Here is a 55,355-nt window from a genome sequence, read left to right as displayed (position 1 = left end):
GTAATTTACTGACTCACCGTGAAGTTATAGAACCACACGGATTTCTCCCAAAGATCGGGTTATGTGACAGATAGTAATATTACTGCTTTTGACCAATCAGCAGTGGCTTGAACAATGTCAAACTTCTGTGTTATTCCAGAATTCCAGTTTTTCCACATCACCTGCTCCCACACTTGTGCTCATAACATCAAAACTAATCATGGTAAATTGAGACCAATGCAGTGTGTTCGATAGTTGTTCTAAATGTTGTTGTTTCTCTTGGATATTTAGGCATTAGTGAAATTTGTGGCACAAAAATGGTGGCATGATATTTGATCATACACCCTGTTCATGTAAAACTAGCACAAATGATGCTAAGCATCAGCATTTAAGACACTGTGAGTACCAGTGAAATAACTTAAATCTTTAAAAAAAAAAAAGTATAAATGATCAGGATTTTGATTGCAAAAGCTGCCACACAGGACAGGCTAGAAAGAAAGAAAGAAAGAAAGAAAGAAAGAAAGAAAGAAAGAAAGAAAGAAAGAAAGAAAGAAAGAAAGAAAGAAAGAAAGACATTCAAAGAGAGTGACACAGTCTGGAAGCCTGGAATAGGTAGGAAACAAACGATTTCAAGGACTGGAAAGAAAACTGGTGAGAGATGTGTCTAAAGACAGAACAAGTGTCAGGACACCAGCGAATGACTTAGCAAAGTTGGGAATTATAGTCTTGAAGAAATAAAAAAAAATCACTAGAACCCTGTACAGGAGTGGACTGCGAGGTTTCAGACCAAGAAAAACCTTCAAGCCAGATTGAAGTATGCAAAGATATACAACAAGGAGAAAGAGAATGGGCTGAGATTGCTCTGAGACAACACATTACACAGCTAACCGTTAGCATCAGGGGGGTTAATAATAATTTTGATCCTGGTAGTTTTTGATTTTTGTGAAATTATTTTGTTTCTGTGTGCAAATTAAAATAATATAAGCATCCAAAATATAACAGGAATGTCTGGAAAAGCTCTGCTCTAATTAACAGCACTTTGTAAATACTTAAAGAAATTACATTTTTATTGGGGCCTAGTGCTTTGTCTGTACATCTGTGGTGTATACAGTAAAAGAAATGTCATTTCATGTACCCGATGCACTAACTCAAAGGGACAGTGGTGAAAACATACTTCAGTTGTGCCCCTGAACCTACTGGTGGGTCCAATAAACAGTGTTCGGTCCTTGTTACGGTCCCTTTGATTATACTGCCATCTGCTGAGCAAAACGTGAAACAACATGAAAGTGGGGTTTGCAGAGAATATGAATAGTTGGTATTAGCTCAACATTAATATGTCGATAACATACACAGTTCCTTTCTAAGTTCTCACAATCCCAAGTCTTTCTTGGGACTGAATAAAAACCCCTACTAACCTGATTTATTTGTTCAGATTTTTCCTGAAGGCTAGTCCACGTTTCTGCATAGGTGTACTGTCTGCGAGTCTATATTTGGGGAGGGTAAATCGCCCCCTATAAGCATACATGCCACATATCACTGATGCCTGCTTACAGTACAGGCAGGTATCAGTTTGGTGATGCAGAAATGAAACAAAGAAATGGAAACTTACCTGTTTTCTTGTTACATAAAAATGATTTTAATAAGCCAAACGCTTGTTGGAAGAGCTGATGAGACAACAAACGAACTCATCACTGGAGGGAAATAAAAAGAATCTCTTGGCAACCGTTTAGTATAATGAGAACTGCAGAAGCTGAAACAGCCAAGAGCTAGATCCAAAGCTAAAGGTAATCATGACGGACAGCAGAAAAGAAAGACACTGTTATATGTAGAATTATTATTGGGGTTATTAATTTTATGACAGGGGTGCACCTAAATTAGACATAACAATAGCTTCATCAACCCCACACACACACACACACGGGAACACAATATATATATATAAAGGTCCCTCAGTTTAAGTGTCAGAGAAATTTTTTTTTACTTTTTTATTTTAAAGGTTCACAAGACTTAACGTTTGAAGTGTGCCGAGAAGAAGAAATCTTTCTGTTTTTGTAGAGGTGTAGCCTCTAGTAAATTAGCAGTGCATATGAAGCTCATTTACTCTCAGTGGTTTTTAAATTGTTTTAAATTTTGTTTACTATTTTGAACACACATGAATACACGTGAAAACAAGATAAAACAAGACAAAATAGGATGTTATATGTATTCTTCATTATCACACTTCAGCAACAGCAGTGGGTTTTTTTTTAATAAACTGCCGAATAAATGTGTCAGGGGCTGTTAGGGCTTTGAGCTTAAATTAGCTCCCTGTTATGTTTAAAATAGTCACCTGAGGCGTTTTAAATGGTAACACCCCCCACCACCCCCTCCTCTGCTTCTAAAATAGTTCCGTCCATCATCAGGGCGCATCTGGTTTTGAGTGGCTCGAGTAGCTGCAGTGTGTCTGATTTAGCTCCCGGCGCGCGCGGCAGGAGCAAGCAGCGGGAACACCTGTCTCGTGACGAGCGCTCATGTTCTCCTGTGTGGCGTGAAACTGGAGCACGCAGCCCGGAACCCGCCGCCCCTCCGCTGGGCTGGACCGGAGCAGCCAGCCCTCTGGACCGATGTCCTGGCCGAAATGTCCCGGCACATCTACATACGAAACAAGATTGGCGAGGGCATCCAAGCGCCCATCTTTCAGGTAGGTCAGGTGTCTTCAAGGCTGCTAGTTACAGTTGCGGAGGCTACATTTTAATTTAAAAGTGAAGAAAAAGTCTTTTAAATTTAATTAAAATAAAAATGTAACCAGAATAATTCTGTAGCTCAGTCCACTACAAGCGTTATGGTGACAGCAAAAGGTAGCTTTGTTTTAAAAAGAAAAACAACCCCCCGCTGTAATACATTATGAATATAGGCTTTAAAATACCTAACTGTACTGTTTTAGTATTTAAATATCTATGAGACTGTTGACACAAAACAAAGCATAGATGGTCAACTCTTTATTTTTATTTTAACTTTGTGTTTTGCAATGCACATCTTTCCACCTTTATACTCTCTAGGTGACAGTATAGTTTAGATATTAAGAACAATAAGTGAACTGTGTGTTGGGGAATAACAGATCAGTGATGTTTTACTTAATACAAGTTTTATTTTTTGAGTGGACTTTAGTTCTACTTAATAAACTACATTATTTGGAGATCTCGCTTTCATAATGGTTTTATTGACTTACTGATTCACCTCAACTTAATTATTTTGAGCCTTTACACATGCTTTCTTCCTTGCCCATGCTTTTCTACTTAATGACTTTCTTCCTTGTTTATTTATGAATCAAAGCATTACAGAACAGATAGAAAAGACATAGTCATACCAGTGTGTCAGCATTTCAGTGGCTTCAGTTTAAGGTGCATTCCACTTGATGTTTAAAAGTCATGCTTTTCATACAGCTTTTTGCAATTTCAGCTCACAGAAATGCCTTACTTGCCTTGCATCTATAAAGAACATAAGACTGGCCTAAGCTTTCTAACAGTGCATCTATTTTAATAGCTGTGGTAGATATAAAGGGAAGGAAGTGCATCAGTCCCCCGATATCAGCCCCCTGCTAGATAGCTGATAATTTATTTTTCTCCAGTTTGATCGATCTTTACTGTGTGTAATAATAGTTCTTGGCTTTGGGCTCTTAGCTTGAAAGTGAGAGGCAGAAGAGAGATGGTGACCCAGATTAATGGCCCTGTTTTATAAATTCAGGGAAGTAGGCTCTGACTTTTTAATGGTGACATTGTCATTAACTCTGGAGATTTGAACAGAAATGGGGCAAATCACTGGCAGATAATTAATTTACCTCCCTGGAGATGAACTCTGTTGGTATATTTGGATTTTTTGGAGGAGAGAAAGAAAGAAAGTCACGAGTGAGGTAAGGAGAAAAGTAAGTTGGCAAGTGCAGCGTATAATGCAGAAACGTATAATAGAAGTTAGCTTGTGTTGCATGTCAGATGGCTTGTAAGGTTGACCTTATCTAATCTTGGAAAGAGCATCAGCTGCTGTGTGAAGCACATGTGCCCGAATGTCACTTTGCATCATGTATTAGTCTCATGTGGCATTTCAGCAAGCGATCCAAATATAATGGATGTGCACAAGAAAACGTAAGAGTTGACACTGTAGCTGCTGGTTAAGAGTTCATTTTTTTCCGTCAGGTGAACCGAGGGACTTATTCCAGGAGGAGTCGCCTCAAGAGGTCTGACGGCAGCACCACCTCCACCAGCTTCATCCTCAGACAGGTACTGCAGGGAACAGATGCTCTGAATGGTTGTAAAATTGTGGTTTGACGTGGATATTTCTGTGCATTTATACCAAATAATGGAAATTGGATAGAAACAACAACAACAAAAAAAAACACATATAGTTTAGCATAGCATTAATTGCTCCATGTATCAAATTTTTCCCTAAATTAAATCCTTGTTAAGATATTTGCTTACCCTGTGTTGTAAATGGGCTACATCATACATGGTGTTTTTTACTGAACAGGATCTTCATACCTCAAAAACAAAAAAAAAACAAAAAAAACAGCTATTCATGATTTTTACTCTGCTGAGTTTCTGATTGATGATCACACATTTACGACATACACTGCTTTTGACTGCAGGGGGTGGTAAAGTGCAGGTAGTAGAAGGTGGCAGTGCACCAATTACATACTGTATTTAGATGCAGTTATACAACATCTTTTCTTTCAATATAAAGTACTTAACAATATTATTAGGTCACCTGATATAAAAACAAGACAACACCAGTATTTTAAGAGTCAAAAATGTGTTCAAACTAACAATTATATCATTATTTATTAGGCAAATACCAAATTGAATTCACATTTTCATACCCAAATCCGAGCTGGCACTCTGGACTACTCTGAGAATACAGAAATTAACAAAGCATAACAATCAAGCACTAAAATGAATTGCAAATAAATAACTATAATTTTACATCTTAATCAAAAAATATCAATGTGCTTTACAATTTTTTTCTGTTTTTTTGTTAAGCAGTACATTTGAAAATTTATAAATAACAATAATAATCAGATTTTAGCATCTAATTTCTAATTTCTATTCAAGAGCTTGGATCAACCATTACAGAAGCATAAAAATGATGCTGCCAATTACCAAAAGTGTTAATTTAGAGCAGCTGTGGCATAAACCCTGCATCAGGCAGTGTCTAATACTGCATAAAATGCAAAATATGAACATTTACAGCATATCTGAATATGGTGTCATTTAGTTATTCCTTAAAACAATCAATCAGTTCTGGTGCTTTACTGGAAACATAAGGGGCAGTAGATTTTACTGTTTTATTATTGTGTAGTGTTGGTTGGTGTGTTGAAAATTTTGTCTAATGATATCTTTAAAATTATTGGCGTTATAGGCAACAGAGCGAAATTATTATTATTATTGTAGTTGTTGTTATTATTAATCTATTTTTTGCATAAGCAGGGATTTATATAGGATTACAATGGCCCATTCCTCTGTCATTTATACATAAAAAAAGAAAAAATAGATCAAATATAACAACCAAAATAACCAAATAGTGTAGCATTCTTAGTCTCTATTAGAAAATATTGTGTTGTTGGCACAGGGCTGTGGAGTCGGGCCTCAGCAGGCTGGCTGTTCTGCTTTTAGGTTAAATGTAATGGTAGTTTTTGCTCCCACTGTTTTTACTTAGCATATGGCTCATTAGTGTTAATGTTTAATTAATGTTCCCATAGCTAAGTTGGCTTTTAAAAGTGGACTTACATTTAGACTTATATTTCCAAAATTTGGGGCAGAAATTATTCTGCATTGAGGAAAAATACGTGTTAGTCTTGAGTAAGATGTTGCCTCTTCTTCACCGAACAAACCAGCTTCAATATTTAAAATGGAAAAAAGTGCATAAAGCAGACACAGCTCGTCTGTTTTTATCAAAAGTTATTTTTGGAGCATCTCTGCTCTCTTTTCTTCATCCTCCATCTGTCTTTACTGTTGTTGAATGTGGCACAGAGCCTGTCACAGCTCTCAGCAGACTCTTATTCATGGTGTTACCCAGCATGCTATACTCAGTGGTGTAATTTTTTTTTATAAATGTGCCGTTTCTAGTGTTAGTAATAGTTATTCTGTACTATTTTTTATGTTGAAGAAAGTTTATTTAATGTATATGAGTCATATGGTTGTGAGTAAGGCGGTCTGCTTAAAATACACTCATCAAGCTTCTAGTTGCCAGTAATGTAGTGCATTTAAACCCCAGTGCACATTTTATTGGTTCACTGGTATATTAATATTGGAAAAATGAATTTTATGTTAAGTTGAGAGCAGCATCTGGGTACAGGGTATGTTAAATGTGCTTGATTATGGTAAAAATGATCAGTACTAAAGTACACAGCTATTTCGTTTAGTTATCATTAACATTTTAGCCATTGCTGAAAATTATAAACAATTTATATTTGTTAGTCTGTGTTCAAAGAGCTAAATCTAGGGGCTAAATGCTAAGAGCTAAATGTACTTTTCTTGTTGACCAAAGGCCATCTTTTGTCGTCTTGGCTCAAGCGAGCTAAACATTAATTTAATTTGAGCCTTTAGGTAGGCGCAGAAGCAAACCATTGTATGGCATGAGCCAAAAAAAAGTGTGAAACTGATTATTATTAGATTATTGTGCTGACAAGTTATAGTATATTTTTCAATTTGTTTAGACCAAATGTGAAACTGAAATGGTTAGCCAATTGAATTTGCTTATTTCTCTGTTTTGTGACTTAAAACTGAATTTCTTTGAATTTGGAACTGTTCATGTGATTTTATTTTAAAAAAAAAAAAGGTAAACAGCACCTTCTCATCACATTTGGATTTGACCATCCAACGAATAAGCTGATATTCTTTTTACCTTTAGACAAGATTTCCCTAATTTTTGTGTAGTGATTTCTTGACTCATTTACGCTCTACCCAACTGCTCAGAACATACAAACATGTGGTACCAAATGGGAAGCTGCAGAGTGCCCTCTGGTAGACAACCTATGCAATATCAGCACTCATAACATGGTTGAAGGGTGTTTTTCCATTCTTTCTTTCCGTTTTTAATATTGTCATTTGTGGTTTCATTTTTATTTAAAAATGATGATACCATCAATTGTCAAATAGCTAATATCTGCCAATTATATTGGTCTGGCTCAAGTATTTTCTTAATTGATTGGTTAACTTAAAGAATTTCCAAGAGTTTTCTAAAGCATGTGTCCACTAGGGCTGCCACAAACGACTAATCAGATCATGCATCCATTGAACGTAAAACGTACAGCTTATTGCACCAGCATGCATCTGCTCTTATATAACTATCATTAGCTTACAGCTTTAAGTGTTTCAGGTATGTGCTAACTAAAAATAAAGACAAGATGATAGTTTATTAAATTTTAATGAAATTTGCAGATTGTTTCGGTGAAGTTTAATAAACTCTGTGCTATCTAAAATATAACAGGACACCGGAGTATATTCTCCAGCATCTCACACTTCTGATGATCAGTTGTTTGCTTGACGTTTATTCAGCTGTGTAAAAAACTATAACTTTAATCTCAGCCAAACCGATTTACTCAGGAACAAATAAAATACTGAAAAAAGCCAAACAATAACATTTTTAAGTTATCTAAGTGACTTATATATGTTTAACCTGAGTAGCGAAAGACGGTGGTGGGTTTGAAAACAATTTGCCGGGAGTCCGGTGTTCTCACGGGCTGTAGTGAGCCTTGAACCCCGGCTAGCTATCGAGCTAGTGGGTAACAGACGTCTCCGAAAATGTCGGAGCGCGTTTGAAAATATGTGGTGTCTTGATAAACTGAGCAGATATTTGAGGTTTACACAGCTACATTCTCGCCTGAAAATATGTTTAACGTTTATTTTGTGACCCAGAAAGATTAATAAGAGTAATATTGCTGCTGCCATTGTTGGAAACGGAGCAGGGCTGCGCTATGAATTCTGGGATAGGTTGGGCCACGAAGTATACACCCGACCCATCCTTCAAATCTGGGGAAATGAAGGGCGCATTTGTCGGAGTCTTCGTTGTGTCGCTGTAACGTAATCCTGGACACTGCTTCTTCTTCTTCGGGGTTTAACGGCAGCTGACATCCTTGTACATGCAGTGCTGCCATCTTCTGTTTCAGTCCGTTATTACACTCTTAAATCCTACTACTTATTGCCACGTTTTTGGGATCTTACAAAGCTTCAAACGACGCGTCGACTATTAAATTAGTCGTCGACGATTTTGATAGTTGACATAATCGTGACTAGTCAACTAATCGTAGCAGCCCTAGTGTCCACCCATTTTTTTTTTTTTTTTCCCAGTAGCTAAATAATCCGGTATCATTGATAAAAGAGATTATCAGCAAATATTCACCCACAAAATATTCATTTTTAAGTATTAGTTGTTTCAGTTTAGTTGGAGCAGACCTTTTCAGCAGCACCTATTTTTGGCTTAGCACAGGTTTTACTGATCACATTAACTACGCCTGCGTACATAAATAGAACCGATTCTCTGCAGGTCTCATCAGTAACACCTGTGTTTTTGCACCATTTCAAATGAAAAGCGTTTGTATTCAGATGCCATGAAAATGGTTTCTTTTTAGTAATAACATATTATTTAAGCATTAACTGCTGACTGTGTGGAGAGGACTTTGAAACCACATTAAGGCCTTAATGCCAGGAAATGATTTATAAATATAAAAGTTACATTAACATTTAAAGAGATAAGGAGATAAGGCGTGTTTGGACTGTGATACCCTAAAAAATTGTACTTTCTATGTCTTTAGTAATTATTTTAAGTATTTCTTAACAAAAGATTGGCTCAGGTTCAATCCAAACCATTCAGTACCTGACTTTTATTTTATTTTAGTGCTATTAGTGGTGTAGATGTGTCACAACCACATTAATTCTCAAAAGAAAAATGAACTTCCATGAATTTAAATCCATGTTTCTAATAATTCTCCTGTTATTTTAGCTATTTAGCTGTTTTGTCTTTCTCTGGAGAATAAATAAGCAGAGTGAGAAAGAGAGGTAGCAAGGAAATGGAGGGTGCTGATCCCCCATCCCCCGATCCCTGCTACCGCCCCGCACTAACAAAAAAAAAAAAAAAAAAATCACGGAGAGCGCTCATCCAAGATGAGTGGACAGCCAGTCAGCCAATCAGCTTCTTGCACATTGGCTCTGTCATCAGGCTTGGATATTGAGGAAGGATCCACTGCTCTGCTGCTGCCTCTGCTGCTCTCGCTGTTGTATATGTGTGTGTGTGTGCGAGGAAGCCTGATGAAATGAAATGCCAGGATTGGGCTACCTCCAGGGAGAGCCGCTCCATCCTATAACGTGAGCCAGCCAGCAGCACTCTGGGATCGGGGAGAAGCTGCATCCATCAAGCGACGGGCCTCCGGAGGACCAGGCGTGATCCAACGGGAGGGGAGATTTTTTTTTTTTAATCATTCTTCTCTGCTGTGGAGAGAAGGGATTGTTGTCACCCCCCACATCCATCCTTTTTTTTAAATCTGGGGCCCCCTCCTTCCTCGTCCGCCTACACTCTTTTTGTTTTTTACCCCCTCGTTCTTCTAGAGGCGCTCACTGGAATATCAAACCTCCATGTATGACAATTTGTACCTGCATGGATTTGAAGACTCGGAGGCGGTGAGTGTTTGGATGGGTGTGTGTGTGAGTCTGCTTTTGTGCTCTCAGCTGTGTGTTTTTTGATGGAAGTAGCTCACTGCACACACACACATATATATACACACATATGAGGCCTTCGATGGGTAAGCCAACGGTACAGTGTAGCGTGATCGTGGGTTATGCTTGACTAGGAGGGGGTTGGGTGTGGGTGGGTGTTTGGCAGATGGCTTCTGATGTGTGACATTCACACTGTTGTGCGTGTTTTGCTTTATCTGCATGTGTAGTTGTGCATGTGATGGCAATCTGCCTATAAAGCTGTAAGATTGGACGTCAGGAAACCATCGGATCCAGAAGGAGCCATTTAGTGCTCATCACACTCATGAGGTGAACCAAGCCCAGATTCAAAGATTCAAAGATGCTAATCACTCGTTTCTCCACTCTGATAGATCCTCATTCCCACATTTGACTTTCTCAGAAATTGTCGAGCTGAGTGTTTTTTTTGTTTTGTTTTTTTAATCTGATCGTGCCACTGTGTGCTGTAAGGGCTCTGACGAGGCTTGGCGAAACATGCATCGTGATGTCATGAAGTGGATTCTGATGCTGATGAGTCACATGCTGAAGCTACTCCATTGGATAATAGCTCAAGTGCTACAGTGCACCCTCAAATCTTCCGCACAGATACATGAGATTGAGTTGAGCAGTGATGCAAAAATCACATCGGGGGGAAAAAGACGTTTTATATAAAATTGGTGGACTTGTGAAAACCAGATTATGAGACACATGGTCAAGATTAAAAACTGCAGAGACTTATGTGTTCTGACTTGTAATCTAACATTTAGACATTGCGCCCAATGAACTGCATCCTTATAATGCAACTCTGTCATTATTTGCTCCTTTCTTTCTGACTTGATACCCTGAAACTGAAGCTCAGGCCTCCTGTTCTAAATTAGCACTTCGCCTCCAAGTTAAAACTGAGATAACCCAAATTATATCATTTTCCCCCAGACCTGACAAAACTCCCTTTAGAGCCACAGATAACACCATGTAACAGCTCTCACAGGCTGAGGGTGAATAAACTGTACAGATGGACTATGTGTTTGATACAGCTGAAAAACAGCCAGCAGGAACATAGTGATGTGTTTGTTCCTCTGTAATCTTTTTGTTCTTGGAAGTCCTACAAAAACACCCAGTTAGTCTGGGATGGGATGCTTACATTTCAAATGAGCAGCGTGCTGAAGTCAGGCCTTGCCACTGCTGGCTTGTAAAAAAAACAGCAAAAAAACAAAACAGAAAGTGCTTAGCTGTGATGACTAAATTGATTGATCTTCTTGGGAGTAATGGTCTTCCTTAATTGAATCATCATTAGTGGCTGATTGTTTAGATTAAAACAGCAGAAGGAAGCACTTGATCCAGTCGTGTTTGAGCAAAAAATGTTGCACTGAAGGAATTCCTACTGGGTGGCTGGATGAACTGCTGCAAGCCTGGCATTTTTTTTGAGGCTGTAAGTGAAAGAAAAAATCCTGACAGGTTGCAAAAAAATGGACCATCGATATCCTGTATCAGATGTAAGGGATACGCAAGCAGGTGCCAAAATTTGTAAATTAAATGTACACGAATAGCATGCTAATAAGAAATTTCAGCATAACCGGTATAAAAATGTTCAAATATCATCCAACAAAGTGACAAAAGCTCCTTTTCTCTGTCAGCAAACTACCTAATTAAGTACTTGAAGAAGATGACGACTTCTTATGCGCTGGCGATTGACATGCTAACATTAGCTGCAGGTCCTTTGGCAAATTTGGCTTTTAACCTATCAAATATTCTCCACTTATCAGCTTTTAGAGATATCATTATTTTGTGTTTAACCAGGTGTTTCCGACAGGTTAGATGTATTGCCCTGACCAGCTTTGCATTTTGCACTACAAATGCTGCCGAGAGCATAGAGTCTGCATCGAGTTTTGTTACAACACCTGCTTTCAGCTTGGCACTGCCACCATTACCTTGCATTTGTTCTTCAACACATCTCAGGGGTCACGTCGCGTGGCCTCGCTCCAATTCTTCTTCTCTAACTCAGATCTGCTCTGTTGGTGTATAGGGGGGAAAAAAGTCAGGACAGTATAGTATTGCAGTAGTTGCACAGACACCACATATTGATATTTTAATAAATACATTAAAATGCACTGACAATACCATTAACCAGAGATCTCTTATCCACCATTGTCCTGAGATAACATTAGCCAAGCAAACTGAAATTAGATTGGTTCAACTGAAAAAAAACCCATCCAACAGTGGACACATTTAGCTGAACAAAGCTACCTTCTAATTTGGAGCAAGCCAACGGCTCAGTCACACGAGTAAAAACATGACAGCAACTGCTTTACATCTAAAATAATAACAGATGGCTGTCTGATTGTATTGAATTTTGTTTTACATATAGTAGAAGGAGGGTAGAAGAGGACTTTACTGCTGGTTACCAGCTGGTTGTATCCTGGTTGTATATCTTAAATGTCAATTTCTGTATATGTAGATAGCAACAAATATGTAATAAAAAAAAAAAGGTTTATGACAGTGAATTGCTGCATTATCAGAAACAGATTACATGTAATCGCCAGCTTGACCCCAACCAATTGCAGACCGTCTGTCTTATTAACCGAGGTTTTCGTCACAGTGTTGTTATGTTTGGCATTTGGCATTTTTTTTTTGACCCAAAACAACAAAAGAAAATCTGAAGTGAGATAACTTTATCTTATTAGACAAAACAAGTATTAACATAGTTTAACTTTAAGGAAATAATTTGGAGCTGGTATTGGAGTAACATCGTATCGTGGGGTGCTTGGGGATTCCCACTTTTAGTGCTGTGGTTACTTGGTAGTTTTGACCCAACCCTGCTGATTAGAGGTCTTCAGTTTGCACAGTGTGTTTGGTCTGTAAAACAAGTCATGGGCAGATACTTGCATATGTTTGTCTTATAAAAGCAAACAAGGTATTACTGTTTTAACTGCACCAAGTAAGCGAGCAGAATAGACAGTCATGTTTGTTAAAAATAATTAACAATTTTTTAAAAACAGTTTTAGCAAGCTTTTTTTTGTGGTCACATGACGTTTTCATTGAAAACCTTACAGCAAGGCCTGCACACTAATTTAAAAGCAAAAGGAAACTAATGCAAAAATTTTCCCCCAGTGGTCACTCTGTTTAGTGTTTTTTCATTGTTACTCATTAGTTTATATTTCATTGTCTTATTTTGATATTCTTTGGTTTTAATAGTCCATAGTAGCTTTATTTTTTCTGTAGGGAAAGGTGTTCTACCAGAAAAACCAAAATGTTGCCATGTGCATAAATGTCTGTGGTTATGTTTGAAGTATTTTCTGTAGCTATGTAGACTGTAGTTTGACTAATACAGTTTCATGATTGTATGGGATGATTGTTTCAGATGAGTAAAAAACAACTAGAAGACATCTCTCACTCTCTGAGAACAGAGAATCATCTTCATCAATTAAATGTATGAAGACATGCAAACTGCTGACAGCACAAGAATAGAAATCCACTTTGTCTGAGATGCTCCTGCAGCCTACTCTTTTTCTTTTTTTTTATATAAATATATATATATCGTTGATTTTACCTGTTCTGCATTCAGTGTGCCAAGCCACCACTCAGTATTTGGCACTGTGATTGTAAGCTGATGCGCATTGAATTCCAAAACTTCAGCAAGTGATCCCATAAACAATTTATCTTTATGGTGCTTAGCAGCTCAGATGCTTTCAGATAAAGCTAAAGCACATCCTTGTTTTGAAACGTGTCCTCTATCACCATGTGACTGAATGAACCTCAGAGCCTTTGTGCTTTTTTTTTTGTCTTTTCAGAGAGAAAATTCAGGTCATTTGGGTGCATCTGTCCACACTGTTCTAACTTTTTCTTTAAAGTCCTTGATATTGGGACAGTGTTTCGCTGTGCAGAGATGTTTTTTTTATGTTAGAGGCCTTGAGTGTAGTTTTCATTTTCTTTAATAACCCTATCAGGAACAGAGTGCTAATATTAGTTTGGATTAGCCATAACTTGATAACAAATTTAAAGCACTATTTAAAGCTATTTCCTGTTCTTGTTGGGCAGCAACTCTTGCTCTAGAATAATTTTGCCATGCTTAAAGACAACATACTCCCAACATACACCCATCAGGCATAACTTTATGACCGCCTGCCTAATATTGTGTTAGTCTCCTTTTTGCCAACAAAACAGGTGTGCTGTGGTATCTGACACCAAGATGTTAGCAACAGATCCTTTAAGTTCTGTAAGTTGGTTCCTTCTTCCCATAGTGCATCCTGGTGCCAGATATTCCCCAGGTAAGCGACTTGGTCCTCCACATGATGTAAAAGAAAATGTGACTCACTAGACCAGTCTACCTTCTTCCAGTGCTCCATGGTCCAGGTCTGATACAGGCGTGCCCATTGTTGGTACTTTGAGCAGTGGACAGGAGTCAGCATGGGCATCCTGACTGGTCTACAGCTATGCAGCTCCATATGCAACAAACTGCGATGCAGGGTGTATTCTGACACCTTTCTGTCAGAACCAGCATTACATTTTTTCGCAGTTTGATTTACAGCAACTTGTCTGCCTGATCACATGGGCCAGCCCTCTGTACCCAATCATCAGTGACTCTTGGTCACCACTGTTCCTTCCTTGGTCCATTTTTGATAGATACTGACCACTGCAGACTGGGAACACCCCACAAAAGCTGGAGTTTTGAAGATGCTCCTACTCAGTTGTTTAGCCATCACAATTTGTCCCTTGTCAAATTTGCTCATATCCTCATGCTTGAATATTTTTTTCTGACTCAAACTCATCAACTTTGAGAACAAAATGTTCACTTGCTCCCTGATATATCCCACTAACAGGTGACCTATCAGTGGCCATAATGTTATGCCTGATTGGTGCACTTATCAAAAGATGTATCCAGTCTGTATAGTTTCAGTCATCTCTGTGATTTCTTTTCGTAGGGATCAGCTGATTCATACACTAGCAGACCATCAGACTCAGATGTCTCTCTCGAGGAGGAGCGGGAGGTGCAGGCTCAGGTCCAGAGCCAGAGCCCAAGCCAGAGTCAAGGACCGGGACAGAGCCGACAGGAGAGGGAACAGCAGGCTGCCGTTCAACTGGAAAGAGCCAAGGTAGACAGGCTGTGACAATGTTCATGCTAGTTTATCTTTATTATGGATTTTTTCCCAGATCAATAAAAAGTCTTCAAGTCCGTTAGAGTAAGAAGTTTTTAATCATTTTAAATATACTTTTCTGATCCTCACTGAGCTTGTGTTTCCGTCCTTCAGAGTAAACCTGTGGCATTTGCTGTAAGGACCAACGTCAGCTATTGTGGCGCACTGGATGAAGATGTTCCAGTGCCAGCCACAGCCATCTCCTTTGACGCCAAGGACTTCCTGCACATAAAAGAGGTTAATGAGTACTTTGTATTAAAACATCATAACTACGGCATATATGTGATGATACAAAATTCAATTTGATCTGATCCCTTTTCATGTTTGCATCTTCAGAAGTTCAACAATGACTGGTGGATCGGTCGGTTAGTGAAAGAGGGTTGCGAGATCGGCTTCATTCCCAGCCCTCTGAAGCTGGAAAACATTCGACTCCAGCAGGAGCAAAAGAGAGGACGAGTCCAAGGGTAAGTAGCACAAAACCACAGTCGTCGTCTCATTGTTTTTCTCACGTAAATCAAACCTTACTTGATCACACAAACGTTAACGTAAGCACAAAAACCTGGCGTCTAATGCGTTGAGTAACAATAAGACAAGGATCATTTAAAGTCAACTTTGCACCAAAATTGTGGCATTTTGATCGTAAGAAGCAAACATTATTCAGATAAACCAGAATTTTGTAGATTTTGTAGCTTCCACTGAGCGCACTACTTCTACGTGTTCTACTTGCCACATTTTTTTAAAGCAAAGTATTTAAAATCTCATGAATCTAGCTAGATGACATTTTATTTAAATGCATATATTGCTAGGAATGAGAATGAGGTAGCATGGAAATAGATGTCGTCAGTAATTTTAGATCACCTTTGGACAAATCATGGTTATAAACAGGTAGAATTGCCCAAACAAACACACAAAAAAGACAAATTAAGCTGAGAGTTTTACAGTACAGTACATTTTGGTAATAATTTAATTAACCTTTCCTGTGTGAGGTTTCGTTGTTTTTCTTTGCTTGACAGTGAACTTGCTATCTTTGTGTTTAGGATTGTGTTAATGGGACACAACAAGACATTTAAGCAATTCAACTTTTATATGGAACTACTGTGGACATGTTTTCAATTTTATCAACATAACTTTTGTTCAGCTAATGAGATAATCAAATTGCTCAAGAAAATCCTGTAATTAGTTGGGGGAGTAGGAAGGGAAGGGGTGCCGTGGGAATTTTGACTTGTCTTAGCGATGGAAATGGCGATTGATTGCGATCCAAAATGCCAGTTTATATTAACAACCTGAATTGATTCCTTTATCAGCTTCACACCTTTGAATATTTTGATGCAATACTCTTGACACAGCCCCTGAGACTGCTGTTTAACCAATACAGAAGTTAAAATAAATTCATCCTATATAAAAGCATGCAACTTCTCCACAAAAGCCTTGTCATCTGTTTGACTGTGTTGGTGTCTCACTGTGTGTTTTTTTTATTTTTATTTTTTTTATTTACTCCTTAAAGTTTCCTTTGACTCTTTCGTGACTCATGCCCATTTACTCCGTCCTCTCCACTCGTGTCGACTGTACCAGTCCAGCGGTTTCAATAGCTGTAATTAGCACACCTATCAGCCTTCGAGTTTCCTTGTGTGTGTGTGTATAATGTGTCTTGAATGTTCTGTCATCCAGAGTTTGTACAATAACTCACAGGCAGTTCCCCGAGCCTTGCTGCTGAGTTTAATACTAATCCTACTCGACTGGAATGCTGAAGCTTCACTTAACAGCGTGGCTTCTGTGGCTTTTTGTCATCGAACCTCACAGACAGGGAGAGACATTCGAACCCCCGTTAAACAGGACTACTCTGTGTAACTGAAAATTAGGACCACTATGTTAGAGATTGCTTGCTTCGGCAAGCGCGTACGCTAAATTGGATACGATACAGAGAAGATTAGCATGGCCCCTGCGCAAGGATGACACGCAAATTCGTCAGTAGCAATACTTAGGCAGGCTGGGGCATTTACATAATGATCACTTGGTACAAAAGGAAACACACTGTGCCAGGAAAATATCCCCCAATCCATTACACAACCACAACGCCAAGTTCTAACCAAATCCCAAACCAGAAATCATCAGAGCAGGCAACATTTTTCAAATCTTCTATTGTCCAATTTTGATGAATCGTAGTTTCCTATTCTTACCTGACAGGAGTAGTGTCTGGTATGGTCTTTGGGTGCTATAGTCCTCCTGCTTCAAATTTTGCCATGTTGTCCATTCAGAGATGCTCTTCTGCAGACCTTGGTTGTAATGAGTGGTTGTTTAAGTTACTGTTGTTCCTTATCATTTCTGAGCAGTCTAGCCATTCTCCCCTGACCTCTGGCATTTTCACCAAGAAAGAAGATGCTTACTGGCCCTTTGAACATGAACAGTCACATTTAAAATCACACACAATAAAGAGTCTTTGAAAAGGTGTACCTAATAAAGTGTCTGCTGAGTGTATAATAGCTGAATAACAATGGGCCTCATACTCTTTTAAAAATGGACATCTGTAACAAAAAGCCATCTAAGGTGAATTCCCAAGTTTCATGAAAATTATTTTAGTTCTAAAAGAAGATGCAACTTTCACTCAGTTTCTGTTCAAATTATTCACTGTACATTTAAAAAAAGAAAGAAAGTAACTTGAAAAAATTCTTGAATTAATAATTGTTAATGCTGTGATTAGTTTTGCCATACTTAAGATGATGTAAATATTTGAGGAAGATGTGAAGTTTTATGGGTAAAAATTCAGCAGTGGACTTAAGTGATGACAGAAGGGGGAAATTCCAACTTGGGCAACAAGCAGACACGAGAGGAGACTCAGGAGAAGTAGGTAAAAAGATATGCGAACTAAATGCACACCAGGGAGAAGGGCAACAAGAGATGAACTCAATCAGAGAGTAATAAGGGCAGGAAAAGAACAAAAGCAGGAAGTATAAACGCAGTCACATAAATTTCAAAATAAAACTGGAATTAACTATGCTAAACACAAAGAGTAAAGCCAAACAGACAATCAGGAAGACACAGGAAGGAACACAAAGAGAAAATGAAAATACTTACAGTAGAAACTATTAGAAAAATTAAAAAATATGGGAAACTGCAGAGACTTGTGTTACGGTGTTCTGATGTTTAAGGTGGTTTAGCTGACCAATATTAAATTAATTAAATGTTCATTATTATTAGTTTTAGTTTTTATTTCAGTCTTAGCATACTATAGATTTTTTTTTTTTTTTTTTTAGGTTTCAGTCCTTTTCTGAATTAATACTGTGGGTTTTTTTCTGTCTTTCTTTTTCCCATTGTCTTTTCCAGTAAGTCTGGAGGGAACTCTTCTTCCAGTGTGGAGGATGAGGTTTCTGCCTCTATCCGACCACTCATATCCTCAGCAGGTGAGAACATCGGACAGGGGGAGAGGGCTTTTAATAGCCAGCTGCCAGCTTAGAGCCAAGCTTCTCGGCCACAACAACATAGAGAAAATAAGACTCTAAAACCTTCCCATGTCTCTGCGTAGAGCATAAGTTCAGAGTTGTTGGTACATTTTCCCATGATCCTCCTCTTCCTCCAGTTGAGGACTGCAGGCGCTCTGAGACTGGGGCTTACCACAGTGTGAACCCAACGACAAGACTATGACCCCCCCTCTGAACTGCACTCATGTGACTTTGTGAATATAACCTTAGGACAATAGAACTGCTTTTTTTTTCTATTTTTCATATTATAGTTATCCTTGGTAGGTTTCATTTGTTATGGCTTATAATGGAAAGTTGCATATGTGAAGCATGTTGGAGTGTTTCTGAAATATTCTGGTGACTCCTCCTGTGGCAGCAGCTACTGACATCACTGTCGCTGTCTTCTCTTTCCTCCTACAGGAAAGCAGAAACAGAAAGTGGTAAGTTGGTGACGGTAAAACACACTCATATACTATTCACTCAATTCTTGTTGTTGTGACAGGAACGGGTAGCATTTAGAGGAAGTTACAGTAACAGCGTACAATACTTCAGATCTACTGAAATATCCAACAACAAGTTATAATGATTCCTGTGACGCCATAATGCCATCACTGCGCAACATAATACATTATGATAGGTACTTTACAATAAAAAAAAAAACTGTCTCTGCTGTGTGGATTAATATATAAATTTTTTATAGCACTTTTTTGGGCGTGGTCGATTTGTGGCTCTAGGTCCGATAGTGTATGCATTTTTCTAGGACCCTCCAGGGGTTAAATATGAAGCCACATGTGGTTACCTAGTCTTACTGTTGCATAAAGGAGAGGAAAATGGGGGAAAATGGTTGACCTGGCTATACTAACCCCCCCCCCCCCCCCCCCAAAAAAAAGCCAGTAACATCTCATGTCTAAGTTTATTATATTCACATTTTTCAGTTTGTAAGGGAATATGACATAGATCAGTACATATATAACAAGCATGAGAATTTATGCATCAGGCCATTTTTGCAGAAATATGTTGACTGAGTGCCAAAAAACCCAATCAAACCAAAGGCCAAGGAGTTCAAAACCAAGTAATCTAATCTAATCTAATCTAATCTAATCTAATCTAATCTAATCTAATCTTGTAAATTATACAAAAGTTGGGATCCAAAAAAACTTACCTGAAACATTTCTCATTATGAACATTGTTTACTGTCAGCTGATATACTTAGAGAGAGACAGTGCAATAGATCATTATAAATTGAATTAATATCTGAATTTTGTAGGCAAGTGCATATGCTATTTGGAAATTCAACCACCCCTGAATGCTTAATGTGAATCAGTCTCAGCCATTTACATAATTTTAAGTTGTGCAGTTGAAAGACCTTGGTTTGATTCCAGAGAAAGTTAAGCAGTGATGTTAAAAGACTATGCCATGTCACCAAAAGTATTATTAATATTTACTTTGTCCTAAACTTCAATGTTTTTATTCACCACAAAATATACCCCGATCTGATATTGTTATTACCTTGTAATACACAGTTTTTGTTTAATAAAATGCGGCTTTTAACTGTGTGAACTATCTACACATGAAATGTGTTGGCTTACATAACTAAATGATACCAAGTGTTTGCTGTTTTGAGTTGTACTGTGTCGTGGTGGTACCTTTATTGTGAAATTGGGTTCAACTGTAGTATTGTGAGTGTTTGGGCAAAATCTGTGTACAGTGGTCGTTTATGTAGCAAATGATAAACACCGGTGCATTAACCACATTTTGTAAGCTAACATGTTAAATTAACGTTTATTTGAGATAATGTGTTAGATTTTTTTTGTAAAGTTGGGACAATCTAAAAGTATTCTTAATATTCTTATTTTTTTTCTTTTTGCTTCAATTGTGACAAATTAACTTACCATTTGCTACATGCCCTGACATGGCAGTAAACCAGCTTCCCATTTACTACGTGTGGTTGTGTGTTGAGCTGACTCTGCAGTCCAGAAACCCGTTTCTAGGCAGACGTTTTGCCTCGTCACTGTAATGAAAGCAAAGGTATAATAATGACTGCTTAGCTTTATTTAGTGTTGCAGTGACTCATGATAGTGAACCAGCATCAGCAAAAGCAGGTCCTGCCCTTAATGCAGCCATCATTATCACACCTGTGCTTCTCCTGCTGTGGCGGAGCCACGGCGTCTGCTATGAAAAAGGTTTATCGCAGCTGTCTGCTTTGCTTTTTCGTCAGTCTGTTGTCTCTTGTGGTTTTATTTTTGTCAGCCTGAGTGTACCGCTGCTTCTTTGTGTTAACAGACGGAGCACATCCCCCCGTATGATGTGGTTCCCTCCATGAGGCCTGTAGTTCTGGTGGGACCCTCACTCAAGGGCTACGAGGTAAGCTGCCTGCCTCTACAGCCGAATGAACAATCGGACGTTCTCACATTAAAAACAAACAAACATGAATAATCTCAATTTAATTACAAATAGGACAAGAAATGAGATGACTCCTGTACATTTTTCACTGAGTCCCCCAAAATAGCCTTCTGTTGGCACTGTTAATTATGAACGTGTCATCGCCCACGTAACATCCAGATTGCAGCCAGACTAGCAAGGAGACGAAGAGTTCAGATAAGAATATGTTGAGTAATTGGCAGATTTTTTCTTGTTGCTTCCAATACTGCTGATAATCGTGGCTTGTAGAAAAGCAGAATACTAGAACTGCTTTGAGGTACATGCAGTGCCAGGTATGGGACTGCGAATACTCCTCAATGATCACCAGCTTGTAGCTAGCTGTGTCCGTTTAGTGCTGGGAAGTCTAGACTGTTCTCAACTGTGAGCTGTGAGAGCCAATCAAAACCTTTCAAAGTAAAACCTAAAAGCTAGGAGTGTCTGAATGCTGACTTGTGGAAAGGTTGTTATTCAACAATGGTTTTTATGTTCTAAAGTATATTTGTACAGACAAATTATGTTCAGTTATTACAGTGGTGCAGGGTGCATGCCTTTTACCATGTTTCCTGTTTTAAAATACCAATTATAACAACAAATATCATAGGTAAATGAAAAGAAAAAACTTTATACATAAACAACAGTACATTTCATTGATTTATGCTGCATTTGGTCACATGGTAACTATCTAAGCTGATGATGTCATTTCCATATTGCTCGCTCAGATGGGGCATCCGACATCATTATGTTTTTTTAGCAGCAGTAAAGTGCCATCTGTCTTGTTGTCCTGAATTTGCCTGATGGATGGTGGCTTATTCATACTGAGGATCACAAAGCACACAAAGCCATATTCCGAGATTAAGTCCCTGACCAATTTTTCATTTTTGCTTCGCAGGTAACAGACATGATGCAGAAAGCACTATTTGACTTCCTCAAGCACAGATTTGATGGCAGGTAAAGACAAATTAAATGCACACTTCTTAGGAAGAACTATAGAACTATTTTAATTCTAACATAGTCTTTAGTCACTCCCAATAAATGGTAAGTAAAATATAAAGTTACTTGCAAGAAGAAAAAAATATGGAGAGTAATTCTTATTGGTCCTTTTTCTTCTCTGTGCAGTCTTCAAAATCGAGTCAGTGCCCTGGTTAAAAAAATTATGTCTTCTTTATTACAGGATAACTATCACACGAGTCACAGCAGATATATCGCTGGCCAAAAGGTCTGTTCTTAACAACCCCAGTAAGAGGGCCATCATAGAAAGATCCAACACTCGCTCCAGTTTAGGTGAGCTTCACGTATATGTTGACTGAGCTATAGTCTGAAACTGTGAAGTTTAATTGTAAGTAGTGAGAATCATGCAAATGTCTAATGTCTGTCTTTGTCCCCTTAGCTGAGGTGCAAAGTGAGATTGAAAGGATCTTCGAGTTGGCCCGCTCCCTGCAGCTGGTGGTTCTGGATGCCGACACCATCAACCACCCTGCCCAGCTTCTCAAGACCTCCCTGGCCCCCATCATCGTCCATGTTAAAGTCTCCTCACCAAAGGTACTCGGATCATAGGCAGACCTTCAAAGAGGGAGATTTTTGTCGCACTAAGAAACATTTTTACTCTCTCTGATGGGTTTATTATCAATCAGGCCATGGGTTACAAGGTTATCAAGTCAAAGCTGGATAAAACAGGAAATTAAGCATATGTGATATTCACAGTGACTGTCCAACAGAGTCATTCAGTTGGAGACAAACATCGAGAACAAAGGTAATGGTCTCTCTGTTAGACTCATGTTGTTTATCCACGGGTGTTACAGCTCATCACAAGCACAGTGTTACCTCAAAACTAGCATGAAGTCCTGTACTTTTAAAGCCTCTGATGAACACACGTGTGTGTGTTGGGGGGATATAAATCTGCACTTTGGCACTTTTGCATGGGAGAGTATGTCTTCTTCACCTCATCCCTCAGCACTGGGACTACAACAGTAACCACTTTGATCAACTGTCTGTCTTTAGGATTAAGTTTAATCAGACTGAGAATCTGCTGTTTACTGTTTGCACGTGTTTTACAAGACATCTTCCTAGCATGCTTTTCTACTGTTGACCAGTAAAACTGACCAGTGTACAGACAAACCAGGAAGAAGCAGCAATATTAGGCGTATAGCATCACTGCATTACTGAGGTCATGAGTCCTCCAACATGTTTGGACTGTTTATTTATTTCAACCAATAATTGTTACTTGTTTTCATCACATTTTGGTCATAAACGTTCTGGCTTAATGGTGATCATAAATAAATATTTTGAGGCAGTTTAACCCCATTGGATATAATATTTATTTGTAGATGTAAACATTATTAAAAATCCCAAATTCTCAGAAGAAGGTGCAGATGATATGAGCAGACAGTTCACCCAAAACTGAGATACTTTTGGTTTCTTTGTGTGCGTTTCTGCTCTTTCATCCAGGTTCTGCAGAGGCTAGTCAAGTCCAGAGGGAAGTCCCAGAGCAAACACCTGAACGTCCAGCTCGTGGCAGCAGACAAACTAGCCCAGTGTCCACCGGTAAGCCAACTTTCTCCTCCTGTGCTGGCTTGTGTGGCCCGTTGTTCTCATACTTTTACAGTTTCTGTATTTAAAAAGATGCCCATAAACTTTGTTTCTGCACTCCCAAACAAATGCATCTTAAGGTCAAACGAGAGTCAGGGAGATTTTTATGTCTTGGAGAGCAAAAACTGGAAGCACTTGTATTTATTGAAGCCGTTGATATGATGTTTATTATCATTAGTCCTTGTGCTAATGTACATTCATAGCTGAGCCTCACATACAGTGTAAGAGTGGACATAATGTATTTCACGTGTCCTCTGCTGCTAACAGGAAATGTTTGACATCATCCTGGATGAAAACCAGCTGGAGGACGCCTGTGAGCATCTCGCCGAGTATCTCGAGGCATACTGGAAAGCGACCCACACCTCGATGGCGACGCCCCTGAACCCCCTGCTGGGACGCAACCTGGGCCCCACCACACTCACACCCTACCCCACCAGCATCTCTGGACTGCAGGTACACATCCACCTGTACCAAAATGATTTTCTTTGACCTTGATGGGTGTGGTTCAGATAATAAAAGTAAAAAGAGTAAACCCAGCCTATTGCAAATCATTTTTATTCATTCTCCTCTTCATTCATGTTATTTCAAAAGAGTTATACCTTCCAAATTTGTAGCATTTGTTTTTTGAAATAAATTGTTGTCTAGTCACAACAGTTGGAGTTGTGGCATTTTGTTCTCTGGGAAATAACAGTTTGTCCATTAAATCTACACCAGAGTGTTGGCACTGTAGCATCCTGCGTAATCCAGCTGTTTTATTATCAGCTTAAAGAAAGATCCCTGATTTAATGTGTCAACAAAGAAACCATTGATGCTTCCCTCTGATAACCTTGCTGATATGGAGTGAGCTGTTCTTCGTGTGTCTTCAGTGAAGAACCATGAAATGTTAAATATTTTCAGTGGTGCCAGAGCCTAAATTTCTGTCACGCTCAAAAAAAAATACAGACGACTCTGCGTCAATGCAAAAGTCATGTACACATTTAATCCATGTATGTTGACTCAGTGTGGACAGTAAGGGACAAGGATAAGCATGTTTATCAAAACTTGCAAAAGTATTTTTACATTATACTTACTGTCATTGTCGCTGTGATCTTTCTTCTTCTCCCTGCGTCATCAGCAACTCAGCACAGTCCCACATATCAGAGAAAGTTAAACCTACACAAGTGTGTCGTTACATTAATACATTTGGTCAAACATTTTTGCTTTGCCATGTGTTTGCATGTTATTACTGTCATCTGTTTGCCTAACTGCGCAAATCCGACAGTGCATGTTTGATTCGACCTAAATTCTATCTCTGGCTCCTCCTCTTTTTGAACAGATTTTCACGATGTCCATGCTAAGCAAGTCATAATCCTATTTGCTGCAGGCAGTGAAATCTACACCCACTGATAACTCCCCATTAGAAATTGAAAGCAAACACGTGTGTGCATTTGTGTGGATACTGTGTTATTAGGTCTCTTCCATTCCCTCCTGAGCCTTATCTATGTCCTTGGTATGTTCGTGTGATTAGCAGAGCCAAAGAATGCGACAGAGTAACCACACAGGAGACCACTCGACCCCAAATGAACGTCGCAACCTGATGACATCAGATGAAAACTACCACAACGAGCGGGCACATAAGGGACGCAACCGCATGTCCTCTGGCTCCCAGCATAGCCGAGAGCAGCAGGACGCCTACCAGGACTACCAGGATCCCTATCAGGATGCATACAAGCCACATCGCAATCGCAGTTCACCGGGCAGCTATAGCCATGACTCCCGGCACCGGCTCTGAAAACACTCCTCTCGCCACAGTGGCCCACGCGGCCCAAAATTCCACCCAAAATAAACGCTGCAATAGAGCCAAGATGGTCCCAAATTGTACCTTTTTTTCCCCCCCTTTCTTTTTGATCTACTTGGCTATTTTTCCTCTTTCAAAGTAAAAAAGAATCACATTCAGGTATTTTCGTTTTAATCAAGCTGTCAGGGCAAACCCCCATCAGTCAACAGTGTGAGTAGTGAGGAGGTTCAGGCCAACATTAACAAAACTTGTAAAATTTCTTTAAGTTTCTGGGACCTTTTTGGGATTTTACTAACATAATGCTCAGCAGATGTGCAACACAGTGCTTGTTGCCGGTGTCAGCAGTCTAATTATGGATAGTAGTCAGATGGTGATGATGTACTGTATGGGCTTCTGAGTGCCTGAAGCGTCACACCAGGTCAGATGGAAGCCCTCTGCACACAAACTGCTGAAAGGCTGCTGCCCCCTATCCTGGGCCATGTATAAATCCTCTCTTCATTTAGCTTATTGCATGCTTGTAGTTGATCAAGCTCCGCATCCACTTCACTGATATTTTACTCTGGATTCTCCCATGATGAGGTGTAGATATGGAGGTCCAATTTTCACCTCGTTGTGGATAGGCGCTCGGTGGTGGGTTTGTGGGTTGGTTATGCAGATGATATCTGGCTGCTAGTTTTGAAAACTGGTGCTTCACATTCCCAAACTATTTTGCTATTTGAAAGTCACTTTGAGCAAGGCCAGCTTTTGTGTAGCATAGCTTCAGGATTTTATTTGGGTGAAGACCCTGACCGTCATAAGCAGAACAGACTCTGATGGTGCTGGGGATCATACCTCTGTTACACTGTAGAGGAAGGCAATACTGCTGCTGTTCTAAACAGCTAGCACTTAGAGAGTTAGACAAGGCAATAGCCGAGACTGTGTGATATTGTAGTGGATTACAATAGCAAAATTCTACTTGAGATGCAGTTGATACTGTTGAAATATGGACTGGCATTAAAACCAATGCAGGAGGAGCCTCTTTAGCTGGCTGGGATGTTCTTTCTTGACATTTTTGCCCCTGCCAGCGTCTTGTTTTTCTTCTGTTTGTTTGCTTGTTTGACGTGAAGTTCCATCTGCTGCTGAAGCTACAAATTATTTTGCATTTGTTAGCAGTAAAATCACAGTTACGTAGAGGTAAAACACACATATGGATGTCGGTTAGCATTAAGTCAAGTCACTGGTTAAACTCTGTCAAAGTTCCTTTTGTTGGCTTTAAGGGGTTGAAATGATATAAATGTTACACGGCAGGATTGGTTGCACCATGTTCATTCCCTGTGTAGCTGGCATGTTTTCCTGACTGCAGAGCATGTTCCCTCCAAAGGTAAAAAAAAAAAAAAGCCCACTGTAATCAAGTTGGTGTTTGTACAAGTATGAGGCACGTTTCTCCAAAAATAGAAAAAAAAAGAAAAGAAAATGTCCCAAACTGCAGACGAATGATATCTCTGGATCCTTGAGGGTAATCGCTCATTCAGTACACTGAAACGACACAAGCAAATATTTTGATAATTTAGAAAATGTTAAAGTGGCCTGCATGGTATAAAAGTGAAGCCATCTCACTGATAAGTTTCTGTTAGACCAGAAATATGTTATATATTAGAAAGTGCACTGAAACAACTGACACAGGCTGAACCCTCACAAAAAAAGGGCAGTTTGCCCACATGGTGCTTTGTATGGAGCATGAGAGCTGCTGTGTTTGCTAATGATGATCTTAAGTTTTGTTAACAGAATTTGCTGTACATATCCCATTCTTTTAAGAGATAGTATTATCTTGTGATTCTGACTTAATCATCTTACTATTTCGATATAATAAATGGTACCATTGGACCAACTTTAAGGTTTTCTATTAAAACAAAGTACTTTAAAAGGTATATTAGGTAACATTCAAGTGTCCTATTATAGTTTATGCAAATAAGAGAAAGTCATGAGGATAAAGTAAGGAATCACGTTGCGTGTTATCAGAAGATAATAAGATGAGTAAGTCGTCATGTTGACTAGAAAAACTGCTGGAACATTCTTTATTATCTTGGAAATTTGTGCTTCTTTCGATAAAAACTATTGTAAATTTGACAGTTTTTTGGCTTCCATATTTCTCCAGGACCAAAAACACAAAGAACAACCTAAATGTCTGTTTTTGCAGTGTACCTCACAACTTCCTGTATGTGATATGATACATACAGGAAGTGAGTGACACGGCTACATCACAAGGATTCAAATGTTTTCTTTCACTGTATGGAGGACCAAACGTGCCATGTAATTAAATACTAAATTTAAACCATGTTTACTGAGAAATGAATTAAAGCATTAAATATAAAGTATTTATTCCCCCAAGAAAATCAATCAATCAATCAATAACACTGAAAAACTGAGTAATAACAATCTACTGTAATAACACAGTACAGTTACTTTTAACTAGTTTGCTTTAAAAATCTATTTATTTTTTTAATAAGCTTAGTTTGGTCCCAATCATGGCAAAATCTGAGCTTGGCACACCTGGAGAAATGTGATTTTTAGGAAAATTACCATATGTACAGTAAGAATTAGAATGTGTGTCAAAAGAGTTTTCTTTGGCATGTTAAACAAATACATCTATTCTAAATGTTAGTTCCCTTATGACAAAAACGATGTACAGTACTGACTGCTGCAGCACCAAATTAGATTGGTGCCTTATAAATAGCAAATTACTATTATTGTTTTGTCCGAGATCTATACAGAGTGTTCTCATAAACGTTTAATAGGAAGTGGGAGCTGTTTTTAGGCTGATTTTTATTATATTTTTGTTAGTTAACCATGTTCAATTACGAATAAGTACAATTTGTTCACAAGATTTTTCAAATTTGATTCTGGTATGGTGTTCTTATAAATGACATCAGATGGTGATGTAGCTACAGCACAAATAAGGATAAGCATGCTGCAGCCACTAGGTGGCAGCATGAGCAGGCCTAATAAAGTCTGTGTTGAAGCTGTAAAAGAAAATTAGCACTGAAAATCTTTGGTTGCTTGTGAGGTGCAGAGTTGTCCAACATAGGACATTAGCTTTACTAAATCTTGATGATATGCACTTCAGCCGGTCAGGAGGAACTTCTTCAAACTGTAGCATCTTTATTCTTTATTTGAATATTCAAAATCTAGACATGAACCACGACCGATATTTAACAGTCCCCAACAGTTCTACAGCCTGAAACAGTTTTGAGCTGTTGGGAAGCTTGATTAGATCATTTGGGGTTTTTTTTTTTTAGAAAAGGAGGCTGACGTGACATAATTTGACTTTCCCTGATTTTAAGCAGCTCTTATATATTGATTTAAATGTAAAAGAAGGTGCAGTGGATCACTTTGCATAGATCTGGATAAAAGTGCAGAAATAAATAATTTATGAAACAAATTGAATAGCACAAATGAGTAAGCAAAAACTACAGTGGTTATTGAGCAGCTGTTCCTACAATGTGAATCTGGGATAAAGGCACAGATTGTTTGTTTGCCTTGGTTTCCTGGTTATTTCCATGTTATCTAAATGGGAAAAGAGTGCATAAAACTACTGTTTACAAGCAGCTTATCTGTCTCATTGTGCCCCATAGCATAAAATCCATTGGTTGATTGAATAGCGAGACATTTACCATTCAAAATCAAACCAACCAATGCTGAGCTGGGCTGCTTGAGACAATCAGAAGGGATTTCCTGACCAGCGTCCCACCATTGCTCTCTTTATGAAGAGAAATGTAAGAATGAAATAATGCCACTTTCACTCACAGACCTCCAGACCTGCTTTTATTTGTTCCTTCTGACTTTATGTGTCAGCAAAAGTTTCTCTGCAAGCAAAATTCATCTTTGATTGATTTTTTTTTCTCTGACTAAATCTCCAGGTGACCACAAAACACAGGACGTGTAGAGAAGATTTTCTTTGGTATAATATAAAACACAAAAAAGAGCGAGAAAGTAAAAGAATAAACATTTATTCCAGTAGAAAAATAATACATGAATATTTGCTGTCAATTATTTTTATAAGAGATAAATGTACATAATGTCTTTGAGATGCGATTTGCTGTATACATGTGCTGAAATAAGACGAAGTCAACCCGTGTGGGACAACAGCAAGGTCCAGTATACAAAGTTTCAGTAATGTGCAATACAAGACGGCATGCTGTTTTAAAATGAGGAACTTCATGTACTGTACTATGCAACCGCAAACTGTGTACATCGCTTCATGCTGTGGCTTCTCCAAACACCCTTTTCCAAGCAGCTTCATCTGGACTTTTAGCGGATTTTTGTGTTTCTCTCTGTTTTTTTTTCTGTGGAAGAAGAAAATCTAAGCGGCTAATGCGGTATTGCATGCATAATAAACCACTCTAATTTATAAAAAGGAGTTCAAGAAAAATACATGGAACTGGAGGTGACTGTGTTTCAGCCAGAGCTTCAAGTGACTTAAAAATATTTCTTTTTCAAAATAAAAGAGTCGTTCTAAAGTCGTGTGCTTTAAATTCTTTAAGCAACGTTTCACACAAAAGATAAAAAAAACCCCCAAACATTATTTGTCATCCTGTTAGAAGTAGCAATCAGAAAATGAGTACACTGTACACTCCCTAATTTCCTTCGGGATTAATAAAGTATTCTGATTCTGATTCTGTAGTGCTGAAGGGATGGATGTGGTCAGCAACAGTACCCTGGTAGGTTGCAGCATTCAAATGAAGCTCAGTTGGTATCAAGGAGCCCAAAGTGTTGAAATAGTTTCACATAGGGTTGCCAACCGTCCCTTAAAATACGGAATCGTCCCGTATTTCGAAACAAAAGCACACGTCCCGTATTGAGCTAATAAGGGACGCACTTTGTCCCGTAATACAGTGAGAATCAAAAGTAGTCTATAAATGTTTATGGAATTAACACTTTGTTTGAAAACATAATTCCCAGCCCCTCTCCTGCTTTGTGACCAATGAGCTGACAGCACACTTATGACAATTCGAGTATGACAATTCAGATTACCGCTCATCTCATTGGTCGAGGAAAGGTCGCTTGCGGAGAAAATACCGGAAGACAACAGATGACCACAACAAGAAGCATGGCCAACAGGGGAACAAACGCCGACTCTGCGGTGCAAGTCTCGGATGACAGTACACCTAAAGCTGGGCAGACACTGTGCGATTTTTTCAGTCACGTTATTCAGCTCCTGCTCAAACTGCACGATTGACTCGCAGGGGTTAGAAGTTCGTATGTCACGATGTACTCTCACACTATACCGCCCGATGCTCTGATGCGACCTGAGAGCTCACACTGTGCCATAACATGAAGGTTATAACAGATAATCTGTCGCTCTCTCTCTCTGTCTTTCACTCACACAGACACACACCACCACCATCAACTTTGCTAAATTGCTAATGAAAAACATTGATCAGGCAGCTGTGATTGAGCAGCGATGTAGATCCAACTATTTTCACGGTTGTTGTGGTCGTGATAATTTTGTGATGCCACATCGAAAAGGCTCGGATGAGCTTTCCAAAGTTCTACAAGTTGTGCCTCCATCGCTTGTGTCCAGATCACACGCTGCACAGCCGTGCTGCTCCGTCTTTTTCACCAACGTTTACGTTTGCGCGTGAGCAGTGTGAGCGCCTGTGGTGACACCCTCACGAGCGATTGATGATCGGGAGCTGGTCGTGAGGTGTTAATCACTTCTCTTTACCCCACGTATACTACACGACGCACGATGAAGGCCAAAATCGGTCCGATCACTCAAAAATCGGCTCAAAATGGGCCAAAAATCGCACAGTGTGAGCCCAGCGTTAGAGCAGCAATGTTTGTTCCCCTCAGAGAAAGGGAAGAATGGGAAAAGGAAAACACCTGGCTGGAAAACGTTAATATGGGCATGTGCAGTGAATATCAGCGCTATGTGGCCAGAAGTGTGATAATATAATTTATTTTGTGTAATAAACAACTGCAAGGATAGATGATTACAACAAATTGATGACTAATACATAAAAGTAATACATAGATGAATAATGATGATGAGTTAAGATGCGTAATCATGGGAACAAGCGGGTTTACAAACAGGAGCAGCTGATTAGCATTAGAAAAGCTGAAATAATACCTCAACTGAAGCCAATTGTACTAAATGCACTAAATGTGCACTGTTACAAGAATGTTTTTCTTTCTATTGTTTTCTATTATTTTAAGTTAAGCAGGACAGAGTGCTTTTAAAGAAAGATTTACTTATATTTTCAAAAGTTAAGCATGACAGGCTTCTGTTTAAGAAAGAGACCTGTTTTATTGTGTTAATGTTGTCATTTTGAGCTAAAAATAAATGGCTAAATGATCATTTGTTTCACATGTGTTCATATCACAAAGAATAGAATATGCATCTACTTAAATCAACTTCAAGTCAAATGGTTAAAAAAATAATTTCACACACAAAAAAAGAGCTAGAAAATTCACCACACTGGGAAGGGTGAAGACAACTGGGTCGCCCGGCCCTGGCCACGAGGTGTCCCTTATTTATTTTTCAGGGAGTTGGCAACCCTAGTTTCACACCATTATACCAACAACAGTATGATACATTTTAGTCCATAGGTGTCAAACTCTGGCCCGCGGGCCATACCAAATTACTATTAGAGCTGGCCTACTGGTATTATACAGCTAATATATATATTGTTTAGTATTAAGCTTTGCTTGTTCCATATTCAGTTTTCCAGCAAAACTTATTTGTTTCCATAAGAAAAGATTCATTCTTAAATCTGGAGGAAGATTTTTTTTCCAATAAATATTAACGTTAGCCCGCGACTTTGTTCCAGTTTTGAATTTTGGCCCACTGTGTATTTGAGTTTGACACCCCTGTTTTAGTCCATATTCGTAGTTGATCCACACTTTCATGTCGTTTACACCTAAATCTGACCCTACTATCTGAATATCACTGCAAACATCAGGACCAGTCAACATTTTTCCACTTTACTGTTTTTGTGTGTGAATAGGTGAATGAGCCATGTTGTATAAATTGCTACGAGTGCTCAAGTACAGTAGAAAAAACCCCCAGTCCATTTACCTGAGCTGGATTGACTAGGTAATCTCTCATGAAAAAACTGAAAAACTGCAGATGAATTAAACTACATGCGAAAAGGTAATAGCACTTAAAAAAAACACAACCTTACAGGTATTGAAATTTTACAAAACATAGTTTTCGCAAATGTTAAGTAAATAGTTACAATGCTAATATTTTACCGCTATGTCTGTTTCACATTTTCATCACCTAATTATAACATCTAATCTTGCCTCTGGTATTTTATAAAGAGAGAAAATTAATAGAGAGTAGTGTTGAGTTTGGCTTACTGAGTTTATTCAGCCTCTACGGAAAATTAATCTCACACCATGATGCGTAGTTATACTACACTGAACAAAAATATAAATGCAACACTTTTGTTTTTGCTCCCATTTTTCACGAGCTGAAACATTTTCTACATACACAAAGGACCCATCAAATATTGTTCACAAATCTGTCTTAATCTGTGTTAGTGAGAACTTCTTGTTTGCCATGAACATCCATGCCACCTCACAGGTGTGGCTTGTCAAGGTGCTGATTAGACAGCATGAATATGGCACAGGTGTATGGGGTGCCGTTTGTAAAGTGAAACATGCTGAAATTAATGGCAACATTTTTCCACATCTAGCTCAAAACCTTACAAAAACATGTTTTTTCAAGTCATTTTTTACAATATTTAGTAAAATGTTTGTAACTTTTCAAATTTAACCACAATTTATAAATAATATATTTAAATCTAAATCTAAATGTTAAATGTTAAATCTAAATGTTAAATGTTAAATCTAAATGTTACAGGAAACTAAATATTTAGCTAACATGCAAATTAATTGTACGGATCAACGGAAATGCCAAAATGAAAGCTTTACGAAAACCTCCGGTGCAAAATTGTGCTGGTAGTAGTTAGATTGTGTCTGCTCTCCCCGGATGGTCACTTCTCACCGCCATGAGCGGCTTCACTTCTTGCCTACCAGCCCTTGCAGGTTTTCGTAAAGCTTTCATTTTGGTATTTCCGTTGATCCGTACAATTAATTTGCATGTTAGCTAAATATTTAGTTTCCTGTAACATTTAGATTTAACATTTAGATTTAAATATAATATTTAGATTTAACATTTAACATTTAGGTTTAACATTTAACATTTAGATTTAATATTTTACATTTAGATTTAAATATAATATTTAGGTTTAACATTTACATTTAGATTTCAATTTAATATTTAGATTTAACATTTAACATTTAGATTTAAATATAATATTTAGATTTAACATTTACATTTAGATTTAAATATAATATTTAGATTTAACGTTTAACATTTAGATTTAACGTTTAACATTTAGATTTAACGTTTAACATTTAGATTTAACATTTAAAATTGTGTTTTAAATATGAAAAATAACAAATATTTTACCCCATGCTGTAAAAAAATGAATCGAAAAAACAAACATGTTTTTGCAAAGTTTTGAGCTAAATGTGGAAAAATGTTGCCGTTAATTTCAGTATGTTTCACTTTACAAACGGCGCCCCATACAGGTGTGCCTTAGACCAGCGGTCCCCAACCCAGCGGTCCCTGAGTCGTTTGGTACCGGGCCGCGAGAGTTGAGGCTCAGGTGTGAAATGTATGGTTTTCAGGGTTTTTATCGGTTTTCAGCGTTATTGTGTTATCGTTTTTATCGTTAACTCGGTTTTCCTGGGTCTTTTCACGTGTGTTATGAATAAATTTTCTTTTTTTCGGTACCGGTACTAGTTTTATTTTGTTGTATTTATCCGTGACACCTTAAAGGCCGGTCCGTGAAAATAATGTATGTGGCACGGCCTCTCTGTGTGAGGATCTAAACGTATTCTACGCTAGATTCGACACAGCGAACACCATGAGACCGGACAGTGTGCTCACCGCGGATGACGTCAGTGCGCGCACACTGTGTCTGAGGAGGATGTGCGGAAGTGCTTCAGGAAGGTGAATGCACGCAAAGCTACTGGTCCAGACGGGATTCCCGGCCGCATCCTCAAGTCATGCGCGGCTCAGCTGGCTGGAGTGTTCACGCACATCTTCAACCTTTCCCTCTCTCTGTCTGTAGTCCCAGCCTGCTTCAAAATGGCCACCGTCGTCCCTGTACCCAAATCCTCCACCATCTCCTCACTGAACGACTGGCGACCTGTAGCCCTGACCCCCATCATAAGCAAATGCTTCGAGAAGCTGGTCAGGGACTTCATCCGCTCTGCACTACCCGACTCACTGGACCCTCTACAGTTCACATACCGCCACAACAGGTCCACTGATGATGCCATAGCCCTGACACTACACACTGCCCTGTCACACCTGGAGAAGAGAGACATGTGAGAATGCTGTTTGTAGATTACAGCTCAGCATTCAATACCATCGTTCCCTCGAAGCTGGACAGGAAACTGCAGGATCTAGGACTGAGCAGCTCCCTCTGCAGCTGGATCCTTAGCTTCCTGTCTGACAGACGCCAAGTGGTCAGACAGGGCAGCATCACCTCATCCCCCGTCACACTGAACACTGGTGCTCCACAGGGGTGTGTACTGAGCCCTCTCCTGTACTCACTCTACACCTACGACTGCACAGCCACTAACAGCTCCAACATCATTGTGAAGTTTGCGGACGACACTACAGTGGTGGGTCTTATCACCAACAGTGATGAGACAGCTTACAGGGAGGAGGTCAGCGCCCTGACCCACTGGTGTCAAGACAACCATCTCACCCTCAACGTCGCAAAGACAAAGGAGTTGATAGTGGACTTCCGGAGGTGCAGAGAAGTACACACCCCCATCACCATCAGCGGCGCTGCTGTGGAGAGAGTGAGCAGCTTCCGGTTCCTTGGAGTACATCTGGCTGAGGATCTTACGTGGTCAGTACACACAAACAAAACAGTGAAGAAGGCGCAGCAGCGCCTCTTCTTTCTCAGGAGACTGAAAAGATTCGGCATGAGCCCCCGCATCCTCAGGACCTTCTATCACTGTGCCATTGAGAGCATCCTCACTGGATACATCACCACCTGGTATGGCAACAGCACCGCCTACAACTGCAAAGCTCTCCAGCGAGTAGTGCAGTGCTCTGAACGGATAATTGGAGGTGAGCTTCCCTCCCTCCAAGACATCTACAGGAAGCGGTGCCTGAGGAAAGCGGGGAGGATCATCAAGGACTCCAGTCACCCCAGCCATAAACTGTTCAGACTACTTCCATCAGGAAGGAGGTTCTGCAGCATCCGGTCCCGTACCAGCAGACTGAGAGACAGCTTTTTCCATCAGGCCATCAGACTGCTGAACACGTCATAGACACCTCAGCTTCACTACTGGAACTTTAACATTATGCACTCCATACTGTACAGTAACGCCACTGTTTGCACATGTCTCAACTCTGTATATTTTATTTTATATATTTTATTTATTGTTTATTTAATTTGTAAAATATGTGTACACACACACACACACACACACACACACACACACACGTAGAAAAATATTTAGTATACACATCCAGAAATGCATATACTATTATATATTGTACATATATTTATTAGTTTCAGATGTAGCCATTCTTGTATTTTGCTTGTTTACATTATTGTATTTTGCACAACTCTGTTGCTTGTGAAGATAAGATAAGATAAGATAAGATAACCTTTATTAGTCCCACACGTGGGAAATTTGTTTTGTCACAGCAGGAAGTGGACAGTGCAAAAGTTATGACGCAAAAATTAGAATACAATAAGAATAAATACAGTACACAGCTGTACAGAATAGAATAAAATAATATACTATATACAGTAGAATAAAATAGAATAAAAATATACAATAAGATAAAAATAGAATACGAATGCTATATACAACTGAGTAAAAATACAACGATGCCAGAAAGGATTATTGCACTTAGTGTTATTGCACATGTGTGGATGTGTGTGTTTGTTCAGTTAAAGTCTTTGTTGTGGAGTCTGACAGCAGTGGGGAGGAAAGACCTGCGAAATCTCTCCGTCCCACACCGTGGGTGCCGCAGTCTCCCACTGAAGGAGCTGCTCAGTGCTGTCACAGTCTGCTGCATGGGGTGGGAGACGTTGTCCAACAGGGATGACAGCTTAGCCGCCATTCTCCTGTCACTCACCACCTCCACTGGGTCCAGAGGGCATCCTAGAACAGAGCTGGCCCTTCGGATCACCCTGTTCAGTCTCTTCCTGTCCCCAGCAGAGATGCTGCCGCCCCAGCAGACCACACCATAAAAGATAGCAGAAGCCACCACAGAGTCATAGAAGGTCTTCAGGAGTGGGCCCTCCACCCCAAACGACCTGAGTCTCCGCAGCAGGTACAACCTGCTCTGCCCTTTCCTGTAGAGGGCGTCTGAGTTATGAGTCCAGTCCAGTCTGTTGTTCAGATGAACACCAAGGTACCTGTAGCTGTCCACAGCCTCAATGTCCATACCCTGGATGTTCAGTGGTTGCAGTGGAGAATGCTTGTGCCTGCGGAAGTCTACCACCAGCTCCTTGGTTTTACTGGCGTTGATCTGGAGGTAGTTCAGCTGGCACCAGTCCACAAAGTCTTGAGTCAGTCCTCTGTACTCCTTGTCGTCCCCATCAGTGATGAGGCCGACTATTGCAGAGTCATCAGAGAACTTCTGCAGGAAGCACTGGGTGGAATTGTGGGAGAAGTCTGCAGTGTAGATGGTGAAGAGGAACGGAGCCAGAACCGTTCCCTGTGGGGCCCCCGTACTGCAGACGACCCTGTCCGACACACAGCCCTGAGTCCTCACATACTGTGGTCGGTCGGTGAGGTAGTCCAGGATCCAGGTAGTGAGGTGATGGTCCACTCCAGAGTTCACCAGCTTGTCCTTTAGAACCGAGGGAAGAATGGTGTTGAAGGCACTGGAGAAATCAAAGAACATGATTCTCACAGTGCTTCCAGCGGTCTCCAGGTGAGCGAGGGAACGATGTAGGAGGTGAATGACGGCATCATCCGCTCCAATGCCAGGCTGGTAGGCAAACTGAAGTGGGTCCAGTGATGAGCTTGTTAGGCGCCGAAGCTGAGCCAGGACCAACCGCTCCAGGGTCTTCATCAGGTGGGATGTCAGAGCCACCGGCCTGTAGCTGTTGAGGTCCTTGGGGCGTGAAGTCTTTGGCACTGGTACAACACAGGAGGTTTTCCAGAGCTGTGGGACTCTTCCCAACCTCAGGCTCAGGTTGAAGAGGTGCTCCATCACCCCACACAGTTGGTCCGCGCAGGACCTGACGACCCTCGAGCTGATGCCATCTGGGCCCGCTGCCTTCTTGCCATTAATCCTCCTCAGTTCCCTCCTAACCTGGGTGGTTGAGAGAGACAGGCTGGAGCCTTGTGTTGAGTGTGTATTGGATGCTGTTGTTGGGGGTGGGGAGGAGTGAGCAGGGTGAATAGAGGAGGTGTGAAGTGTCTGAGGCGGAACAGCAGCAGTGGGGGTGGGTGAGTCTGCAGCCGATGTTGCAGACTGCCTCATGGCTGAATCAAATCTGTTGAAGAAATGATTCAGTTCATTTGCCCACCTCACATCCCTCCCAGGCAGAGAGTTCTGCTGTTTGTGGCCTGAGATGGTTCTGAGGCCTCTCCAGACTTCACCAACGTTGTTTTGCTGAAGCTGGTTCTCCATCTTCTGCCTGTAGCTGTCCTTCCCATTCCTTATCAGTCCCCTCAGCTCTCTCTGCACCCTTTTCAACTCCTCCTCCTCTTCTGCTTGAGGACAGCTTTAATTTCTGGGGTAATCCAAGGTTTGTTGTTGGAGAAACACCGTACAGTCCTGGTAGGTACGGTGTTATCCACACAGAAATTAATATAGTCAGTAATGCATGTAGTAAGGCTGTCGATGTCCTCTCCATGGTCGTCACAGATCACCTCCCACACAGTCGACTCAAAACAGTCCTTAAGAGCCTCCTCGCTCTCCTCTGACCATCTCTGCACTGTGCGGGTGGCTGGTGGCACCCTGCGCACTAAGGGCTCATACACAGGGACAAGGTGCACCAGGTTGTGATCAGATCTGCCCAGTGGAGGGAGAGGTGATGAACTGTATGCCTCTTCAGCATTGGCATACAGTAAGTCCAGTGTTTTATTGTCTCTGGTTGAGCAGGTCACATACTGGGTGAAGGTGGGCAGTGTGGAGTCCAAAGAGGCATGATTGAAGTCCCCTGATATTATGAGAAGGGCTCTCGGAGATTGTGTTTGCAGTCTGCTGACCACTGAGTGGAGAGTGTCACAGGCTGCATCCGCGTTGGCCGAGGGGGGGACATACGCTGTTATTGCGATAACATGCGAGAATTCCCGGGGCAGATAGTACGGACGCATGCTAACGGCTAACAGCTCAATGTCTCTGCTGCAGAGTTGTTCTTTCACAGTGATGTGCCCAGGGTTACACCATCTGTCGTTCACAAAAACTGCCAGTCCCCCTCCTTTCCTCTTACCGCTGTCTCTCGTCCTGTCCGCTCGCAGCATCTGAAATCCCGGTAGTGTCACGCTTGTGTCCGGAGTTAGCGGTGTTAGCCACGACTCCGTTAGCATCATGATGCTACATTGCCGGTACTCCCTCTGTGACCAGGTTAGCGACGTGAGTTCATCCATCTTATTGGGCAAAGATCTTACGTTTCCAATGATTACAGAAGGAAGAGATGGTCGATAACGTCTCCTTCTCGGGCGACGGCGCTCCTTCCCAGCACGACACCCCCGTCTTTTCCTCCTCAGCTCGCTGGGAATGTCGGGTCTGTCCGCCGTAGGGTTGCCAACTCCCTGAAAAATAAATAAGGGACACCTCGTGGCCAGGGCCGGGCGACCCAGTTGTCTTCACCCTTCCCAGTGTGGTGAATTTTCTAGCTCTTTTTTTGTGTGTGAAATTATTTTTTTAACCATTTGACTTGAAGTTGATTTAAGTAGATGCATATTCTATTCTTTGTGATATGAACACATGTGAAACAAATGATCATTTAGCCATTTATTTTTAGCTCAAAATGACAACATTAACACAGTAAAACAGGTCTCTTTCTTAAACAGAAGCCTGTCATGCTTAACTTTTGAAAATATAAGTAAATCTTTCTTTAAAAGCACTCTGTCCTGCTTAACTTAAAATAATAGAAAACAATAGAAAGAAAAACATTCTTGTAACAGTGCACATTTAGTGCATTTAGTACAATTGGCTTCAGTTGAGGTATTATTTCAGCTTTTCTAATGCTAATCAGCTGCTCCTGTTTGTAAACCCGCTTGTTCCCATGATTACGCATCTTAACTCATCATCATTATTCATCTATGTATTACTTTTATGTATTAGTCATCTATTTGTTGTAATCATCTATCCTTGCAGTTGTTTCTTACACAAAATAAATTATATTATCACACTTCTGGCCACATAGCGCTGATATTCACTGCACATGCCCATATTAACGTTTTCCAGCCAGGTGTTTTCCTTTTCCCATTCTTCCCTTTCTCTGAGGGGAACAAACATTGCTGCTCTAACGCTGGGCTCACACTGTGCGATTTTTGGCCCATTTTGAGCCGATTTTTGAGTGATCGGACCGATTTTGGCCTTCATCGTGCGTCGTGTAGTATACGTGGGGTAAAGAGAAGTGATTAACACCTCACGACCAGCTCCCGATCATCAATCGCTCGTGAGGGTGTCACCACAGGCGCTCACACTGCTCACGCGCAAACGTAAACGTTGGTGAAAAAGACGGAGCAGCACGGCTGTGCAGCGTGTGATCTGGACACAAGCGATGGAGGCACAACTTGTAGAACTTTGGAAAGCTCATCCGAGCCTTTTCGATGTGGCATCACAAAATTATCACGACCACAACAACCGTGAAAATAGTTGGATCTACATCGCTGCTCAATCACAGCTGCCTGATCATGTTTTTCATTAGCAATTTAGCAAAGTTGATGGTGGTGGTGTGTGTCTGTGTGAGTGAAAGACAGAGAGAGAGAGCGACAGATTTTCTGCTATAACCTTCATGTTATGGAGGCACAGTGTGAGCTCTCAGGTCGCATCAGAGCATCGGGCGGTATAGTGTGAGAGTACATCGTGACATACGAACTTCTAACCCCTGCGAGTCAATCGTGCAGTTTGAGCAGGAGCTGAATAACGTGACTGAAAAAAATCGCACAGTGTTTGCCCAGCTTTAGGTGTACTGTCATCCGAGACTTGCACCGCAGAGTCGGCGTTTGTTCCCCTGTTGGCCATGCTTCTTGTTGTGGTCATCTGTTGTCTTCCGGTATTTTCTCCGCAAGCGACCTTTCCTCGACCAATGAGATGAGCGGTAATCTGAATTGTCATACTCGAATTGTCATAAGTGTGCTGTCAGCTCATTGGTCACAAAGCAGGAGAGGGGCTGGGAATTATGTTTTCAAACAAAGTGTTAATTCCATTAAAAGTTATAGACTACTTTTGATTCTCACTGTATTACGGGACAAAGTGCATCCCTTATTAGCTCAATACGGGACGTGTGCTTTTGTTTCGAAATACGGGACGATTCCGTATTTTAAGGGACGGTTGGCAACCCTAGTCCGCCGGCAGTACCGCTGAAGGGACGCAGCGCTATCAGCTGATCCTTACTGTAAACAAAGGATCCCTGCTCTGGGTCCCCAGACACGCGTGAAAAAAGTAGAAATAAACTAAGAAAAACGACCAGAACTAGCACAAAACGGTAGAACATGGTTGCAGAGTCTAATTACTGATACGTTAGTTATAAAAAATTACGAGAAGAAAAGATAAGAAAGAAAGAAACTCAGAATGAGCAGAGCTGCTGTAACAGGCTGCCGCACACGGGGGGGGTTCTCACACAAGAATTTCACTCACATGTGCTGTACCAATGTACCTGCACATGTGATGTGACAATAAAAGTGATTTGATTTGATTTGATAAACCGGTCCGTGGCGCAAAAAAGGTTGGGGACCGCTGCCTTAGACTGCCCACAATAAAAGGCCACTCTGAAATATGCAGTTTGATCACACAGCACAATGCTGCAGATGTCGCAAAACCAGTCAGTATCTGGTGTGACCACCATTTGCCTCACAAGGTGCAACACATCTAATGGAGATAATAATAATAATAATAATGGATACTTTATTGATCCCCATGGGGAAATTACTTGTTTTTCTCTGCATTTGACCCATTCACTCAGTGAAGCAGTGAGCAGCCCACTAAGCAGGCGCCCGGGGAGCAGTGTGTAGGGACGGTACCTTGCTCAGGGGTACCTCAGGGTAGCCGTTAAGTGGATTCGAACCGCCGACCTTCCGATCATGGGGCGACCACTTTACCTACTGAGCTATCCCTGCCCCAGATGTGTTGCACCTTGTGAGGTAAATGGTGTGCAATGGGCATAGAGTTGATCAGGTTGTTGATTGTGTGCTGTGGAACGTAGGTCCACTCCTCTTCAATACTTGTGCAAAGTTGCTGAATATTGGGAGGAACTGGAACACACTGTCATATACGCCGAGCGTCCCAAACATGCTCAGTGGGTGACATGTCTGGTGAGTATGCTGGCCATGCAAGTATGGGATGTTTTCAGCTTCCAAGGAATTGTGTGCATATTCTTGCAATATGGGGCCATGCATTATCATGCTGTAACGTGAGGTTATGGTCATGGATAAATGGCACAACAATGGTCTCAAGGATCTCGACACGGTATCTCTGTGCATTCAAAATGCCAACAATAAAATGCACTCATGTTCATTGTCCATAACCCCATCACCACCATGGGCCACTATTTTCCATGGCTGTATAAGAACAAGCATCTAGCCATGCAGTCTGCCTGTGCAACATTCTGCTTACCCAGTCAGAAATACTGTCATTGCATCCATTCAAATATTATTTTAAATGTCATTTCTGTCAGTGTCAAACCTTTAAAACGGTATAATTGTTGATTGTAACAGAACTTAAGCATACGGGAAGTATGCTTAAGTTCTGTTCAGTTTGTTTCTCTCCTCACCCATGACAGGCTGTTCCTGCAGGTGAACTCCCAGGTGGAGATGTAGATTGGGCAGGTGTTACCTCTGGCTGCACACAAACATTTTACAGTTCTTGTTATTATTAAAATAGATACATAAACACATAAATCACTTAAAAGATACAACAGAGTAAATAAAAGCCTACATTCAGTGTTTCCCCCCATGATGTAGAGTGCCTTAAGCTTTTTTGGCAAGGAAGGGTCCAACTGCACTGTGACAGCCAGGTTAGTGAGGGGGGCAGTGGCTACGAGGATCACCTGAAGGCAGAAGACAGAGTTGTGTTGATAACTGGTGTGCTCTTGTTATTTATGACATAATTATAACATTATAACATATGCATCTTCTTTTTTTAAATAAAAATGTGTTGAGACAATTTTTCAGTCGGAGAAATTTGTGCTTTACTAAGATGAAAGTTTATATAGAATTTTTCGTGTGCATATGTAAAGAGGAAGCAAATGTACCATCAATGAAGGCAGCTTACTATTGGTCAGGTGATGTGATTTCATGTGTTAGAGTTCAATTAATTTGAACGCCACATCACCATTACACCATTTTAAGAAAATGGAAACGTCAAGGCACCTCTATTGACACAATGTTGTCACTGAACCAAGCCACAAAACATTTACAGAATATGAGTCTGATAGATGCATTTAGATAATAAAGCCATTCCACTTCCCCAGACAGGTTTGACAAAGCCATCTAACAGCAGATCCAAGCCTAGAGCATCTGGATCCGGGACATCCCCCAGCCCGTCTTTCCCATGGTAATCACCCGCATGCTGTTTGCGGGCCAGCAGAGGCTTTGAGCAGCCACGATACACTGGAATCTGTATTGTAGGTTGCATTTAATAGCAGGTCATCCAGCATGCAACCATGCAGTCAGATCTGTCACCATATCCATGTATAAGGCTCTCCCACACTCTGCTCAAAACTTACATCCAGCCTATTGCAGATTTTCAGGACACGCAGCGTGTTCTTGAGGACGTTCTCCAGGGGTGTATTGCCATGGCAGCAGGTGATCCCCAAAATCTCCACATCAGGGTTGGCGAGGGCCACCATGATGGCCATAGCGTCATCCACCCCAGTGTCCACATCAATGATGAGTTTCTTCTTCATCCTGTGTTTTTCTTTTCACATTGTCATAAGCTTTTACTTGTAGAACAACCTTATGTTTATAGTAATTCCAAAATATGAACATGAAAAACCAATGAAAGACTCCTTCAACGGGTTTTACGGCCAAGGTACGAGAATATACTTTAGATCCCTTTTACAGCTTTGCCTTTAGGCTAGTTTTCAGTGCTATAATGTATGCACTATTCAGTGTTCAGAATTGCATTCTAATGTTACCCTAAGTTGACCTGAAGTAACAATAAAATGTATAATGCTCACCTGGTGAATGGATTCTGACAGATGTTTACAGCTTACTGATATGAGCCACTGCAGCTGAATGCTGTGATCTGAAGAGTGGATAGAATTACTTAGAGAGAGGCTGCATTAGCTTTTGGCTAACTCTGCCCAGTGGGAGGTGGGAATTCCTTCATAACCTCTGCGGTGTAGAGCCCTTAAATTGTAATTCCGCCTCTCATGAGAAGGAAGAAAAAACTTGAAGATCATAATTGATGTATCTGTGCTTGCCAAGTATTTGGGAAGCCAATTACTCTCACTTTATAGAAACTTGTGTCTTGACTCTAGAATAATGTTTAACTCATCGACTGTAAGATACTCAGGTCCTGTGGCTGCAAAATAAGCGAAGGTCATTACCCCTCTATCACCATTCTTGACTGTTGACATGAGTTATTTGTGCTGATATGTTTGGATTGTTTTTTATTTGACTCTGTGCATAATGGCCAAACGTCTCCAATCTGGTTCCATCTGTGCAGAGCACATTGTTCAAGAAGAAACGTAAGCTATGCTGCCATGCTCTTTTTAGAGAAAAGTTTTTTTTTCTCGTAATCCTTCTATAAAAGACAATTGTTTGGTTGTTTTCTAATTATACTGTCATGAAGTTTAACATTCAACATACTAACTGAGGCCTGTAGAATCTGAGATGTAGCTCCTGGCGCTTAACAGTGTTTTTGAGGATTGCACAGTTTGACCAAAATCTTTTACATCTTGTGAGACAGGTTTGGGCTTGGTGACGCTAGCCCTGACCCGAGCCTAATTCACAGCATTCAGGAGGTCTATGGAGTTAAGAGCAACAATGTTAGCAGCAGCTAACATCTGCTTCTGGCACTCCTCTTTTAGTGATATTATGGAGTTCTGCTGGGCCAGTCACATCTTATTGATCAGCTCTGCTAAATCCCTGATGAGTGGTCTCTTTGTGCCCTCAATCTAAGATGGAGAGGAAAGAAGATCAGATCATGTGAAGCAAACTGAACAAATTATGAAGAGTGAAAAGGTGATCAAGTATGTTTATATATGGTGAAATTATATCCAAGCCCTTTTATAAAAAACTTTATATATGAAGTTTCTTATAATACTAATGAGGTCGATATTTAGATATAGAGCGATTAAAAGAAATAAAAGAAACACTTTGAAAACACGTCAGATTTCATTGGCCAAAGGTAATCCAGGACCGCACATGTGCCGCCCAGGTGGGGAGGTAGGTGGGAATGGTTGAATTTGGCGCCTCTACCCCCCACTCATCTCTCCTTAACCAGACTCACCAGAGAATTGGTTTTAGCTTCTTTCCACGCTTTAAGAAGGTTAAGGTGATATATTTGGGTGGCTCCTCCCCTGTCCGACCGTACCACTTCATAGTCTACGTCCCCCACTCACCCTGTGACCATGAAGGGTTCTTGCCACTTTGCAAGTAACTTTGCGCTGAAAAAAAGTTAGCAATACAAGCATCTTCCGGTGAAAATTGTCTATGAATAGCACCTCTGTTGTGCTGCTGTCATTCCTGGGCCTGGAGCAAATTCTCTCGTGATTACCTCCCCAACATGTGCAGCTTTGCTGTCAGGCCCAGAACCTATTGAATCTAATTATTAGGTGGGCTCAGACCTTCCTCCCAGTTTTCTTTATTCAAGTCCAACAAGCCTCGTGGCTTCCTGTTGAACAACAACTCAAAGTGAGAAAATTCCGTGGAGGCATGGGGCACCTCCTACACTGCAAACAACAGAGGGTCTAACCAGAGATCCCAATTGTGTTCATCCTCATGAGTGGAGGACTGGACTTTAAAGTCTTATTCAGCCGCTCCACCAATCCATCAATCTCAAGGTGGTAGATGCTGGTCTGAACAGATTAATGCCCAGTAATTTGTATAGCTCTTTCAGTGTGTGGGACATGAATAAAGTTCTCCGGTCAGTCAGTATATCTTTCAGGATGCCGATGTGGGAGATGACCTGAAAAGTGCCTGCGCCGCACTCTTTGCAGAAATGGTGCGCAGCAGCACTGCCTCTGGATATCCGCATAATATGCCGCATAATCGACTAGAACAAATACAAAGTGAAATCCTTGTGCACTCTGATAAAATGGTCCGATAAGGTCCATGTCAGTGAACTCAAACGGGACCTCCATTAACAGCAATAGGCATAAAGGCACTTTTGGAATGGCTGGCTGGTTCAACAGCTCACACCACAGACACATAAGCCCACATGCTTGGCCATGAAAACTGGACCATTATTCACCGTGGGGTTATAGTGAGCGACCTGGAAAATCAATTCCCAGCAGCTTTTAGGCACCAGCAACTTGGTGTGCTCTTTTTCAAAGAGAAAAAAATCAGTTTTTATTTCTTGTTATGAACCAAACTCACGCATTCAGCATGCATAGAAACATTCTATTTGAGTGCATTGGTCAACATTTTCTTTAACTTTTCCAAGTCAACTTTCTTCATGATGATGGCCTTATGGTCTTTCTTCAGCTTCTGGATGTAGTCCACCACCATCATGCCTCGGGTGTAGGTCCCCTCTAACTCCACTGCCACCGCAACCTGAAGGAGAAACACAAGAAACTGTTAAACAATACTTGAAATTTTACTTAACCTGATAAAAATCAGGAGTTGCTTACCTCTTCGCTCTCAGTTATCAATGTATCATCGATGGCAGCAGCTAAGGCATAGACGTCACAGGAATTGAAACCAGTTCCTGCAGTAATCTCCTTCTGATAGTCAGCTGATTGGGCTTTCTGTCAAATCAGTACATCAGAGGTATTTAGACATTTTGTGATTATCAGTGTAGGGACTAGGGATGGGTATCGAAACCCGGTTCTTGTTGAGAACCGGTTCAAACTGTTTCAATTCCTTGGAATTGTTTGCCATTTTTGCAAACGATTCCCTTATCGATTCCAGTCGCCCCGAATGACGTCACCACGTTGCGGAGCGTCATTTACCTGGCAGAAAACATGGCGCCTAAGCGGCTCAAACGCTCAAAAGTTTGGTCATACTTTACGAGAACGGATGACAACAGGGCAACTTGCAATACTTGTAAAGTAGAATTTCATTTAAGGGAGGAAACACTACGAATATGCAAAAGCATTTGCTCACAAAACACGCGATGACCTTAAATGAATGTCGTGTTTTTAATTCCGCTCCGGACTCGTGAATCTCAACCCAGCAGCAGCGGTAATGTTTCCACGTCCTCTCCCGTTAATGCGGCAGGTAAATAATCAACTAACAGTGCATATTATGTTAGCACGATCTGCCTTATTACAAAACCTGCCATTACTGTGGTGGCTCAGATGCTGGCAGTTCTCACTGCAGTCTACCGGTAGCGTCTCCTTTCAGGCCAGGATAGACGAATGTCACCGAGCAGTGACTAAGTTTGTGGTAAAAGGCTTGCACCCATTTGCCACAGCAGATGCCCCCGATTTTCGGTAAGTGAATGTGTTTAATTGTAGGCAGGAACATTACTGGGAATTCTTGTGTAATTGCCACAGAATAATTTGTTATACTTTGTTATTGCTACAGAAGAATATTTATTTTATTATTTTACATTTACAATTTTTTTTCCTGGGGACCCTGTGACACCCCATGGAAGAGCCATAGGCTGTGGATCTCTTAAGATCTCACTGTTGGGTTTGTAAGGCCATGTTACTCCTAAATTTCTATCTTGTTCAAAGAGAAGATATAAAACAAAGTTCTAAGCTAATCGACCTTAGTGTTCTCCTTTTTTTAAAAATAAGAATCGATTAGAGAATCGATAAAGAATCGAATCGTTAAACAGAATTGAAAATGGAATCGGAATGGTGAAAATCTTATCAACACCCATCCCTAGTAGGGACTAACATGTTATTAAGTAACGCGTTACAGTAACTACGTTATTATTGTGGTAACGAGCATGGTAACTAGTTATTATGCCAAAATCAGGAACGCGTTAATCGTTACTGGGATTTAGATAGGGTCGTTATTCGTTACTTCTTGCGGTGGCTATCGTGGAGCTTCAACAGATTCAGTAACATTAGCAAGTGGTGGAGGCCAGCAGGTGGTTGAGGGAAAGGGGAGGCAAGAGGAGCAGAGACCCGAGGTGGCCGCCGGTCCGAGTGTCAGGTGAAATGACCTTCAGGTAAGAAGTTATGACCTGCAGTCTATCTGGGTCAGATATAAACCAAGTTAAGGTGGAGTTTATTTTAGTTATGCTGACTTTTTTGTACTGGGTACTAGCTAGCATGACGGAGTTTCTATACAGCTGGGGGGTGCTATGATGTTGATGTTGAACTTTATTTTGTTCATAAGGTTAATTATTAGAGTTTCCACCCGTCCCTAGTAGGCTAGAATCATGGCGGCGGTCAGCGACGGTCCAGGCGTGGGATTTCTCTCGTGGAAATATGCACATTATTTTTTCCTTTCTATTGGTACGTGGCACAGTGCACTTGTGGCAAGTAAGCAAGCTAGAGGACTGACAATCTTGCTGGGTATCCAGTTACGGAAGCAACACATTAACAAGAGAATTCTGAGTAAAACCAAAGTTACTTTCCCTAGTAACTAGTTACTTTGAAAGTAACGAGTAACTTGAAGTAACTGAGTTACTTTTGAACTAGTAATGTAACTAAGTTACTAATTTAAAGTAACTTACCCAACACTGGTGATTATCTGTAAGCCAGTGGAGGACCAAGGTCTAAACAAAAAAAGTTGCCACTAGAGGGCTTCAACCAACACCTGTAGACTCCTCTTTTCACACTCTGTGGTTACCCTTGTATAGTTGAGAGACCTTGGGGAGTATAATGCAAAACCTTTGGTCTTGTTAGCTTATTAACACCATTTAAATGTCAGTTTAGAATTTGGAAGTGGACGTCCTGGCACGTCAATCTGGCTATGTGCCACAAGCCAGTAGAGTAACCCAGATTTCTTGGAGTCACTGGTTGGGTTGAAGAGTGTTACATCTAGGGACTTAATTGCTCTGCTGGGGGATTTAACCACTTATTTGGAGAGCAGTGTGACCTGGATGGGTGGAAGGCTGTACCAGCCAGGAGTGCATGGAAGATAAAAATTGAATGAGAATTTTGGTCAGGTTCAAAGCGAACCATCAGACAACTCAAGAGGGGTAAGTTGTGCTCTTCTCACACTGTATACAATGGTAGTTTGGTTTCCTATGGTGTTGATCAATGTTCCCTCTAAGCTGCGTGCGTGCGCAATTGCGCACTGCTGGCACAGTCTCTGCGCACAGAAAATCTGCGTTGCGCACAGAAAAAAAATCTAACCTGAATTGAAATTAAAATTAATACTTTAACATTTCTGTTTTACAGGGTTAGTCAGTAAGTGACTGGCTGCTCCCGTATGGGATTAGAACGATGCCACCTTATCCCATAGTCCAGCCAATAATGCCATTCACATTCGTATATACGCAGCTAATCAACGTGGTTGACAGGCTTATACGTGTCAACCATAAGCCTGTGGTTGCGTCCTTATGCGCGTCCTTATGCGCCAACACCGGTGCTTTAGCTAGCAAAGAGGCGTGGCTGATGTGGAGGGAAGCCACGTTAATGACAACGTGTACAACCATTGGAGATGTGAGCAGAACAGACAGAACAATTGACGGAAAAAGTGTGGACTTTATACCAGTTTTTAAATTGTGTTGATCGGCCACGTAAAACCAGAGTTATGATAAAAAATATATGTAATGTTTGGTTTTCTTCCTGAATACTGTCGTTGTTTATATTTACTGCGGGAAGAAACGGTGTTTTATAAGGAAAACAAAACCAAAAACCCACCACCCTTTCCTATTGGTGGAAAAATGCACCATGTCAACCAATCAAAAAATTATATGGCAACAGATGTTTAGGAAGGGGGGAGGTTTTAGGAGTGACGTGTTTTGAGATGTGAGAGATTTGCGATGTTTAGGGCAAATCTTGTATAGTTAGTGTGTAGTGTAGTCAGTAGTTTTGTTGTGTGTGTCAGAACAATGAGGCGACTGCTGAATGTTACAGGTGTTACAGGAGTGATACATCTCCTGTTGTCAGGCCTGCAGGTATCAGGCTGTTGTTCTCGTTTATCTCATAGTGGACAGAGATAATTTTTTGGAGTGGCACACTAATTTGTGTGGCATCAGATTTGATGCAGAACAGCTGATTGTTCTGTAAATAGTTTGAAATGTATATTTAAAAAAACGCCCTGGCTGCATTTTTAGGTAAACAGCTGCAAAAAACTTTGTTGTTTGCATAATCCAGTGACTATTTTGAAGAAGTAACTATATAATTAATTGCCCAACGTTGGTCATTATATACTGTATTTTGCAGACAGAGAGTTACAGGACTCTCTCCCAGACCACAGACTCAGACTCATAATACAAGTCAGAGCTTTAAAAAAAAATCATAAAATAGAAAGTTGTGTTTTCAAAATTGGAGTTCAAGTTCTTTTTACTTCCAACAGTGTTAACATGCTACACAAGTCATGAACAAGATTCTTTTTTAATTTTCATTGTAAGTGGGTTAAAGCACTTAATTAAAAGTAGTCTAACATAAATGTAAATGCTGTAATTTGATTATTTTAATAAACCATGTAATTTGGATGGATTCGATGCTGGCGTGACCACAGTGCACACGTCTGCTGTTGCTCACAGTGGTCCAAGGGACGCTCAGGAGGTTTGTGTGTTCGCTCAGACACGTGAAAAATTAGAGGGAACATTGGTGGTGATCGTAGGAAAATCTATGCTTCTCTGTTCAGGCTTCTGCCCCACAACCTGAATCAGGAGAGTGACCTTTCTGATGTGAGAATTACACCACTCCCTGTGAGAAAAGCTGCAATCATTCAATCATTTTATCAGTGCGACAGTTTTTGTTTCTTATGTATTATGCTTCTCCCCCCTTTCAGCAAATTATAAATTAAAGAACAAGGATGTGTAACGACATGTATGTAAGTGTCATAACATTCTTTTGGCAGCACAGTGTGTTGAAGCCTGGCATTATTGTGTCACAGCACTAAGATCCTGCTTAGACAAGTTAATCTGGGAGGAGTGGCAGTTTAGCTCACTGGGCTGAGCTGGTGAACACATGACACGATACCAGTCTGAGGTTTAGTTTGATCCGAGGCTCTCTTGGCCTGTCTTCCCCCACTCTCTTTCTGCTGTTCTGTCTCATTTTTCCCATGGCCTATCTAATAAAGGTGAAAAAACTTCAAAATTGTTTAACAGAAATTCCTCATCATTCGCAGCACCTGGGGATCCAGTGCTTCTTGCAACATATTTTCTTGCAAAAATGTATTAAGATATAAATTTGTCACACTTTCTGGGGATGGGATTCTAATTATTGTAATAATATCATTTGCACACTCTTACCATCCTTGAAAGACTTGAAATCTTTTTCATGAAGTCTGCTTTCTGTGTAGATTCGGCAAGCCAGGTGTCACAGAAAGACTACAGGAGGAAAAATTGAGGGTGCAAATTTAAATCACTGTGAAATTATCAGTCAAGCCAAAAACAGCATTATTACAAATATTCAAATATTATTCTAAATGTAATTTCAGTTAGTGTAAAGCCATACAGCTTGCTGTACAACTTGTCTGTTTCCTTACCCACGGAAGGCTGTTCCTGCAGGTGAACTCCCATGTAGCCATGTAGGTTGGGCAGGTGTAGCGGTCCAACACGATGTAAGCCGCCTCTGGGTCGGCTACAAAGTTAAACTCTCCACACACTGTGGTGTTACCTCTGGCTGCACACAGACATTATTAATGCAATTCTTGTTATTATTAATATAGAAAAAAAAATCATAAATCAGAGAATAAGTACATCAGAGTAAATAAAAGCCTACATTCAGTGTTTCCCCCCATGATGTAGAGCGCCTTCAGCTTTTTTGGCAAGGAAGGGTCCAACTGCACTGCGACAGCCAGATTAGTGAGGGGGGCAGTGGCTACGAGGATCACCTGAAGGCAGAAGACTAATTTGTGTTGATGACTGGAGTGCTCTTGTTATTCATAACATAGCTTTGGGATGAACAAAACCCCTACAAATAAAGGTTTTTTATCTAGAAATTTACTTTTTTAGTGAAATTCAATAGATCATTTACATAGAGTAAACCTTTATGTTTACCTTTTTTTTAAAATAAATAAACCATTTCAAGAAAATCCCAAATTCAAGGCACATGTAGTGAAACAATGTTGTCATTGAGTTGTGTTTTAGATACATAAAACTTAATAACAACTGAACTGAAATGAGCAAATCTGCTCTAGAAACTAAGCCGAACTAAACTGAATTAAAAACAAAAATTAAAATAAATAAAGAGAATCCAAAAACTATAATAATTCTGGTATGCATAGAATACATGCATACACAGAAAAATTTTGCTCTTAAATTTTATTTACAGTACATTAGCAACATGTTTAACAGAGCACTCACCTCTCCAGCATTGTCTTTCACAAGCTTGATCATGGCCTGCACAGCTTTCTTCTTCTGCAGCAGATCCAAGCCTGGAGCATCTGGATCCGGGACATCCCCCAGCCCGTCGTTCCCGTGGTAATCACCCGCATGCTGTTTGCGGGCCAGCAGAGGCTTTGAGCAGCCACGATACACTGGAATCTGTATTGTAGGTTGCATTTAATAGCAGGTCATCCAGCATGCAACCATGCAGTCAGATCTGTCACCATATCCATGTATAAGACTCTCCCACACTCTGCTCAAAACTTACATCCAGCCTATTGCAGACTTTCAGGACACGCAGCGTGTTCTTGAGGACGTTCTCCAGGGGTGTGTTGCCATGGCAGCAGGTGATCCCCAAAATCTCCACATCAGGGTTGGCGAGGGCCACCATGATGGCCATAGCGTCATCCACCCCAGTGTCCACATCAATGATGAGCTTCTTCTTCATCCTGTGTTCAACCACAGCATTAAAAACCTGAAGAGATATTGTTTCTAATAATGCAAACTTCATTCCTCTAATATGATCTGGAACCACGTATCCCTCCATTTTTTTTAACAGCTTTTCTAACTGGAGCCTATCTGAGCTGTCAGAGGGAGGGAAACAGGGTACACTCTGCACGGACCACCAGTCTATCTATCACACAGAGAGAGAGAAAACTACAAAAATGAAAAAAAAATGAAACACAGCGTTTTTTTTATTGATATTTAGATACTTTTTACAGCATCACCTTTAGGAGGGTTTCCAATGTTTAAATGCATATGCAGTAATTAGTGTTCAGAATTAAATTCTTATGGTATTCTAAGGTTCATTCTAAAGTAAAATTACTTAAATGTAAAATACTCACCTGGTGAATGGATTCTGTTTACAGCTTAATGATATAAGCGTCCGCAGCTGAATGCGTAAACTGAACATTGGGCAGAATTATATAGGGAGGTGTTGCATAAACACATGGCTAACTCCACCTCAGGGGATTTTCTCTAGGTGTTATAAATCTACCCCAAACTTGGGTTTGTCCGCCTTTTTGTTGTCTTTTGTAAAATGAAATAACTGCATGCTCTTTTTGGAAAGAACAACATTTAATAATAATATAGAGGGGACGGGGGTTCAAACTGTGTAATAACTAGAATTGTCTGACATTGTTAAAATAATATTGTTCAGCTACAGGTGTCTAGAATTAAAGGGGCTACTGAAGGCTTTTCAGTTAAAACAAATACACTTTAAAAAAGAAAAACAAACCATTCAGTTTCTCTATCTTAAGATAAACTCTTGATCTAGAAAGTGGACAATAGAAATAATTAATTACATAATTACATTCTTGAAGGATTTTCATTAAACCCAAATATGGTAGAAATGTATTGAAAAGAAGGAATTTTATAGCCATCTTAAAACAGCTACTCTAGAGAAACCTGCATCCAGCCAGTGCACAGATTTTTAATGTGTAACCTGTATCCAGTGCCGTCAAATAATGGATGTCTTTATCCTCTGTAAGAAGACTTTTATTTTGAAAGAAACACCTTTAGTGCATGTGTTCATTTTCTCATATGATTTGTGACTAAACAATTTGCATCTAATGTAATTCACGTTTCTGCAGACGTGCTTGCAGCATGGTTAATTTAAATAAGACATTTCTTTTATAAAGTCTGCATACAGTTTACACGTGAAGACGGTAGAATTTTATAAAGAGGATAAGCTGGATAAGCTCTTGGCTAACTCCGAAATTCCTTTATAACCTCTCCGCTATAGAGTTTAAGGGTATTCGTGACTTCACAAAGCCTCTTTAAGGCTTCACTTGCTTAAAAAGCAAATTTCTTTCCTCTCATGAGAAAGAAAAGTGAAACGAAATCAGATTTGATGTGTCTGCTTGGCAAGCCTGTGACATTACCTTTGTGGAAACTTCTGTTAAAGACGAATCTGCTGCAGGGCTGAAACATTGGTTGTGAAAAGATCTATTATCTTATGATTAAAGGGTATGTCAAAGCTCTGCATTCTTAACAATTGACTTAATCAGGTAGCATATATCACCTCTGTACTGTGTTTGCAACATACCTTGCTGTTATTGTAGTCGGCTTAACTAGTTTAATGAAACTATTAAGTCAGAAATTCTACATATGTGGTGTGAGATGTGTTGATCATGCAAACATGTGTTAAACTTTTTGACTGCATGATGATAACCTCAGTTTTTACTGGCTTGCAGAAGTTGGTATCAAAGCCTTATTTCCCTTGGAAATGACAATAGACATTCATGAAAGTTTTCACGTCACTCTGTTTGACTTTATCTGTCTCTCACATTATTGCAGAGGAATTTTGGTCCACTGCTATGTACAGCATTGCTTTATTTCATTTATGTTTGCAGGCATTTGTGTTGAGGTCTGTACTTTCACTTTAACACTGTAAAAACCTTGACTGTTCTCTGTTTTCAGCCATTCTGTGGTAGATTTGCTGCAATGCATGGGATCACTGTTGAATGACCCAGCTTTAAGCCAAACTTCAGCTGTTGGACAGATCTAGAATACTTTGATATACAGAAGAGTTCATGTTTAACTCAGTGACTGAAAAACACCAAGGTCCTGCGGCTGCAAAGCAAAGTCCCAATCATTACCCCTACACCACAGCACTTGACAGTTGGTATGAGGTGTTTGGAGTGATTTGGCTTGACTGGTTTCTGTAAAACATTTTGTTGTGCATTATGGTCAGACCCTCTCCGTGAATCACTACCTTATTGTGGTGGAGGAGTTTGTGTGTCCCAGGGATCCCAGGGGCTATGTTGTCTGGGGGCTTTAGCCCACTGGTAGGGTCTCCCATGGCAAATTGGTCCTGGGTGAGGGACCAGACAAAGAGCGATTCAGAAGACCCTTATGAAGAGAACATCGAGGGAACAGTTTACCCTGCCTGGGATAGGATTACCGGGGCCCCGTGCTGGAGCCAGGCCCGGGGAGGGTGCCCGAGGGCGAGCGTCTGGTGGCCGGGCCTTAGTTCATTGGGCCCGACCGGGCACAGCCCGAAGAGGAGACATGGGCCCATCGTCCCGCAGGCCCACCACCCGCAGGAGGCGCCATAGGGGTCGGGTGCATTGTGTGCCGGGTGGCGGGCAGGAGCGGAGGCCCTTGCGGACTGATCCCTGGCTGCCAAGACTGGCAATAGGGACATGGAATGTTGGAATGCTGGAAGGTGCTCTGTTGTCCTGCTGGGAGACTTCAATGCTCACGTGGGTAACGACAGCGAGACCTGGAGGGGCGTGATTAGGAGGAACGGCCTCCCTGATCTGAACCTGAGCGGTGTTTTGTTATTGGACTTCTGTGCAAATCACAGTTTGGCCATAATGAACACCTTGTTCGAACATAAGAGTGTCCATAAGTGCACGTGGCACCAGGACGCTCTAGGCCGCAGGTCGATAATCGATTTTGTAATCGTACCACCAGACCTGCGACCATATGTTCTGGACACTCGGGTAAAGAGAGGGGCTGAGCTGTCAACTGATCACCACCTGGTGGTGAGTTGGATCAGATGGCGGGGGAGGA

At 40.6% G+C, this 55,355-nt stretch overlaps 3 protein-coding genes and 1 non-coding gene across 8 annotated transcripts; 2 read left to right on the top strand and 2 right to left on the bottom strand.

The window, feature by feature from the left end:
- The first annotated feature begins 2,431 nt into the window (after nt 1–2,431).
- LOC146681767 (voltage-dependent L-type calcium channel subunit beta-4-like) lies at nt 2,432–29,541 on the top strand. 5 transcript variants are annotated; one of them, XM_085447746.1, is made up of 14 exons: nt 2,432–2,659; nt 4,149–4,232; nt 14,594–14,764; nt 14,921–15,043; nt 15,143–15,270; nt 18,128–18,204; nt 18,682–18,701; nt 20,545–20,625; nt 21,572–21,630; nt 21,854–21,963; nt 22,070–22,221; nt 23,128–23,223; nt 23,536–23,721; nt 24,779–29,541. In XM_085447746.1, the coding sequence occupies exons 1-14, from the start codon at nt 2,597–2,599 to the stop codon at nt 25,037–25,039; spliced, it is 1,611 nt and encodes a 536-aa protein (XP_085303872.1). In that variant the 5' UTR covers nt 2,432–2,596; the 3' UTR covers nt 25,040–29,541. The 5 variants fall into 5 exon arrangements, with proteins under 5 accessions (XP_085303872.1, XP_085303871.1, XP_085303873.1 ...); XM_085447745.1 differs by having other exon boundaries at nt 24,776–29,541; XM_085447747.1 differs by lacking the exon at nt 18,128–18,204 and having other exon boundaries at nt 18,683–18,701; nt 24,776–29,541.
- LOC146681768 (U6 spliceosomal RNA) lies at nt 16,685–16,790 on the top strand. Its single transcript, XR_014918472.1, has one exon. It is a non-coding gene; the product is annotated as a U6 spliceosomal RNA (small nuclear RNA).
- Nucleotides 29,542–42,012: 12,471 nt separating the features above from the next.
- Nucleotides 42,013–43,167, bottom strand: LOC146681766 (uncharacterized). The gene is made up of 3 exons (XM_085448795.1): nt 42,988–43,167; nt 42,198–42,309; nt 42,013–42,101 (listed from the first exon to the last, which is right to left on the bottom strand). The coding sequence occupies exons 1-3, from the start codon at nt 43,165–43,167 to the stop codon at nt 42,013–42,015; spliced, it is 381 nt and encodes a 126-aa protein (XP_085304921.1).
- A 2,589-nt stretch (nt 43,168–45,756) lies between these two features.
- Nucleotides 45,757–52,749, bottom strand: LOC146681765 (inosine-uridine preferring nucleoside hydrolase-like). Its single transcript, XM_085448090.1, has 8 exons — nt 52,682–52,749; nt 52,105–52,285; nt 51,816–51,995; nt 51,232–51,343; nt 50,996–51,132; nt 50,760–50,837; nt 46,060–46,176; nt 45,757–45,982 (listed from the first exon to the last, which is right to left on the bottom strand). The coding sequence occupies exons 1-8, from the start codon at nt 52,747–52,749 to the stop codon at nt 45,830–45,832; spliced, it is 1,026 nt and encodes a 341-aa protein (XP_085304216.1). The 3' UTR covers nt 45,757–45,829.
- Between the last annotated feature and the right edge of the window lie 2,606 nt (nt 52,750–55,355).

The sequence above is a fragment of the Copadichromis virginalis genome, linkage group LG23 (genome assembly GCF_057382275.1).
Source record: "Copadichromis virginalis isolate Kocher_CV1m ecotype Utaka linkage group LG23, C_Virginalis_male_GT1.1, whole genome shotgun sequence".
NCBI lineage: Eukaryota > Metazoa > Chordata > Actinopteri > Cichliformes > Cichlidae > Copadichromis > Copadichromis virginalis.
This window is presented reverse-complemented; position numbering and strand designations above follow the sequence as displayed.

What these genes read in the sequence shown, in the direction of transcription:
- LOC146681767 (XM_085447745.1), top strand. Translation starts at nt 2,597, where the DNA reads ATGTCCCGGCACATCTACATACGAAACAAGATTGGCGAGGGCATCCAA. An exon ending in ACTTCCTGCACATAAAAGAG is followed by an intron (nt 15,044 to 15,142) that starts GTTAATGAGTAC and finishes TTGCATCTTCAG; the next exon opens with AAGTTCAACAATGACTGGTG. An exon ending in ACCACTCATATCCTCAGCAG is followed by an intron (nt 18,205 to 18,681) that starts GTGAGAACATCG and finishes TTCCTCCTACAG; the next exon opens with GAAAGCAGAAACAGAAAGTG.
- LOC146681766 (XM_085448795.1), bottom strand. Translation starts at nt 43,167, where the DNA reads ATGAAGAAGAAACTCATCATTGATGTGGACACTGGGGTGGATGACGCT. An exon ending in AAATCTGCAATAGGCTGGAT is followed by an intron (nt 42,310 to 42,987) that starts GTAAGTTTTGAG and finishes TTCTGCCTTCAG; the next exon opens with GTGATCCTCGTAGCCACTGC. An exon ending in CATGGGGGGAAACACTGAAT is followed by an intron (nt 42,102 to 42,197) that starts GTAGGCTTTTAT and finishes GTTTGTGTGCAG; the next exon opens with CCAGAGGTAACACCTGCCCA.
- LOC146681765 (XM_085448090.1), bottom strand. Translation starts at nt 52,749, where the DNA reads ATGTTCAGTTTACGCATTCAGCTGCGGACGCTTATATCATTAAGCTGT. An exon ending in CATGGGGGGAAACACTGAAT is followed by an intron (nt 51,133 to 51,231) that starts GTAGGCTTTTAT and finishes GTCTGTGTGCAG; the next exon opens with CCAGAGGTAACACCACAGTG. An exon ending in GCAGGAACAGCCTTCCGTGG is followed by an intron (nt 50,838 to 50,995) that starts GTAAGGAAACAG and finishes TTCCTCCTGTAG; the next exon opens with TCTTTCTGTGACACCTGGCT.